At 45.4% G+C, this 63,710-nt stretch overlaps 1 protein-coding gene across 1 annotated transcript; it reads right to left on the reverse strand.

The window, feature by feature from the left end:
• Positions 1-15,162: 15,162 nt before the first annotated feature.
• Positions 15,163-57,760, reverse strand: mtss1lb (MTSS I-BAR domain containing 2b). The gene is made up of 14 exons (XM_076147030.1): positions 57,108-57,760; positions 45,921-45,982; positions 45,515-45,588; positions 28,721-28,805; positions 27,833-27,924; positions 26,954-27,028; positions 24,237-24,394; positions 23,316-23,423; positions 23,034-23,131; positions 21,876-22,170; positions 21,676-21,750; positions 19,078-19,263; positions 18,787-18,952; positions 15,163-18,176 (listed from the first exon to the last, which is right to left on the reverse strand). The coding sequence occupies exons 1-14, from the start codon at positions 57,192-57,194 to the stop codon at positions 17,284-17,286; spliced, it is 2,454 nt and encodes an 817-aa protein (XP_076003145.1). The 5' UTR covers positions 57,195-57,760; the 3' UTR covers positions 15,163-17,283.
• Positions 57,761-63,710: the final 5,950 nt, after the last annotated feature.

Consider the following 63,710-nt stretch of genomic DNA (forward strand, 5'->3'; position numbering starts at 1 on the left):
ATCTGTGTGATACATGCAGCTGGAATCAAGGCCATGGATCAATTATCCACAGTTACTACAAGATCTCAGCTTCAAAGGATACATATCAGAAGACAATCTTTGAGGGTTGAGCCCTCTCCTCCTCCTCACTGATTAGCAATCAAACACAGAATACACACACACGCAGAGGTATGAAAGCATTTCATTTTTACATCCGTCCTTATTTAATGTACTTATTACAGTGATTAACGGTGTCATTCGTAAATTAAAATCGCAAGCAAGTTCATTAGTGACTATGACCCACATACAGAGATGGAGGCAGAGAAAGTGAGGCTGCCACAGCTTGCGAGCGCGTTAATGAAAGTTGTGGAGTTAAATGAATTGAGGGAAGAGTAGAAATGGACAACACTGACGGCCTAGGTGTGAAATGCACGGCCCGCCACTGGGAAAGAGAGAGCGCGACACACTAACACAGATCCGCTGATGCAAACGGAGGATGTAAGGAAGGTGCACTCCTGCAGCTGACAGGAGGCAACCTAAATTGGTAAAAGCCAAAAGAGAACGGGGCTGAGTCGCAGCAGCAGCAGTAGGAGAAGAAGTAGTACTAGCACAGAAGTCTCAGGCTCTCACTGTGATGCTTCTCATAGGAGAACATAACAAGGCTGAAGGAAATTAGGCCTCCAGATGTGACCTGTTGTTGTAACGCCCCCCTGGCATCATCTTCTGAGGGCTGGAATGTGTTCAGTTAAATTCATAAATATAAGATTGTCTCACAGCTGACAAATATAGACCGGATTTGTATTATTTAAATGCAACCTAGGAGGAAAATTACAGCGTGAATATGCAAATAGGTTAAGAAGATTAAACAGATCAGCAAAAAAGTAAGAAGTGTACGGCGAGGCTCCGTGAGAGAGCGGAGAGGAGAGAGAACCAGAGGTAAGAAAGAAAGGAAATGAAAGCATCCAAGAGGAAAGGCTGGGTAATGAGAAAAGGGGGAAAGGGAAGTGTGGAGGAGACAGTGAGAAAACTAGATTATGAAAGATGAGGGGAGGAGAGGTAGGACGAGAGCGAAGGAGACAGTAGAGCAGAGAAGAGGATGAGGATGAGTACCAGGAATGGAGGTGCAGAGGTGCTGAGGTAGGGTCGTGATATGCTGTAGGTGAGGGGAAGCCGAGCAAAAACAAGGGGGATGAAAGGACTGAATGAAAAGTGGGGGAGATCAAGAGGAGCGAGCAACTTCTATGAGAGAGAGAGAGAGAGAGAGAGAGAGAGAGAGAGAGAGAGGCTCATTCTCACAGGGGAGGAGGATGGACGTCTGAGTTCAGTCACAACAATGCCGCTCCACACACCCACACCCACACCCACACCCCCAAACACACTACTAGCCTGATTAAGGGAAATTAACGTCATGCAGCTGCTCTATAAAAACAGTACTAAACAAGAAAGAAGAAGTATTTTTTTATAAAATCGATGAATAAATCATGTATCGGGCCAATCGCTCTCTCATGTTTCCCATCTTGTCACCAGTGAAAATTCCTAAAAAATGAATAAAATAAAATTGATCCGCGAACAATTTCTTGTTCTCGCGTGGCTAATGATGTGTTTCCATGGCAACGATTAATAAAAGTCTCCCCTATTTTCCCCTTTCATTACCATGGTAATAAAAAGGGCCGTATCATTGTGACGCATCGGCCGGTCGCAGCGTCTGTTCTTTATTTTTTGAGGGGACCAGGGGCCAGTGGAGGACCTGAGGACTGAGAAACAAAGGCGGCAGGGAGATGAAGGAGAAAATATTCAGGAGGAAGAGGAGCTTTGATCTTGTTCAAAGGGATGTTTTAGTATTTTGAACTCATGTCAATCCTGGGAAGTATTTCATTTACAGTATGTTGGCTTGAGGTCGACAACGGTGTGTTTTTTGCCAACATGTACACTGTGTGAAAGTGTAAAAGCCACAACATACTGTATAGTATTTCTGCTCAATATTTACAGTGTATCAGCAGATCTGATGGATCCGTGTTTGTTTCACTGTGGGGTTCCATATCCCAATCTCTCTCACACACACAAACACATATTCTTCCAAGAAGTCGTCTTCAAGTTCTTCTAAGAGCAACATTCTATCAATTTATTTATTATTATCATTATTTGTTTTCTCCTGTGGACGTACAATGTGATTTAAAAGTTCTAAGCATATGGACATTATTATTTTATGAGAGCTTTTTTCTTTCTGTGTGAAACAACACAGCCCAGCTGGCGTGGAAGCTCCTCTGGAGGCTAAGATCAAGCAAACTGTAATCTCCTCTTCCAGCCTTCTGATTTAGCTGATACATTATTGATCAATGTGGCTCTTCATCTCATATATTGCCTCAGAAAGCTAAATTAAATGTACAGTATGAACAGAGAAAAGAAAATGATCGATCCACCAAATTAATTCTCACTGCTTGTGTGTAAGAGAGAGAGTGAGAGTGCAGCAGTGCAGCTCTCTGTTAAGACAATGAAATAATAAGCACATACAAAAACATAAAATACATAATTTACCATAAAATATCTCCCTAGAGACGTTTCTTAATAGTGATCAATATCAACGATTAATAAACTTCACAAGCAAAATTTCTAAAACATCTAGTTTGTTTTAACCGAAAAAACTTCCTGTCCATGACACACACACACACACACATATACGTATGTGTGACTGCTATTGATGCAGAACTGATGCGCAAGCGTTGAGCAACAAAAGCCCAAAAGCCCAAATTATCAAGGCAAAAAATTGTAGATAACAAGAAGTGTTTTTCTGAGAAGTGTTGTTTTGACAGCTTTTTGTATTGTGACAAATTATCTCCTCAGCTGATATTTCTGTGGGATTTTGGCTCTAATTAGTTGGCTTATTTGTCTCCGTTGTGGAAATGGGACTGTATCATACATGTCAATTAAAGCTGTAGCTCAGGGGGAAGAGATGTGTTTGTTTGCTCTTTCTCTCAGCTTTCGCTCATCACTCGCCGTCCATTTTATTTTGTGACTGTAACAGGTAGGATTCAACAATTGTTAGAAAAACAAAAAGATCCTGGAGATCTGACAGGACTTGCACCGTTCATTAGGAGAGTGTGTGATAACCGAGAAGGAGCGCGGACACAAGAGAGGGAGTGTAGGTCTGGAGCCAGAAGAGGAGAGAGATGGAGACCAGGACTCAAACCACATTGCAGCGCAGACACACACTTGGCAGAGGCCTTAAACCTGAGCCATTCTCTACTTGCGGGCAGATGTTATCTCACTATCATGTCAGAGCTGCTGTATCGACACACACCGGCAGTCATTGAGATCTTGATCGCGATGCAAGAACAAAGCACAACCGTACGCGTTCTTGGCAGATCGGACTTCGGATTCACGATACAGACGGTGGATGTTTACACAGCCGACCATATCACACGCTGTGATACAGATCACATATTAATGGAAGGTGGCAGCGGGGCTCACTTTGAGGAAGAGGACGGACTAGAATGACAAGGAGCTCATCTGTGACTCACTGCCTTATTGTGGTCTGGGTTTAGTGATAACGAGGTTTACAATTACATACATCATCATGAGGTAGAAATGAATCCGTTTCTAACGCCTCCCACCTGAGCTTCCTTGCTGAAAGTACTCATGGCATTGAGTGGGTGAAGAAATAAATTGAATTATCCCCCCCACTTCCTCCCAAGAGACAGAACTCCAACTTTCATTTCTCAAAACCAACCCCCGCCCCCCCCCCCCCCCTCCCTCCTAAATGTTATTGCATTTACAAATCCATTAAATACACCCTAATTTTATCTTTTAAATCTGTAATTGGAGACGCCAAACACAACACACTGGTTCCTGCAGCTGCAGCTAGTTGATATAATTGCAATGCATGCGTGACTTGAGTATAATACCAATTAGCTGCGTTACCTCCTTCAAGAGCAAACTGTGTCCAAATAAACACAACTTAATTATGCCCGGAGAGAATTGGAGTTGGAGAACACACAATTATAGTGGGTAATTAATTCACTGTTTTATCATAACGGTTTCTGCTTCTTCTTTTACGCCAAGAACCACACAACTAAGATTAATAACTGTTCGTCCTCTCCACATGACTTTAGCGGAGCCCCGGGTAGCTGACTGTCCTGGCAGCCATTTGCCTCTGTGGACTGAAGAAAAAAAAGAGACCAGAAGAAGAAAAAAAGTTATTAAAAGCCACAAGCGCTGAGTTTCATTATAATGAGCAGGCACTTGACTTCCAGTCCCTGCCAGATTCAAGAAGTATATAAATCTTACATCCATCGTATGTTTACTTGCTACCTTACCACCTTCCTTCTCTTTCACATATTCACGAGAGGATTTGAGCAAGCAGCGAGACATCCGTTGGCTCATCTTTGAGCTCCTCCACAGCAGACCAGTACTGTGCCGGGATCCCCCTGAATTAGCAAGAGCTACCCTGAGGCATGAGACACACTAGGTCCCCCGAGAGCAGAGCCCACCCTCTCATCTCCCTCCACCAAACACAACCAGGCCAACCTGTCTCAGTCGTCCAAAAAACATTCATTTGCATTGATCAATAGCACCTACAATGTCTCAAAGGACTTTACAGGCCCACAACAGCAGACTGCTCCTTACTCCACCCAGAGCCCTCAAGGAAGACAAAGAACAACTTCCCAAAACCTTAATACATAAGGGAAAGGAAATAACTTTGGGAGAGGAATTTCTAAGACATTCCCTCTCCGCGAACAGCCGGATGTGCAACAGGAACCGCAGGTGGGAAAGAAATACAATACAACAAATAAAATAACTAAATACAGAAAAAGATGAGAAACAGAGTTCTGAGAGGGAGTCCTGAACATCTACACAAAGATATGATATATAAGACAATAGGACAGTCGAGAGGGAGAAAATAGAACACTTAGGAGTGGACATCCACAAATGGTACCAAGTAGATATCGCAAATGATGTAATGTTCTATGGTGACACACGCCGTCGGACAGGAGCATGCAACACAGAGGCATGGAGAGAACATGTGCGTGTGGGTGAAAAGACTTGCATCATACCAGATAAGACAAGTCACTGTGGGCCTGCGTTCAGCCGATGAAGGTTCAAAGTGTGTCGGTCCCCAGAATGGCAGCTGTACTCCTGACATTTGGGCTGTGTGGAGGAGTGTTTCACATGGCGAGTGATCGATGGGCCCCCCTTGGCTCTCTGAAATATCAGTGAAAAAAAGTTTGCATCATACAATTACTGTACGCTGTGACGCAATCTTTCATTATTGGCTGAGGGCTCACTGCTTCCTCTTAAAACATTTATTTCTAAGAGGTTTCTTCTCACTGGTCTTCCTAACCTGATGAAACAAGACCTTTTCTTTTATTATTATTTATGAGCATCTGTAAATCCATGTATCCATTTATCACTGAAATAACCTGTATATTGGCTACAAATGGACAAGTAGAATGAATAGAAAATGAGATCATCTTACTGCGCTTTGCAATCCAATATTTGATTTTGCACAAGTTGTTTTTTAGAATCCCCAGTAGTGATGTGTCCTTTCTTGTTGAGGCTTCGAAGCGTGTGTTGAGTAATGTTCCAAACATGAAACATTCAAATGTGCGCGTGCAGTCTCAGAGTGCTATTGACAGAAGCACCATGGATGCAGGAAAGCGTAAAACTAAATGAAAATATGAAGATAAACACCGGAGGTTTTGCGCTGCTGTGCTGTTGTCTCTGTCTCCCAAGGCCGTCTGATTATGGAATGAGCCGGTCTCTTTGTTAACAGTTCATTCTGTATTAGTCGATCTTTAAGCACTTAAGCTGTTTGTTATCATCACTATCTTTTGTTTCTAGTTCTTTTCCGAGCAGTTGTTGATGGACAGATGTAGCGTATGACATCGCTGTTCCTCATTAGCTGCTCCAATACACCACTGTGGGCTCACGTTTAACTGCAGCCATAAACGCCAGACGTCAGACTCTCATCGACAGATAAGAGAGGGACAAAAAACTGTACAAAGACACCTGGGACAAGGGGGACAGAAAGTACAGACAAAGCAGACGAGACAGGGACCAAAGGATTGTGGGAACCAAAGGAGAAATCTAAGCATGTTTTTAAATATGAGGAGCAGACTTTGTCAATGCAGGCAAAAGCATAGTTAGATCGAAGTGCTGCTTAAACGTTCTCTCTCTTTCTTCTGTCTGTTTCCCTGCTGTCTCTCTCAAAAGAATAATTAGTATCTGTCCTCAGAAAGCCCGACGCATGGTGGGCATAGATTGATCTGCTGCGTTGTGACTTTATCATGTCTCTCTTACAAATTAACCAGGGACTGATAATTCATCTGAAGAACCCAGGGGCTCTCAACCATGTGGCAACCAAAGCCCTGATGAGCGCACATGTCCCCGCCACCGAGACGCCGGCTCGCTTCCTGATTGGCTGAGACGACAACCGGCTGTGTTCGGGGGTCTCAGAGGCCCACAGCGCAGTAGCAGCATCTGACAGACAGTTTTTGTCTCTTTGGCTGATTAATTACCTCTTATTGCATTTTATTTACTTATGGACTGCCTGTCTCTTCTATTCCACTGATGATTTGTAAATGTGAATGAGTGCAAAGTGAGGATAAAACCTTCAAGAGACAGGAAGTTGGCCAAGACTTTCATAGTTTGTGATTTCTGCTTTGCTTGTTTGAACTTAACTAGACTGAGGATGAACTGGCAATCCGTCCAAGTCGAAGCAACTTTAACCATCATTTGATTTACATTAAGAGAAGATTGTACGATTGAACTTGTAATTTCTACCAAACTTAATGATGACATTTACAGGCAGCTACGTCTGAAATATTAGTTCAGTTGTGTTCAGAAATTCAAACCGATAGATGTCTGCCAGCTCTAACATGTTAACATTCGAAGGAAGACGTTTGAGCCACTAATGACAGCTGGCTAATCAGAATGAAGGGAAGGGCCTTAAAGAGACAGTACCTAAAACTGTCTGCAAGGAGATTGTGGTAAGCAGAGGAAGTTATGCACATTTTAAGCATCAGGGAAGTTTAAAAAAAAATCCTTAACTGGATATATGAATGTGAATATCTGTATACATCTTAAGTTACGTGCTCTGTCCCTCTGCGCATTAATTAATGTTAAAAGGCTCTGAGTCAACATCTCACATCTGCAGCCGTGTGCTTGTCTGGGTCAACGACTGGAAACTGACTGCATCACATTATGTTCAATAAATATAATTGGACTTGTTGACGCTTGTGACATGTAATTTGCACGTTTGTGTTTTTAATTGCATCTGTCTGCTTCACTCTTCACTCACAGACACACACACACTCATATTACCTTGTCTGTCTCGTCTCGACGTGGACACACATCAGCAGCAAATCATTTTCTCCGACAGGCTTTTATTCTTCAATCATAAATGTCTTTCTTCCTTTATTTCTCTCCTGCACTGCTCTGCCTCCTTCTCCTCCACCCCCTCCTCCTCCTCTGGGCATGCTTGTGCATCTCATGGGTTCCCACTGTACAATGAGAGATTCTGTGATTTCTATGCTTTCAGAAGCCGCAGACAAAGCCTTGACAGCCACGTTGGGACACGATGAGAGACGTGAGACGCAGAAGAGACTGATGACTCTTCTGTCATCCTCTCAGACGCCCAAACTCCACGCATCCCTTTCTTCTCCAACAACCTGCTTTGTTATTTCTGTCCACTGCATTTTGCTCACTCCTCTACCTTTATCTAAATCATATATCAACACATGTAAACATGAGATCTGCCTGACTGGTTGCAAGGTCCAACAGTTAGCCAACTATCCGCTCAATCATCAAAACGTGTCATTCTGCGGCATTGATGCTCCATGATCTGCTTTCCTTCTCTTCCTTTCTATGCTGTCTGTCATCCTTACTCCACCTTCTATCCACTCACCCTTGTGTTGTCTCATAAACAGAACAACATTTCCACAGAAACTCATTACTGGATGTTGTTAGACGTTGTCTGTTTCAAAGTGACGCAGCCGTCTCGCAACCTGGCAGCTTATTCCTTGTCAAGTTGTTCAGTTGGAAAAGAATGAAAAACTGCTGTTGTTATTTCTGTAGGTTTTATGCAGGATGGCATAGTATGAGGAGAGACCGGTCAGTGTTACAAACAAATGCAAGAGAACATGATCCCACATTACGGAGACTGCGGTTAGGGATGACATCGGATCAATGGTTATCGAGCTGAGGCAGGCATCGACAAAGCGATTGAGAGCACTTGCATGGTGTCAGATTTTGAAAGGAGAGACAAGGAATGACACCCTACCTCCCCAGTCCCCCATATCAGGCTGCAGCTCTCGCGAGTCTGTGGAGCGCAGGTTTATCATTAACTCACGCCAGCTTAAGCACAAGATCAAAGCACAAGAGGGTCCGGCTACAGAGAGATTGCTGTGTTTGGATGTTGAGTGGCCTAAGCTGTACAAGCGAGAACTTCTCTTTATTGTTGATGCTGTGGGTTTGTCACTCAGGCTTTACGTTGTGGTCCGTTTCCTATAGGAAATGAAGCGAGGAGGATCTGATTTTCAAAATCTTCCACAGTGCCGTTAAAAATGAAGGAATGATTCTTTTTGATGCAGCTCTTTTTCAAACTCGGTATGTAAAATTGCGACAGCCAGAGACTGTCCTGACACATCCTCTCCCGCGCTCACACCCTGAGCTCGCTGCACACCACCAGTGATCGAAACGGAAGAGTTACAACCTTAATTCAGTGCTATAAACTCGTTCTATTCTCTCCGGTGGCCGTGCCAGATTTGAAGCAGCGTGGATGATGATGGCGATATAAATATTCCCCCTCAGGCTTCCTGCAGCCACATAAACTCGGTGCTCAGCTTGTTCAGTACTTACTACTGGCAAACCTCATATAGTGGCAGTGCATCTCTGGTGATAATTGTACTAACAGTTGTGACGCCTCTCCTTTATGTGCTCAGATGAGACTTCACATACTGACTGACAGGGCAGATACGACACATACGGCTCACTTTGATGCTTCTCTTACTTTACTTCTCATCCCTCTGCCCGTTACATATTATGATGGCTGAGGAGGGAATTGAACGGCGATTATCAGAATGGTGTCAGTGTTTCCTATACTGTACAGCTGATTCACAGTATGTATTGTTTTCGTCCTACAAGTACCTGAAGCCAGTATTCAATATTCAGTAAGCAGATACTGAGTTTACAAAAGGTTTTGTATATTTGGGTTGATTATACGACTTGTTATGTGCAATGAAAACAGGGCATACGTACAGGTGCAATTTTAATAAATCAATAAGAAATTGTTTTATTAAAAATAATGTATACATGTGTACATTATTAATAACTTAACATTGTATTAAACTGTGGCATATTAGTATATTATTGTATTTCTAAATGATCAAATAAGTATATTTGTGAATAATTCTTTTTAAATGATCAACCTAGGAGCAACAAAGCGCTATTCAAATCTGAGACAGCTCTCTGCTCTGTTGCTCATCGATTAAATGTTCTATATTCAAGAACACCATCAGATCGCTGTGCAACAAAGAGTGGATTCTTCACACAGCTCTGCATGTCGCGGCCTATGAGGGCCCACCGTATGTGGGCGTTGTCTGTCAGACAAACCGGGCGGCTTCCTTTCATCTGATTTAAGGACAAACTGCATGTCACACGCACTTCATGGATTCAGGTCAATCCAGAGCACTACAGCGAGACACTAGAGTGGGAGAAAGACGCTTATGCTCTATACTATATAGAGAGTAAGTCACTGCCTCAAAGTGAGGCGACGAGGGGATCTGGAGTGTTAAAAGAAGAATGCAAACAGCACACACACCATCAACAACTCTTTAAACATGACTTCAATTTAGGGTTGATGTCATTTATCAGATAGATTACAAAAGAAAGAATGGACTTCTGTCCAAACACATTTTAAATCTCACTCACTTTGAATGAGACTAATATGAAACGTTCTTTGTTTTGGATCCATTTCCCTGTCCCAGTAGAAGACTACAAAGAAGTTATACGTGAGGACGAGTGGACATTTGGGCTAAAGGGAGGACTGACAATGGCCTGTAATGTAATAGAATATCAAACTAGTATTGCTAAAATTTAACACAGCACAGAAATAAATCCATGTTTTCACATCATCCAGCCACTTGGTTTGAGGCAGGGGTGTCCAAACTCTGACCCGCGGGCCAAATGCCGCCCATGGTCCATTTTTAATTGGCCCCCAACAAATTCGAAAATTATAATGGAATGTGGCCCGCACATGAAACTTGTGCTTGACTGTATTGTACTTCTTAGTTTTTACCACTAGTTGGAGCTACTGTTGAACAAGGCAGTTTCTCCACAAAACAAGGGCAATAAAAGAAAGTCTTTGCTAGGGGTGACCAAAACTGGCAGAACCAAAGAAATGCAAAATAGCAAGTGAGTGCAGAAAATCTAGTGGGAAAATTAATATTTCTCCATAGAAGTCAATGCCACCAGCACGAGGGCTCTACCAGAGAATGTCAAGCTTTCCTATCTGATGTTGATGCTGAACACGGGGAGCTTCTCTATACCATTCTGATGTGTGCTGGATAAGTCGGGGCTCTGTGCTGCAGTGGTTTTATTCCCCCGAGATCGGAAATCAACCGTTTTTTGGACGAGAAGGACCGACCTCTTCATGAGCTGAGTGACCCTCTATGGTTGGAAGACTTGGCTTTTTTAGTTGATCTTCCTGATCATCTGAACACACTGAACAAGAGCCTACAAGGCAAAGACCAGCTTGAACCGCAACTTTATGCACACATGTAAGCATTCTGTGTGAGACACAACAACGCCACTTCAATGTCGTGCACTTCCCCGCCGCCCGAAACCAAATTTGTTTTTCCAAAGGCCAAGCTTTCTGCAAAAACAGGTAAATATGTGTCTGTGATCACATCTCTCATGGCAATCAATCAATCAATTATTTGGCATAATTTACCTACATTTTAATGGTTTTGCTAACTTTATTACACTAGAGGTGGGGCAATATACTTCGCCTCTAGTGATTGGCCCAGGCCTTCATATATTTTTCTGTATGTGGCCCTCAGTGAAAAAAGTTTGGACACCCCTGGTTTAAGGAGTGAGACACGTCATTGCATACTGTAGTTTAAATAAAACCAAAAGCAGAGAGACACACTCACCGACACCCACACACACGCATCAGGCTTACAGTGTCAAGCTGCTGCAAGTCTGAATGATCAGATGAATTGTGCCCCACATATTTTTTTCTTAATTAAAGTGTCTTTGTGGGATTGCATGCTGGGATTCGTTGTGCCATCAAAGAAGCCCGTCCTCGTCCCGTTGGCATGGTTTAACAGACAAAATAGAAGAGACACTTTGAAAAGATTTGGTTTGTTAACAAATAAGTATGAGGATGACTCATCACTTCTCAGCAAGTTATTCTTTGTCATTGTTTGATTGAGACTCAGGTGACCTGTGGACACTGCTGTGAAAGGTCTTTGTTGCCCCCTGTCATCACACAGAGGGGAACTGAACTCACAGCTCATTTCCACTCTGACCTCCCTCACGTCCACTTACATCAGTAATCTAAGACATCTTGTGACGGCCACTGAACTGGAAATAAAGGTACCTGTGTGGGGAATCAAGAGTTTTCCAATATCTGTTCTAACAACTTCTGGGATTTTCTGAAAGTCCATCTGCTTTCACCTGTCACTAATCACTTCCACCACTTGATCACTTGAATCATTTTAGACTTGGTTACAATGAATACAAGACTGAATGTCACTTACACATGTAATAAAGTGTATTCATACATATTGGTGTCGCCCCTGATTGGACCACATCGTCTCAGCTCAGTATTAGAGTCATACACTAATATAAGATGAATGTCGTGTGTGCAACAGATCGTCCCACTTTGATCTATCAACTAATTTCCCTGGCTAGAGTTCAGAGAGCCTCTGATATACAGAAGGAAGCGTCGTAGAATTAGAAAATGTGTTTTCTTGGCCTGGAAATGTTCTGAACATGAGGAGATATTCCCTTAAGCTTGGGAAAGTTTGAGACATTTTGAAATACTGAACCCAAGCTAGAAGTAAGATTAATAAGATGTTTCAATGTTCTCTTAATCCTTTTCATATCATCTTTGGAAAGCAGACAGGGAAATTGTGTCTGAATTTAGCTCCACGCTCAGTAGAACAATTAAACGTACTTGTCAACAACAGGCGTTCAGGTTTCAATCTTGAATAATTAGACTTCCATACAACAATACACAGTTTAAGTACAACTTTTATTAATACTGGAATCATCACAGTGCGTTTTGTTACATTAGCAGTGACTGAAGTTAACCAAAACAAAAAACAAATGGGTCAATTTTACAAAAAAGGAAGACGGGAAATGAGTAATCATCAGGTGAAAAGGCCTTGGAAATCAAGTCACAATAAATTAAAGAGAAGAAAGCAAAGACATGAAACAGCGAGACAGAGAGAAAAGGGAGAGAGAGAGACCATGGCGCCTGGGGGCTAAACGACCGGTTTGTAGAAAACATCACCAAGCAGACGTCAACGCCGTCACACAACGTGCATCGCTAAAACAAACGGGTGTGGAAAAGATTAGCCGGCTCAAACAATGAAGTCTGGAGAGATGTGACAGATATGCTCAAGGAAAAAAAGGAAACAAGCTTGAGTACAGACAGCGAGACATTCAGCGGCCACAGGAGGCCTGTGCGCACGTGTGTGTGTGAAAGGTTAGAGGTCAAACTCGCTATGTGTCATCATAACAGCCGGGTGAGGTCCATGAACCCTCACACCATTTTATATAATCTCTCTTTGTGTGCTCCAAACAAACCAGTGTGTGTGAGTGTCTGTGGGTGTGTGTGCTGGGTTTATCAATGTCCAACCACATGAGGTGAAAGATAGACGGATTGTGTGTCGGAGACATAAAGACGCGGCTTGGACAGATGGCAACATGAGCTGACAAAGTTTGCATTTTCAGATCGGATCAGAAATAGAACACCGCAACTTCTGTTGCCGCTTCTTTACCAGTGACGTCGACACAAGCAACACGAGCAACATGAGCAATACAAACAATATTTGCATCACAATTCCTCCAGTTTGACTCGTGCACCTTTCTCCAGTCGTGGAGGTCATATGTAATAAGAGACAACGCGTCAGGAGCTCCCCATGAAAAGTTATTAGAATTTAATCTGGCGGCGAGCTGCAGCATCAGACGTCCAGACGGAACTTTGAGATGAAGCTCGAACCCCAACCAACCAACACACACAGACACCTGTGTGAAACGAATAAAGGACGCGCGTGTAAGATGGTTTGACTGGCCGACAAGATGGCGGAAGGTTCACAAACGAATGTACATCATCAGGTTTAAGGAGTTTAAATTCCACGAATGGAACCATAGATGTTATTTTAAGACGAGGCAGCCGGTTAAAGACTTCGGTAAAGAACACAGGCGCCTGGGCGCGTTTGTACCTGTTCCTGTTCTGAGCGTCCGTGATGAAAGGTGAGACTGTTTACTGCAATTTAACCAAATTGAGTCAAGATTGTAAACACGTATACGTGGGGACAACAGCTCTGATGGCACGATGAAGAGGATTTGAAGAGGATTCATTTGTGATGCTTGTTGGAGAAGCAGCAGTTAACTCTTTGCTCAGGTGAGGAAGAATGGATTGAGTGTGTGTGTGTGTGTGTATGCTTATGTGCATGCATGCCAGCACACATGTAAATATGGTTACATCGTATAAATGTGTGTTCACGGCAGAATGTTCCTTTTAGCTTTTAAACTAAAGTGACGTATTAGGTTCATCGGTTAGTTCAGCGCATTGGGAGTACAGACGTGTTCACAGGTAAACCGCAGCGTGGCGTCACGCCTTGTTCTGAAGCCTGACGGGACTTATCTTTGTACTTTTGATTGACGCTGTCTCCCCGACATTGGACCTCTTAGCGTCCCCGTCCTGTTAAGTTAGGTAGATAAATCTTCCGTTCTGCAGGAAGGACACAAACTGAGATCTGATGACAGACTTCAGCTCTTGCCGTGTAATTGTCTTCAAACATCACGCTGTCAAACAAATGAAGAAAATCACTGCTGGTTTCCTTTATCCGAACGTACCGATTGGTGACATATTAAAGGGGGGGGGGGTGGTGCAAATCAACGTGAAGTAATCACGTTTACCCGATCCACAGGGGTCACAAGGGGTCGGCCAAATCCATTTTATACAGTGTGTGTTTTTACAGTGTTGCACTTTAGGTTCATTTAAACTATCACCATCTGTACATGTGTGTGTTAACACGTGCACATGATCCTCCTATTGCCTTCCTACTTCCTTCAACTGTTAAAATTGTACAGGAATAAATTGTGACACAGCGGCAGTACAAGCGAGGTCATACATGTACAGGTAAGCACACAGCTGATGTATGTTCATGTACACTGTGACTGTGAAGCGGTCGAACAGAAACTCCACTCCCGGCGCTCTCCCCTTCCGCCCTCTCACGCACAAACACACATACATACGCTCACGTACACACATCGTCTGCATGTGACCACACACGTAGACCCCCGCCCCCTAAGACAAAATTAAAGTAAAACCAGCGTATACCAGCGCCCCCTGGCTGAATTAGGGTGGCAGTGCCGTTCTCCTCTCTGCGTCCTTAAATGAGTCATGACTAAAGCAGTGAACTAAATGAGGCAAAACCATATAGAATAAATACGTCAGGCCAGTGTGTGTGAGAGAGTGGAGGATGACGTCGTCGGTAAATAAGGACTCCGGTTACTGCTAGAACGTACAGAAGTTCTGATGAGCTTGCTAGCCTACACACACACACACACACATGCTCACTCGCTCTGCTCACACATCCATATGTTACACAGCTTGGTAAGTTTGTCTTACAACTGGAGTCCACATTTTTCATCATTATTATATTCTTCAGAAATAAAGACGAAAATACTCCAAAACCGTAACTCCAGGAGGGAAATAAAAAATATATGAAAACTGAATAAAGTACGCGTCACTTTTATGTCTTCTAACAAACCTTTATACCAAATCTGTGCGCCTGATTCTCATTTACAAGTACAGCACATACATATTGTATGAGCAGGCAGTGAAACGCTCATTTCACTCATCTTCTCCTCTCTCAAGTCGCCTTAGAAATTCAGCTTTAACCCCCCCATCCCCGCCCGGCCCCCGGCCCGGCCCCACCTCCCTTCTTTGTCATTGAGTGCATCAAACCCACTTCACCTTTTTTATCTCGACGACTCAATAAAATCTGTCTGAGCTGTTGTGAAACTTCGGCATCTCTTCAGGCCGCGAGCAACCCAGACAGAACTTTCGGGCCTGCAGCTCGAATGCCGGTGGCTCCAGTCTCGAGTCGGCCAGCAGCAGCAAGCAAAAACAAATCGCTTTAGTGATCCTGCAGGGATGCATTGTGGGTCTGATTAAATCCACATCCTCATGTGGACCCATGGCTGCAAAAGATTGCGTAACTTGATGTGGAAAAAAGACTCCTCGGGCTTCAGTCTGAGGCTCTGTTGTGTGTTCAATAACATCCATATGGTCAGAATGTAGCATCCTGAGATGTTCGCAGCACACTCACGCACTCCTAAACACACACATTCTGGGAAATGCATGCTCGCCATTTAAAATGCAGATCCAGTGAATTTAACGCTCGATTAATGCTGACTGTGTTTCCTAACGCTTTTCCACAAATCTATAGGCTGATATTTTTTGTAAACAGAATGTAACCCAGATACCCGTGTGACCCCAAGACCCAATTTAAAAGCTCAAGAACGAGTCACAATTCACAACAGGTGACGTGTTTTAGATCAATATTATGTCACGACTTACTTCTCCCTCCTTTGATCTCCTGTCCCCCCCGCCCAACACACACTTAATCACTTCCTCTTCATCCCTCCCCGTCTCCTTTCTCTTCCTCTTCTCCTTCAATTAATTACTCAGGTTACACTCGTTGCTTCCAAGGACAGTCTTCTTGGTTAACAATCTCTCTCTCGCTTTCATCATCACATAGAACTGTGGCACCACCTGGTGGACGCCGCCCGTGTCCGCCAGGTGTCGCCTGTCAAAGTGCTTACAGTTTTTCCTACAGTATTTTTATTTATTTTTTAACCAAAGTTTTTGTAAATCCCTACATCTTTCAGAGAGAGAGAGAGCGAGAGCGAGCGAGCGAGCAAGCAAGAGTGCGAGAGAGAGAGAGACAGAGACGCCGTACTGGGTAGGCATGAATTCACAGTTGATGAGTAATTTAGCTTTCCTGATGATTGCCTGAATCATGACAGAGGAGAACCTGCGATCCTCCCCCCGTCTCTATCCGTGTTCAAAACAAGAAAATAAAACACATTTATTGCTCCGTTTCTTATTAACATTTTCTCTCTGGTTCTAGAAAATATATATGAATATATCTATACGCCTGGGTTACTCCTCGCAACTTCTCGTACAGTGGTAACAAGGTAAATGACGTCACAATATAAACAAGAAATCACACATAAAACACACACACAGGAGAAAAGCCCTGCCCACATTGGGTAACTAGCTGTCCTGCAGCAGAGCTCTACCCGACCCCTCACACACACACACACACACACCCTCACACAATAACACACACATGCTCACAGCCTACACAGAGAGAGGGGATGGGGGCACTAGCACGGTTCAATGCCAACACGGTTGGTTTCGAGACTCTTTTCGAGACACAGTGGTATCGACCCCCTGCTGTGTTAGCTCCCCGTGCTAATAACAAAGCTTCAGTCCAGTGGGCTTAGTTTAATACAGTGTGACGCCGCCGAGACGAGACGACCCGGGGGGGTTCGGGTCCGGCCGCTCCTCCTCCTCCTCCTCTGTCCCCCCGTCTCCTCTGTCAGCTCGCCTCAAGTCTTTCTTCTGGGGTTTTAAACGCTCGGGTTAGTTGTAGAAGAGGAAGGGACAAAGGGGAGAGGGGAGGGGGGGTAAGTTGGCAAACAGGACCCAGTCTTTCTGTCCCTGGGTGAGGGTGTAGAGAAGACAAACATGCGTCCAACACACACTAGTTATAGTGGCTAGCTAGAAGCCTGTCAATATTCAGTATTTAACTGTTTAATTATCAGCATGGGTAAACATTATTAATGTTATTATCATCAATATATTATATATCATTTACTCTAATGTTTTTTAAACTTATTTTTTATGAATGTTCTTGTTTTCATTCATCTTCTGTTACTTTATAATTTCCCTACATGTTAAGTTTTTGTGTATTTACTAGGCGGTTGGGTTGCACCACACAAACACCGTCGACTCCCTACTGGCTAACAGTGAACTTCCTCTTTGTGCTTCTCCCATCACAAGATCCGCGGTGCTGAGCGGTCATTGGAGACGGTCTTGCGAAGGCGAACTCCTCGCCTGATGGTCATCAGCATGTCGCCTGACCCGTCTGTCCCGTCCGCCCCTGTCTGAGGCTCAGTGGGGCCGGCGCAGGTTGGTGCCGGGTCGTCGGGGAGGGTGGGGAAAGGAAACTGCCCCTCCCCGAGCGCGTGTGCACTGGCGACCAACTCGCCGATCTTTTCAACCAGGCTGTGCCGATTGGCCGCGATCATCTGGTCCTCCTCGGATCTGCCCCCTGACCCGGTCCCCATCGCCAGGCCCCCGTGGGCTCCATGCTGCTGGGTGTAAACCTCCAGCGCCGCCCCCGAGCCCCAGGCGGTGTTGGGCAGGCTGAGGCGCTTGGGTGACGCCTTCACGTAATCGAGCGCTCCTTGTGCATCCTCGACTCCCGCAAAGAACACACACTCCTCGCTGCCCACGCGCACAGGCACGCCGCCCATGTGCCCGCCGCTCGCGTAGCTGGCTCCGCCCGTGCCAGGTGAATGCGAGTCTGCAGGGACAGTGGGTGTCTTGACAGGCACGATGGGTGGGCGGATGGGGATCGGCCCTGCGTTCGACAGTGTGCGCCTCACGCCAGGTTTGGTAGATGGCGTCCTGCGGATGGTGGCGGTGCCTGGGGTCCCTGCCCCGCCGGAGCTGGAGCCTCCGGGCCCTACGCCACTATGAGCGCCCGGGCCGAGCACCCCGCTGGGAAGCCCGGCCGTGCTCGCCGGCCTCTTGGTTTGGATCATACGCCGGTAGTTTTGGGCAATGTTTGAGTGGCGAGGAATGGTGGAGGATTTGTCGAAATCAGTCTGCCCATCCGGAACTTCCATGTCGCCATTCACTGAGTAGCAGTCGTAGTCTGAACCTGTGAGGAGGGGAGGGGGGGGGAAATAAAAAAGAAGAAATAAAAGAAGAGGATTTTAGAGCAGCGAGAGAGGAGGAGGCACTGCACTGTAACAGGATAAACGTGGCCTCCATATTCATCCACTGACAGCCTCAGTTTCTATCCAGCTTTGCGTTTATAATTGCATTTATTTTCACCTTTTATACCGCATCACCATTTCCATTATCACAAACTCACGGGGGCCGAGCACGCAGCGCCTCACAGATAATCTGCCAGGAAGCTGTCAGAACAGAACATGCCTGCACCTGCAGCTAGGCAGAGAGGATCATTCAATGGAAAACGCAGAATGTCCTTTGTCTGGTTTCAGTACTATGTAAGAGTCAGAGAAAAGTGACATTTAAAATCAGAGAACCATTTTTTTGGTGTTTTTTGACGGGCAGATTTTACAAATCTTATTGAAGAAGCTTTTCTTTCATCCCCTCACTATTACAGCTCTTTCACAGCTCCTCTCCACTTACCACGCAACCCCCGGAAAACCTGCTGCTTCTAATTGCCGTTTCTTTTCTTCTTCTTCTGCTGAAAAAGACAACACGGAGGATGGTGGAAGAGCATGAGAGGCTCAAAATGGCACCTTGTGAGGGGATGGTGTCCTCGGAGCAGGACGGAGTGGTGGTCTCGGTGCTGTAGCCGCTGGAGTACTGCAGCGAGTCCCGGCTGCTCTTCTGCTGCTCCATGCTCAGGCCTCTGGTCAGCACCATGGCCAGGTCACTCGCCGCTGGGGAAACCTCCTCTCCGTGCTGAGGAAGAGTCAGGTCAGGTCGCATCATGGACAAGCTTAACTCTTGAATTATTACAAGTAACAAATCTAACAAATATGACACATGGTTGTTCAGTAGCAAACTGAGACGGACACGTTGCTCACCTTGGCAGCGATGGTAGCTGGAGTCATCCTGGCTCTCTGCCCGTCGTCGGGGTGTGCCGCTCCGGCGTACCCCTGGGAGCCCGGTGACGCCTCGCTCTCCCTCAGCCTGTCCAGAGGCTCCTTCCTCCTCTGGACTGCTGCTGCCGCCGCCACCGGCTGCTCGTACTGACCTGCTTTGGACCAATCCTGAAAAGGCGAGCAGAGTTACTAAGCGGGACAGAGGGCTAGACGGATTAGCACGGGGGGAGACTTGTCCACTATCCAGCAGTTTGAAGCCCTTCATCCGAGTGGGGTGGGGAGTTCTTGTAGGTGTGTGTGAGTTTTGCGTTTTACTTTGTGATGTGTTGGTAGTTTTAGCCAATCTGCCTGCAGGTAGATTGCAAAACTAACACGTGAGACAGGTGAGGCCATAAGACACGTACATGCACGGACTGCGGTTAAGGATGAACCGAGCAAAAGCAAAGCAATGCGATTATGAATGAGAAAGAAAAAGAAGGTAATAGGTGTTAAATTGAAAGAAAATCACTCAGAAAAAGGTGCAACTGAAGAAATGCAAGCGAATGGAGAACAAACCTTCCAAATAGGAACCTTTGATGTGGGAGAAGAGGAGCTGGATCCGGAGGAGCGGATATAGGGTGGGGACGCAGGAGCAGGAAGAATGACAGAGAGAGGCCTGGTGGAGCCAGAGTGAGAGTGAGCAGGGCGGAAGGTAGCGAAGGATGAGCCAAACTGCGGGACGAGAGACACGGTCACATCATCAGAGAGGGAGAGGGAGACACCCGGAGAGAGAGAGAGAGAGAGAGAGAGAGAGAGAGAGAGAGAGAGAGAGAGAGAGAGAGAGAGAGTGATGTATACATGGGCCCAAGCAAAGACACACACAGGCCCTCAGCATGAAACGGAGCAGAAGCAACCTACTGCAACACACTGGCACTGATGCATGGAAATTAAGCTAAATGTAAAGCACTAAAGTGTAATTTAAGAGTTGGTCAGTGATCACATTCAGCAGCTACGGCATATTGAGGTTAGGAAGACGGTGAGATGTGGCAAAAAGCAGCTGCCAACATGCATTTCAAACCCAAACAAAGGAGAAATGCAACTTGGATGACAAAGAGGTGTCATAGTTGATCAGAATTATGCACATCACAATAAGTACGACTCAGGTTTATACTCCAGGTTACAGCCACACACACAGATTTACTGCGTGAGTGGTTTCGGTTTCGCTCACTCGTTTGCGTACAATCTTGAGGGTTTCATGCTATATATCCACCAGGGGCCAGTGTGGGTCTTGAAACGTGAATTCTTCCATCGTCATTGTCCAAACAATGTAATGAAACATGGCTATAATTGAAGAGATCTCCATTTCCAAGAGATCTATACTTTCTATGTTAAGCATGTGATGTTGACAAGTTTAACTGTTGACAGTCAGTTTCCTTGTATCCTGAAGTCAAATCTCAACCGGGCTCCATGATTAATCAAACAAACCAACACAGCCAGAAGTTCTGCCCCCGTTGACTCGTTCAAGACAACAATTGGGACGTCTCATCGCAATCAACACACCTTGCTTTCACAAAAAAGCCCTGTGAAAATGCAATAATTTGTCTTGGAGTAAAAGTATAATGAGGAATCAAAACTTCAATGCATAACAAACAACACAACAAATGGAGTGAGTTAAGGCAGCAGTTTGGCTCTGCCAGCTGTTTAAAATGGGGTTGTGAAACCACAGAGAGACTTCATCATCTCTGCTCGTGGAGGCAAACAGATGGCCTGCGTCACTCCTGGCTGCAAAATACAGCTGAAAATATAGCAGTGGGTTTTAGGCTCATCGTTGGCGCGGATCAAAGCGAGGAAATGAAGCTAAAACGCTCCTTTAGCTCATGAAATGGGGCGAGCCACCAAAATGTGGGCATGAAAACAAACAAAAATCTAACGTGTGGCCTCTTAAAATTGACTTATTAAAACGCTCTTTAGTGTAATCGCTCAGTGTGCACAAGGGGGCTGAACAAACAATCTAATTCTTAATTAAAGGAAATTAACGCCTGTTAGAATATGGGTTCTTTACTGCAGGATAGATTTCCATAGATTTCTGTAGTTTGAGCGCGCGCACACACACACTAAATATGACATGATATTAAATCCAACTTGACGATACAGACATTTGCAGTAATATCTGTGCTTACTGCTTTACGTGATCTATACATTTCAATATTTGATTATTGACTCCCATCACGGGATAAAGTCCTTGACTGACTGTAAAGATTTAAAAGAAATTAAATGTACACAGGGTTCACACAGATTTTGACCAAAGAACTTCCATGACTTTAAATCAAACCTGTAAACTCAAACTTTTTAAAATAAATACTTTAAAGACACAACTTCAATGACAAATGCATCATAGTTTGATTGTGACCGTTTACTGATTATAAATGCATTTGCCTGCATTTCTTAAGTGCGGAAAAGGATTAAAGCATTATTTCTCAAACTCCCGCAACTGTTTGAGGATTTTCTGTGTTTATTTGCTTTCCGTGAATCCTGCAGGATTTCCGTGACTCCATGAGCCCTACATGTGCTCGTTCCACACTAGTGGGTGTGATTACTTACGGTGGTGGGGGAGCTGCATTCACTGACAGACTGACACGTTTCTGAGGCCTCTGAAGACGCTGAGCTGGAGGACTTCTGCAGCGGAAACACAGGATGGATAATATCGATTGATTTGAAAGTGAAATGAGCTTATGGACTGGAGAGAGAAACACATTAACGGGAGTGTGTGTGTATGTGTGTGTGTGTGTTCATATCTGTACCTGGCTGGTGATGTCGGAGGGCATGGGAGAGGGCGGCTTGGAGTAGACGTTTGCATCCTGGGAGACGAAGCCGGAGTCGTGGGAGGAGACACTGCTGAGGCGGTGGGCTGCGATGCCCCCCGGTGGCGGAGGCTGGTGCACCATGCTGCTGCGGTACCGATAGGAAGAGGAGGAGGACGTGGAGGTTGGTGAGTGGGGCTGGGAGCCTCCGCTGCAACCGCCACCACCTCCAACACCGACACTACCGCCTCCCCCTGATGAACGGGAGGCGCTACTGTGTGCGCTATTCACACTGCTGCAGGGGGGGCGGGGGGGGATAACAGAAGGATGAGGAGCGTGATGAGAGGATGAAGGTGACGGACACCGGTGTGGAGTAAAGAGTGTGATTAGAGAGAGTGTGTCAAAGTGATATGAGGTCATTCGAGTTGAATTAGTTTGCAGGATGCGTTGGAGGATTCGGGGATCGATTCATGTGATGGGTTGGAGTGCAGGAGGAGTTCAAGGTGAGTAGTAGATCGATCAATAGGTTGTCGTGGTTACAAGTAGAGAGCAAGAGAAAGAATTCCCAGGCCCCCCGACAGGGAGAAAGAGGGCAAGGCACACAAACAAGAGACAAAAAGATGGAGGACAGACACAGGAGACAGAGACGGAATGTGGATGTTAAAGTTTGAGTTTAAAGGTGGTTGGAAGGGGAGGAGAGGGGGGAGACAAAGAGAATATAAACATGAGGATGCAGCACACACACACACACACACACACACATAGAACAGTTACAAAGTACTGTGAACTAGCTTTGGCATGCACACACACACACACACACACACACTTGTGGCTCCGACTGAATTTTTCAGACAAAGATGCAAATAGATCTGCATCGGCCTCTGGAGGAGTGTGTGTGTGTGTGTGTTCATATTCAGGAGACACTGACACCACAGTGCCTTCATCAAGACAATCCAGACTCTCTGTCTTTGTCTGTTGTTTATTTGTCATTCATTTAGACCAAACGGAGGAGAAATGAGCGACAGTAATGAGAAGGTGACAGACAGACAGACAGACAGACAGACAGACGGCAGGAGGCTCCTCTTTCAGATGTCAATGAACATCATCGCTGCAAAAACGCTCCTCGGCATGCGTGTGTGTGTGTGTGTGTGTGTGTACCTGCACATGCTGCTCTTGCGTGAGCCAGAGCTGCTTGGGGATGAAGGCGGAGTCTGATAGGACCATGTGTAATCGGAACCTTTCAGATCCTTAATCACCTGCCAGAGAGAGAGACAGAGAGAGAGACAGACAGAGAGAGAGAGCGAGAGAGAGAGAGAGAGAGCGAGAAAGAGAGGGAGAGAGAGTCATTTAACTTTTTTCCTTTTTCATTTGTTTGGTATGTGTGTATGTGTGTGTGTGTGTGTGTGTGTGTGTGTGTGTGTGTGTGTGTGTGTGTGTCACCTGTTCACTAGCTGGGGGCAGTTTGTGAGGGTCGGTTGTCAGCACAGTGAGGTCATCGATGATGGCCTGGAGGTGGGTGATCTCTCCCAGCATGGCGATCTCTCCGTTCTGACATAAACAGTGAGACGTGGACAAACGTGTCACTTCCTGCTAACCTCCATCCTTTCAACTTCACTCTGAGGCCTCAGCAGTGAATCAAGAGTCGCAAGGCTCCTATGACCTTCATCTGTCTGTAGTGGTGGACTGATTTATTCTTTCTTCCAGATTTAATTCTTCCAAAACTCCTTCAATCCCTGAGGCGCTACAGTAAAACCTCCATCCATCAACACGGAATGTCCCCTAGCGTTGTGTTGCTGTAAGTGCACCCATTCAGTCAGCCTTTCTTAAGATTTCACTTTTTTGTAAATCCCAAACAATCTTTTTTTCCATAGAGCTCCATCCCCTGATACGGTCTCTGTGCCCTAATACAGCCTCTGTCCCCCAATAAGGCCGCCGTCCCCTAATATGGCCTCCGTCCCCTATTACGGTCTCTGTCCTCTCGTACGGCCTGTGTCCTCTAATATGGCCTCTGTCCCCTTATATAGTTTCTGTCCCCTAATACGGTCCCTGTCCTCTAGTACGGTCTCTGTCCTCTAATACGGTCTCTATCCGCTAATGTGGTTTGTGTCCCCCAATACGGCCTCTGTCCGGTAATACAGTTTCTGTCCTCCGGTGAGTCCCCCTGGATCTGATCTGGATCCAGATGTTTTTAAGATGATTTCTTACCGATGCATGTTCTGACTTTTCTCTACATTTTTGTAATTCTGTCATGGTAATCTATTTCTGGTTATTATAAAACAACAAAGTGTATTTTTGTGTTTTTATTGGTATTTTGGCAACCATGGCAACCGTCCTCCCCTCCATCCCATCCCTCCTCCTCACCACCACAGGCTGGAGGAAGCTGATGAAGGTGCAGAAGCGTCCGCGCTCCTCCACCAGGGCCCGCCGCACCGCTTGCTTCTCCGTCTCCTCCATCAGCAGGCACATGTCGGTCACGTCCTGCATGGCGCTGTCCAGCTGGGGCTGCAGGTCCCCTCGCCCTGAGGACGGAGGGGCACCGGCAAAGGAGAGACGCGGGGTCAGACAGAGAGAGAGCCAGACGCAAGGGACACGGTCCGTCCAAGGGAGGACGGAAGACAGGAAGGAGGTGGAAGATGAAGAAAGGAAGATGATTAGGTGAGAAAAGGAAGAAGACCATGATGCATTGCTCCTCAAACCACAATGACGACACTACACGATGGAATGAGACACAGCCAGTCCTCAACATCACCAGCGACGCTTTGTTTGATGTTTTGTCTCTGTACTTGTTTATGTACTTGTTACTTTCATGATGACAGCGATGAAAGTCACACACACACACACACATCAGATACAGAAGATGCGTACCTCATTAATATGCAACTCTGAAACCTGTTCAGTCGATTGTAAATGTTGCTGTTTGATGGATGAGTTTGTAATTTGCCATGCTGAGCTGATGTAATAACCTCACCTACCAACGCTCGTACAAGAAATGTACTTCACAATACTGTCAACAGCTATAAACAAACAGGGCTTAGGTTACTATTTCCCTTCCACAAATGTTTCCATTTTCACATCTGCGGAACTGTGCTATTAAAAGGAGACGAACACAATCAAAACATGCATCAATCTGTGAACTAACTGAGGTATTTTGGGTCTCGTGTTTCCGTGTAATCTCTCCAGAACGATGCCTCTGTGTGTGTGTGTGTGTGTGTGTGTGTGTCTGTGTCTCTGTGTGTGTGTGTGTGTGTGTGTGTGTGTGTGTGTGTGTGTGTGTGTGTGTGTGTGTGTGTTTTTCCTCCCTGTAATGTTTTTTCCGACAGCTACTTCATTTGATTCAAACACTCCGTCTGGCCTGTGGAGACTCAGCAAATGTGACTTAAGTGTGCTTCTGGGTATCAGACCAACTAATGCCCTCTGCCTTTTCGCCGTTATAAAGCTCATAAAGCAAAACACTATGCCAGACGACATGAAATAGATTCAATATTTATTCTATTTTGAAATACAACAATGAAAATAGCGAGTATGGAGCTCTGCTTTCTGCCCAGATTGAACATTTTCTATGTATTTAATAGGAAAAATATGAAATGTGCTACACCTAATCCAAAGTTTCAAGATATGTAAGGCCTGAACTTTGACCCTCTCGATGGTGGACCCTTACGTTTGGCCCCCTAAGGGCTTAACCACACATTTCCACAGGAAAAGTTACATAGTAAAATTATTGTGCATCTTCAGAAGGTACTGGGCCAATGTCTCTGTAACTGAAAGCTCAGTCCCTCAGCTCCAATGTACAATTTTAAGCACTTGGTGTGAGACGCAGTGTGTGTGTTGATGGACAATATAGTTACAGCACAGAGTCAAAACACAAACAATGTGTTTCCGTCTTAACTACTTCACAAAAGTAATCACGCAACGACCACATAATGAACTGCAGCAAAGTACACATAAGATGTAAATGCAGTCTAGTGTGAAGACCAAACACATGAAGACACAGGGAGGAGAGGAGAGCAGGGTCCTGAGGAACTCTTTACTGTGAGCCAGAAGGGTGAAAGGTCAAACGTCATACAGGAGCAGGATCACTACAAGTCAAAGGTAGCTAGTTCATGCAGTGTTGGGGTGTTTCATCCAGTCTACTCGTCCCTTGTAGAGGTTTGATGAACCAAACAAACTCTTGACTGGAGTGAGTAAGAGTTATGTCAGTCTAAAGGTGGCGGACGCTTGGGATTGGCTGTGAGTGTTTGGGGTAAAAGAAATAAGAGAAGAAGGGCGAGTGTGAGGTGGCGTAGCTGCAGCGAGCGAGGTTGATACTTACCCTGGATCTCTATTAGAGTGGACAAATACCACAAGGAGGAGAGGCAGGGAGGGAGGGACGGAGAGACAGCAAAAAGAAAACAGAACAAGGACAGAGATGTGAGCGGGAGAGAGGAAGGGAGAGCAGAGATAGCAGAACTCATTGTTAAGGTTAGGAAGGAAGCCTTCACAAGACAGCCACAGTGCCACAGGTTAGAGCAAAGTAACACGCCGCCACTGAAGCTGAACCCAAAGAAATCATAATCATAATCATAATACTGCTAAGCAAAAGTAACCAGAGTAAACAAAAAAGCCTTGAGAGACGGGACAGAGCTGGTTAGCCCACAGAGTTAAACTGACAACTATAAAAATATACTTTGTTGAACTAAGCGGCTTAAAAAGAAGGTACTTTAGTTTGCAGATTTGCATGAATCACTGAGCCCAAGTACTAGATGTAAAAACAGAGCTGTAGTATTCTTAAGCCCCACTAGATGGCAATGGAAACCCACAATTTATATTTACTGAATGGAAAACTTAAGTGTACTGTGCCTGTATACTTTGTGTGTGAGATCAGTCAGGTATTGGGGGGAATTTTTGGATACTTTTGTTTGCGTTTGTATAACAGATTGGACAAGATTATCACTGAAGTCTGCTCTTTGTCAACCCCCACCAGCGGGGGCCCCAAAGCTCAGGTGTGCTGTCATTTCATCCACATCATTCACACTGGTCTCACTTTTTGACCTTTGCAATGTGACCTCTTGTGTGAGCCTTAGAGACTGTGGACTTGTTACCTTTTCGAGCCTTCTTCTGTAACTTCATGGTGTCAGATGACTTCTTCTTGATCTCGTGCCGTGACCTCTTGTACTCTGGAGGGAGGATGAACAGAAAGCCTTTAGCTCCAGGAATGTCAAGCACTCCATGGGAACATCTTGTCATCCCAAGGTGTAGATGTCTGTAAGTATGCATGTGTATGTAGGTGGCTTCATAGCGTTGTAAGGAAACAAGGTGCAAACAGTCGGAATATATAAGACATCAGAGGGATTTGAATGAATTTGTGGGAGAATTCTGAATAGGAAAAGACTGCATACATAGGGATCATCACCAGTTTATTGTGCGCAACATCCAAACACAGAAACCAAATCCCTAGAAAATAAAGCACAGAAACTATATTTAGCTTTTTATTGGCTGACTAACTTGCCAAACAAAGTGCAATTCCAGGAAGTTCAATCCTTCCTTCACTGAGGAGTGAGGACTGATTTGGTACATTTACTATAACGCCTGATCCAATTTTCTTTCCCCATATATACTCGATACAGTTTGCTTGTTTTATACGCTGAAATACAGAGATCTGGGGACAATTCTGGGATGGCAACCAGCACTGGGGTTTTGTTAGAATGAGAGACTCTGCGATGTCTTTGTTGATGACATCAGACGAGACCACGATCCCTCAGGGTGGGGAGCTGCCACTAGCATGAGGGATGTGCATTTGCATTGTGGAAACGACGCACCTTTCGCACAAGAGATGTCAACGTGGTTCTCAATCTGGAACGTTCCTGGAAACTAACACTTACGCCGTCGCCATGGCCCTGCCCCAAGGCAACGTCAGCCTGGTGGTTATGGGCTTTGAACCTATCAGTGATAAAGTATGGCCCTGCGTCTACATACAGTACCTTTGGCGTGATCCTTGTCCAGCTGGTTGGCCGTCTTCTTCCAGTCTTCAATTTTGTCCTGGAGAGGAGTGATCAGACTCTCCATCAGAGCACTGTGGGGACGACAGGGAGAGCCAGTTCACCAAACCATCAGGGAGAAAAGTACCACCAGTGCCCCCCCCTCTTCCTCCCCCCGACAACACTCAAAAATTGAGTTTATATTTTGTTTATGCACAAACACACAAAAGCTTCAAAGGGACCCTATTGTTACCATGGACCATCATCAACGCAACAGCTTTCACCATGGAAAACTCAGAGATGATGAAGAACGGAAGAGAAGAGGGCAAACAATGGTTGAAGAGCCTCTGCTGAGGTTTCTGTGTCATGGTCACAGTCCAATTCCTTTCCAGTTGTCAGCTTCATACAGACGCGGTGACGTTCTTTGTGCTCCACACAGTAGACACCAAAACCTCAACCACTTCGATCCAACGGTAACCGCGCAAACACAGGGGGTTACAGAGGAAACACGCGGGCGTCCCGTTACACGTGCTTTGTGAGGTCGGCAACGGTGAGGGACAACGACAAAACGCAATGAACGAAAGTATGATTGACTGAATCAGAATGTGTCAAAGAAACAAACGAAACGATCAAACTCTTATTTTAATGAATGTTTGTTTTCATTTGTCCACACCGTGTTTCCACATGTCAGGTGATATGGTGTGAGGATGGGAGGAAAGGAAGGAAAGGGAGCAAAAAGTAAGAAACAAGAATGAAGGGCTGAAGGAAAATAAAGACAACTACAAAGGAAAGAAGGCTGGAATGAAAGGAGCAAGGAAAGAGGGAAGGGGGAGGAAAAAAGGAAGAATGGTGGAGGATGAAAGGGTTAGGAGAGGAGGCGGAGCTTCTTACTTGGTGAACTGGCGAAGTTTGGCCTCGATGCTGCGATGCCTCATGCACATCCTGGTCAGGGCCGAACCGATGTCTCTGGTCGCCCCTGGAGACGATGACACACAAGAACAGCCACGTTTATATGATGGAACACACACACACACACAGAGACAATGACACACTTTATGGTTACACACAAATCAGAGATCAATATTTACATTCCAGCTCAGGAGCTGGTGAAAGCATTAACCGGCTGAGCAGCTCCTCTGTTTATCGGATCCTTTTACGTCGAGTCAGTGTTTACAAAGGCTCCATTCTTCCTCTCGTAGACACTACACACACACACAGGCTTCGTCCAAATAAAGTTATGTCTCGTGAGTATGTGTATGTGTGTGTGTGTGAGACAGCCAACTGTTCTGGGACCCAGATCGGTGAGTGTAAACACAGGTCTATTTTAAGGCAGCATAGGTCTGTGTGGAAAATGCTGACCCCAAAAGTAAAGTGTGTGTTAGTGTGTGAGTGTGTGTGAGCGGGTGGCCACTAACACACCAGGAACTTCCAAACAAGGTGTTTGCTCTGTACAGATGGAAAGCTGGTAAGGGGAAGGGTTAGGTTAGGAAGACACAATCAAGGTGATCCTTCTCGTGCTATGAACCACTGAACGTAAGGCTGGAACATTCAGGCTACACATCGGCCACATGGGATCTACTGGAGGGACGCTGTTCATCGTGAAGGCTTAATGTTGATTTAGGATGCAGGGAGAAGGAGGAGGTGGAGGGAGGAGGCTGACAGCAGAAGGTGCATGTTTTCATTCAAAAAGAAAAGAATTTACAGCTTCAACAAGGATTAAGAGTACAAAGTTCGGAAAATTAACTCACTATTTCATCCAGTGAACGCGTTTCTGACTAATGTTGGTGTCACAGAGACTGAACCCTCACTCACACACACTGTTCAGTGTTGTTCAGTTATATAGCACCTCTACTGACACTTAATAAATGTCTGCTTGGATTTAGAAACTTTCACACAAATAGAATCCGGGTTTTTGACCTTGACTGCCTTGCTCGTGAGCACGTTGGTAGAAATTGTTTGGGAAGAAGCAGCATTGCAATTCAGCCCCATTTGGCCCAAAATACCATGTGTGTGAAGTGTGCATGCGGATGTGCGCACGTGCACACACACACACACACACACACACACACACACACACACACACGTAAGCACATCCGTGAACAGAGCTACACTGATACACACACACACACCACTGTGTGTTGTTCACACCCAGAGAGAAGCGCTCCATTCATAATTAACAAATTCCTCCTTCACGCCTCCTGTTCTACCCGGCAACCATTCATTAAAGAAAAGCCACCATTCCACACACACACACACACACACACACACACACACACACACACACACACACACACACACACACACACACACAAACACACACTTGCTCAGCTATACACTATGCATGCCAATCAGTCGGAAATGCAGCAAATGCAAACAGTGTTTGCAGCACATTGTAATCTTATCCTAAAACAATACATATATTATGTGCGGAGAGAATGAGGTGACATAACAGTTAAACGGAGAGAGAGAGAGAGTGTGTGTGTGTATCAAAGGAAGAGGAAGATTGAGAAAGCAGACGAGTGGAAGAGAGATGAGAGAGCTGGAGGATGAGCTGGATTGGCTCACACATTTTAATGAGCTCGCTGCTGAGAACCATGGGACTGGAGCTGCAGCCAAGTGTGTGTGTGTGTGTGTGTGTGTGTGTGTGTGTGTGTGTGTGTGTGTGTGTGTGTGTGTGTGTGTGTGTGTGTGTGTGTGCACATTTGCATGTGTTAGCTTTTGATCTCTGCATTTATGATGGTCCTCTTCCTGTTTATTACTATGCTTCTCAGACTCCAAAGGAGATCAACAATGAGACAAGGGGGCTGGCACAGAGCAAGCAGCACTCGCATCTGGAATATGGCTACTGTGTGTGAGAGAGAGAGAGAGAGAGAGAGAGAGAGAGAGAGAGAGAGAGAGAGAGAGAGAGAGAGAGAGAGAGAGAGAGAGAGCGAGAGAGCAACATAGGCAAGGTAGGTAGGTTAGGTTTGTAGCAGATTTACAAAAAACAAAATAAATAAATTAAACAGACATACCACACATGAATATATGATGTGATAAAATGCTATAGATGACATAATACAGTGCATTGTATAAATAGATTCCATCGTGTTCTATTGCAGGCCGGTCTTCGTCTTTCCTGCTGAATTGCAAGGCAAACTAGCTATTCTTCCTGGTTACCTGGCAACCAAGTTGCTGACTGACAGCTCTGTTCCGGTTTCCATAACAGCAAAGATCTTGGCCCATCGCGGTGAGAATCTGAATGTTTGTTGCTAAGGTCAAATCGTCTGCTGGCTGCGGAAGGACGAGGGGCGAAAGTGCACATGGGGAGAGAGAGATAGGGAGGGAGCGTGAGAGAGAGAGAGTTAGACGGAGAGAGAAAGAGAGCAGGGGAAAGAGAGGGAGGGAGAGAGTTAGAGGGAGCGAGAAAGACAGCAGAGAGAGGCACGGGTGTCAAACTCATTTTAGTTTGGGGCCACATTCAGCCCAATTTAAAATTAAATGGGCTGTGGGCTGTTAAGTCAGTGGTTCCCAAACTTTTTCTGCAGGGCTCTCTCCCCCCCCCCCCCCCTTCCCCTTCTGTGGATAAGAATTTCAATTTCAACAATAAAAAATAATAACAATAAGGTTTATATAAAACAACTGTATGATTTTAAATGTACATTAATTCCACAACTGTGTAGAAATGTGAACTGAACTGACTCACTATCCGTGGATAACTCCAAAACAAGTCTTGAAGGAACATAGAGAGTTCTGCCTGGACAGCTACAATTTGCTTTCACTGACAACAATACAGGAGAGAACTGATAATAATTAATAATAATGTGCTTGCTATATGGAGAGAAATTAAAGAGAAATTAAAATAAATAAGAGAAGTAAAAGGCAAAATATTCAAAGCCATTTCCAAACAAACACGCAGCATTTACCTAAAAGTACAAAGCAGGAAATGAACGTAAAAGAGCGATTTGGATACTGCTGTGGACAGCTGGGGACGGTAAAACGATCAAGAAGATCGATTTGAGAAGATCGTAAGGCACGGGAAAATATCAGAGAATCTATCCTCGGCAACAACATGCATTGTGGGAAATGTAGTTTATGGACAATTTACACTTAAAAGCTCTTTGCTCTCGCAGGCCTTGAGTTTGACACCTGTGATAGAGGGGGGGGGTGCATACAAAATTAAAGTGGCCACATTGCATTCTGGTCCGGCTTGTCCACACTGAGGGCAAAAGTAAAAGCTGCTTTCCTACATTCCTCTATGTGGAATCACACACTGTTTAAATGTATGATGCATTTTGTTTGTAGTGCCATAAATGCTGTGTGTGTGTGTAATTGAATGCTGTTTGATCGCTAACAACAAAGTGACATGCCAGACTAAATACCTCTCTCTCTCTCTCTCTCTCTCTCTCTCTCTCTCTCTCTCTCTCTCTCTCTCTCTCTCTCTCTCTCTCTCTCTCTCTCTCTCTCTCTCTCTCTCTCTCTCTCTCTCTCTCTCTCTCTCTCTCTCTCTCTCTCTCTCTCTCTCTCTCTCTCTCTGCATCAATGGCCTTCCCACCAGTGCATCCCTATGGCAACCGCTATCTGAAATCTGCAGCGGAGGATTCGTCAGCCTCCACCTCTGCAAATGCACACACATGCACACACACACACATACATGCGAACACAGTCATGGGTGAAAATACTTCTGGATTGTGTGTATGGGGTGTGTTTGTATGAGTCAGTGTGTCGTTCCTCAAACCACATGGGAACCCAAACAATGACCCTAATTTTAGAGCACAAACACACACACACACACACCTGGATGTCGGAAAGTCGCCTTAGCTGACCCCAAAACACACACAATGACAAACACACACACAGTCTTGATGTTAATGAGCAGGCTCCATTTCCATAGATACAACTCTGGAGTATGTGTGTGTGTGTGATTAGAAACGAGGAGAGGGATGAAAAGAGGAGGAAAACATCAGGCATGGATGATATAAAGAGGAAGAGGAGGATGATGCTGCTTTCGTGTCTCAAGTGGCGCGATGACAAGCAGATCAGCAGAGAAGGTGAGGCTTGCAGTTGCCAAGGTTACAGACATCTGCGTCAACCGCCCATCCGTTCCCCTGATAGCAACATCTCCAGACTGACACAGCAACAATAAGAACATGAGAGCGCGCAAGAAGGCAAGAGAGGGGGGGGGGAGGAGGCAGAAGGAAAGAAGACGAAGAAGAGGAGGATTAAAGAGGGAAACACAGGGATGAAGCAGAATTATTCATGAGCCCCACATTTCCCCTCTCACTACCAAACCAAGTCAGAGGTTCAGCTTTCCAGACAAGCAGGCAGCCAGTCACCCTGACCAAAAACAAGCAATCACGCCGTAAAGTGCCGCCACCGTCGACACACACACACACACACATGGTGAAGCTTATTGGAGTGTAAATCCTCCAATACCGCACGCTGGAGGAATGCATGACAGCATGAAACATTAGACCTAAGCAACAAGCCACAAGAGGCGGCGGTTTGGAGGCTTTGGATCGGGCCGAGAGAAGCGTCTGTAAACCTTCACTGGGGATGTTAATGGATGATAACCTTGCTCACTTTACAACGCGGCACGCAGCGAACAAACGGCGCCTCCATTGTCGACGCATGAAGGAGAGGAACAGAACGACGCACAACGCTCCAGAGGACGAGTGGGTTTGTGCAGCACCATCTTTGTTGTCGTCTCTGTCTGGATCAGAACGGAGGCACAAGGTCTCACTGGGATACTCACAAAGATTGTGATCACAAACATTCATCGCTACCTGCTGGAGATCTACAAGCTAGACGAGATCAGATTTTGTGACACAAATAAACAAAAACAATGTGTCAAAGAATTTCCTTAAATAATTGATCACTAAGTCATTCACAAATCACTGAACTCAGTCACTCAGCCTGAGATCTGATCACAACACACCTGTCTGTCATCCAGGATCTCGTGATTTCTAAACGGATCGCAACATGTGACCTGTGTCACTGGAATGGTAATTTGAGTCGTCTGTGAAAGGCAAAGGGGGCGACTCGGCAAAAAAAATTACATTTGAATTCCAATGCAAGTGCATTTTGAGGCCTGCGTGAGCAGCTGAAAACACACAAACACACGCGCGCACACCACTTCTTACCCCCTCCCTCATCAGTCAGAAGGTCACAGCAAGGTTACTCTCTGTCAAAACACATCTCTCTTCGTCCCCGCTACTGTTACCGTAGCGAGAGGAGGTTGGGACTGGCAATGACAGTTGACTCACAGATATGCAACATACATTTATACTCATATACATTTATACACACACACACACATATATATACATATACATACACACATATATATACATATATATATATATATATATACATATATATATACATATACATACATACATATATATACACATATATATATAAACTTAGGTTTCAAAATATTATCAGTGGATTATCAAAATGATATCTCACCTATTTTGGAACAGTAAGTTGCTACATTTTTGTCAGATTTCCTGCTGTTTCCTGCTGCTAGACACAGAAAGCAAAGTTTGTCTTGAGTGAGACGTCGCGTTCGACAGTTTGACCCAGACCCGAACAATCGATGTTCTAGTCGGGTCGGGATGATTTCCACGAAGAGGAAGATCGACCTTCACGTCACCTCTCAGGGCAATCTTCATTTCTGTGCAAATGCGTCGCTGTGACTGATTGGAAACAAAAATGAAAAAAGAAAACCTGAGCTGATGATGTCTGAAAGGAAGTATGTCTTCTGTCTCAGAACAACCACCTCTTCCCTGAGAACAAACCTGCAGTCATCACTCACGTCTTCACGCCAGCATTAGCCATCAAAGTACATCAAGTGGATTGGCGACGCCTGTGTAGGAGCTTTATATACGCTCCTAAACATCATCCTCTCATTATGAGCAGAGGAACGGGCTGGTTTGACTTGGAAAAGGAAATGGAAGCAAACTCAGGAATCTTTGTGGTAAGAAAACTTCACCACATACTTCAAATATTGTTGACCTCATAGGCTTAAACTGACCTTCACCTCACAATCAGTGTTCATCAGGGATAAAAAACACTCCTGAATGCGGTGGGGAATCAAAGGGTTAAGCTCTCTCGCAAATCTGACCCCAGACTGAACTTGTGGACACGCCCACTAAATGGTAAAGGACCAGGCTGCTCTGGCAGGTGTCCAGCCAGCTGGGCGGCAACCAGACTGCCGTGAGCAGCGAGGACAATTAATATAATGGTCGCTAAACTAGACTCAAAAACAGCTTCTTCCCCCAGGCCAGCAGGCTCCTGAACCAATGACTTTCACCCTGCACTCTGTTCCATCGGCACTCATGCCACTTTACTGTAGATTCATTTATTAGTAATATTCTGTTTTTTATTATATATATTTTTTAATTCTGTTTTATATAGACAGGTCTGCACTTGATTCCATTTTCTCTTATACTTATATTACTTTTGTGTAGAGGCGAGGGAGAGGAGGGGGGGCCGAGAGGAGGGACGCCCCGATACGACGGAGGTCACACTGATCAAAGAGACGACAGGAGTCAAAGGGCTTCTGGGTCAGACAGAGAAGAGATCAAAGTTCATGGCTGGGGGGTCTTGAGTTCCAAAGTAAGTGGAGAAACCTGACCTGTGTGTGTGTGTGTGTGTGTGTGTGTGTGTGTGTGTGTGTGTGTGTGTGTTCAATACACAGAGAAGAGTCGCTTTCTTGCCACAAGGAAAAAATAATCTAAATAATATGATTGTAGTTTCTCTGTTCTCTATAATGTAGTTTATGAGATACAAAGAAACATCAATTACTTCTATTTGTAGCACAAATATTTGTTTCTTGTCAATATGACAGTTACCCACAAAAATGTGCATCAAGTTTGTTGCAGTCTTTGTCTTTCCTTAAGCAGCCTTGTGGCTGAAATTACAAATGACAGTTGCAATTTTTCCTTTGTTTCACAGAAAGGAAGCAGGAATCATTCGGCTTCTTGTACTTCTGATCCTCAACCATTTTACTTCCTGCTCCCTATGTTTTACCATCTAAAACCTGGCCTGAACATCATGTATGAAGATGATGATGACGGTGGAAAACGTGCCCACACAAAAATCAAAAACACAAACACACACAAACACACACACACACGTCCTCCATTAGGGCAGAACAGTGGAGTGGCGTAACGGTTGGGAGTGGTAAAGTGGAGTCAGCTGGGCCTGGGAAAGCATGCACATTTTCTGGCTTATTACAGAGGCTTTAAATCTCTCTCTTACACACACACACATGCGGCAGACACACACACACACACACACAGATGCACGCACGCGGACAAATTGAGGCAAGAGATACACACTCTCTCCCCAGAGGCTGAGGCCGAGCCGAACTCCCGGAGCTTCCAGACGGGACATATTTACTCCAAAATGGGGTTTTGGCAGAAGGCTAAAAATACCCACAGCGTGTAACACTGGAGCACTAAACGCAGCGAGCCAGCTTGGGTTGTCATTACACGAGACGCGGCGGCGAAACACAAATGTAAACCGAGACGGAAAACACGGCGGGACATTAAAAAAAAAAGGAGGGGAAAGCAGTGGGCCGGGGGTTTTCCCTGGCCTCTGTCTCCACGTCTGTATGTGCACCAGTGTGAGGTGTGTTGCATCATTTCATCACAGACCTCTGACATGATCTCATTCTTCTAACAAAAGAGCACAGTTTACAGCTATGGCTATGGTCCTTTCTTACCTTCTTATTGAGCGACCGATCGAGAGGAACGAAAGCCAAAGTCTCTGTGCTGCTTTGTTTACTGTTAATCTCAGTTCAAAGTTCAGCTTCATCTCCAAAGACCGGCGTCAGCGATGTAAGTGAACAACATTCTTAAATTATGACAAAACAAGTCGAGAAGATCATAATAATAATGGTACCGTCAGGAACTGGCTCAGGATTCTGAGTTTGAATGCAACTAAGACACAAAAGCAACCACATATTATAAATCCCAAAATCCTGACACATATTGAACAATATTCATCTTTTATGGATGCAGGATTTGTTGTCTCCTGTGTGTGTGATCATTGATTATTGCTTCCTGTTTACTGTAACTCAGATGGCTGACAACCATGAAAAGCTAAATCGATAGTAAATGCGTTTCTGCATCTTGGTAACTTGATATTGATCGAGCATCTTCAATCAATCTTCCATCCTTCCATTTTTTCTGCCGATGATCACACAAACACGCGCACTTCTTCTTCTGCACATCCTTTTAGGACGAAGACGCACGATCTGTACTGGCAATAGCATCACAAGCCGCTCTGTGTAACTTCCTGTATGTTTCACTTTCTGCTTGTGTGTGTGTGTGTGTGTGTGTGTGTGTGTGTGTGTGTGTGTGTGTGTGTGTGTGTGTGTGTGTGTGTGTGTGTGTGTTTTCGCTGCAGGATCACAAGGTTTAAGACGATCAGCTGAACACAACCGTCGTGGCCACAGGGCAAATCTCCTCACTTTGCACACAACCAGGGAGAGAGAGCAGGGAGGGAGAGGGTGAACACACGCACACACACACACACACACACACACACACACACACACAGACACACACAAACACACACACACACACTCTTAAATTCTGGTTTTGCTTAAATCAATGGCCCACGGGGAGATAACTTGGCTTGTGGCTTGTTCACTTTATAATATTAATTTCCATTTTTAAACATCTGAAAAAACATTACTTTGTGACTTTGTAACTCACTTAATTCCCAGGAGTAGTTCTTCATTGTTATCATATCACACTGATAAACTGAAGTATGATTTATCTGTGTTGCCCTTGACTATGATGCGAACAGTGTGGCATCGCTGCTGTAACAACTTTGACCTTTTAGCTTTAGGACTTTGACCTTCCATCATGTGTTCCTGTCAGGGGATACTTTATTGAACCAAGTAAGACCCCCCTCCCTCCATAAAGAGGTCAGAGGTCAGGGTCACTGTGTGGAAATGAACCCCTATGCTGGTGGGGATTCGTAGCGCAGCGTTGCTCAGGAACCCCTTCAGCAAGGCAGCGAATCATTTGTTTACATTCATTACATGCGGCTCATTTGTATAAGACTTTGTATAAGGTGTGTGTGTGTGTGTGTGTAGTTGGTGATTCCACAGTGAAGAAAGACACTGTCACTAAAGAAAGGGAAAAAAACGGACACACACACACACAGACAGGCACACTCGCTCACAGGCATTACACACTCACACGCACACACACACACACGTTCACAGGCATTACACACACTATATGGTTTTATTGCTCGTCACGGTTTGCATGTTGAGCACAGAGGTACAGAGGTTTGACTAACATACACACTCATACAAACAACATACACACGCACTGCTTCCATAAGTCTCTGCACGTGTCTCTATATCTATGTCACACACACACACACACACACACACACACACACACAATGATAACCATCCATTCCACAGATGGCGTCCACTGTAACCATGCCACATCCCATCTGCATGGCTGCATCACATGAGCTGCTTACAGGCAAGTGGCCACACACACACACACACGAAAGCAAGACAGCCAGTTTGTTGTCTGTGTTTGTGAGCATCACAGAAATCGGATTATGCACACACCCATGCATTTATGAATGGATATTAAGACTTATTGTGATCTTATAACGCTGTGTTAAGCTCACTGCAACACCTTCTTTCACATGTACGTCTAAAACACGCACACACACACACACACACACACACAGACACACAGGAGGACGATGATAATAGTGAACATATAAGTTAAATCCTTTGTGATCTTTGACGTGATTCTAGGATGAAATCCATGTACGTTGTAGCGGGGAAACCAGTCTGAGGCTGCATGAACTGTGCTGAGTCACCTACTGCAGTGCTCTAAATATAGAGGCATTATGGGTAATGTAGTCCGGGTCTCCTCTGGCTCAGCACATAAACCATCCTGAACCCAAACTGTGTGTGTTTGTGTGTCTGTGTGTGTCATAGAACCGATTGGAGAGACAGGGGGGTGAAACGGGATCTTACACTGATTTGGGCGAAATAGAGACATGCATGAAATGTGTGTGCATGTATGACCACACACAAACACACACACACACACACAGACAGAGCGAGAGAGACGGAGAGACATAGAGAAAGACAGAGAGCAAAAGAGAGAGATCAGGCTGGCAGGCAGTCAGGTAACCGTGGTAAACAGCCAACTTCCCAGCAACTTTGGAGAGGCCCTGTTGAAACGTCACAGAACACAAAGTGTAAACTAGTCGACCCGGCTGGACGGAGGACAAGAAAACAGCCGAGCAGGGAAACGTGATGCGAAGAAACCGAATCATTAGAGAACGCTTAACTCTGCTGGAAACGAAAACAACAGCACGCAGACAGAGTGAGAGAGAGAGAGAGAGAGAGAGAGAGGGAGAGAGAGAGAGAGAGAGAGAGAGAAACCCTTAACAATGTCATCCATGTTGCCATGGTGATGTGCCCAGTGAGAGCTACAGAGCAGAAACGAGAGGGGGAGAGAGAGAAGGTGGCTGGGAAATCTTTAATCCAAAACCTTCAATGCACAATTTAGGGATGAAACACGGTACACCTGTGTGTGTGTGTGTGTGTGTGTGTGTGTGTGTGTGTGTGTGTGTGTGTGTGTGTGTGTGTGTGTGTTAGAGGCCATTTTAGATTTTAGATGAGACACTTTTGTGTGTGTCAGCGTTCACTGACACACTGACGCTGGGACCATACAGCTGCAAGGAGCCTAGTTCAGGGTTCAGTGTCTTGCTCAACTACGCTTCAACAGGCTCTCTAGGACGAGAGCAAAAACCAGGAACCTTCCTGACCCCACAGACGACCGATCCCAGGCCACTGCCATTTAACCTTTGACCTCAGACGACCTTTACTGTTGGAAAAAGTCAAAATTCATTTAATCTCGGCCAAGCGAGAGAAAGCAGCTAAGTACCAAAAAGCCACATTCTCATTCTATCAAAGGAGAATAAGGAATAAAAGTTGAAACGGTTTAATAAAGAGATTCTACAGAATCACACCTGAATGTGGTTTCGCAAAACAAAACAGGTCAAAGCAGTTTAGAGAAGAGGTTAAACAAAGTATAAATCAGAAAGCGAATCCCAGCAGCTTGAAATTATATGCGTGTGTGTGTGTGTGTGTGTGTGTGTGTGTGTGTGTGTGTGTGTGTGTGTGTGTGTTCAAAACCAGAGTTGCAATAATGTGCAATCAGTCTGCTGGGTCGACAGCTGGGAACCGGAGGGTCGCCGGTTCGAGTCCCCTGTGTGGACCAAGCAAGCAGACTGGTAGCTGGTGAGTTGCCAGTTTGCCTCCAAAGCACTGCCGAGGTGCACATGAGCAAGGCACCGAACCCCCACCTGCTCCATGGGCCCCGAAAAATGGCGGCCCTGCACCCCCTCTGAAATGCATGTGTTTGTGTGTGTGATATGTAAGAGGGGGTGCAAGATAAATTTCAATTGCATGTAATTTGTGTGTTATTGCATGCAACATGATGAATAAACTTAATCTTAATCTCTTATGGTGGAAATATTACAGCATTTCTGTGGTTGTTCATAGAGACGGTTGGGAGAATGTGGCTTCTTGTTGGAGAGTATAGAATAAGCTGAAGGTCCTGGATGTGTGTGTGTGTGTGTGTGTGTGTGTGTGTGTGTGTGTGTGTACACAGCTGAGCCAGCAGACACACCAGTTATCACGCCTGGCTGATGGACATTAATGCTTTGGATTAACACCTAACTCTCCACTCACTCTGTTACACACTAACGCACGCACGAACGCCCCGTACAGCTAACCGCGTCTCTCCACTTGTTTTTTTAATGTTTTTCACTCGTTCACTCCAAAAGATGGATCTAACGCCAAAACTCCTCATGAAGCTGGAATCGGAATGACCTCTTAAACCAAGATTCCTGACTGACATCTTGTGAAGATGCTACTGACTAAAGAGAGAGAGAGAGAGAGAGAGAGAGAGAGAGGGACACACAGACACACTCACTCACTCGCACAGAACACACTTTTTTTCTCCGGCCTCTTGTCTCATTAAGCACTTGGCCTTGGAGCAGCGAGACTCACTGAGCTCAGCTTCCCATGCTCACCGAGTGTGTGTGCGCGTGTGTGTGCATGTGTGTGTTGTTGACCTCTGGGACAATGCTGCACTGTGACATCAGGAAATGCCCTCAGAGAGCTGCCAGCCACACACAGAAAGGGACAGAGAGAGGAATGGGAACCACCGGGAACAAACGGGATGGAGGATCTGATGAGAGAAATGTGTCGGGGAAGTACGAGGAGCAAACGGCGGAAGGAAGGGGGGGGGAGAGAGAGAGAGAGAGAGAGAGAGAGGGAGGGGGGGAGAAAGATTGTGGCTGCAGCTTAATTAAAGACAATAATGTCGTTTTTGTAGCTCTCCCACAACAACATGGCCTACTTTACTTTCAGAAGAGAGAGAGAGAGAGATTCAGTTATTGTAACTTCGCCAGCATCATCATCATCATCTTTGCATACATTTCTTCCTCACTGTGGATTAAAGCTGTGGTTGGTTTGGTCCCTCAGAATAACTTGACCCCCGGTCGTGACCTTTTAACACATGGATCCACTGCCGCTCTCCTTTTCCGCTGCGCCACTGTGCACACTGAGGGCAGGGCCTTTGGCTTTGACTTTAAAAAACACCTGATCTTTGCTTTTGCAACTACGACATCATTCAACACCAAATCACCAACGCTGCTCTGTATAAAGTGCCTAACAAAGAGCAAGTAGGTTAGATTAAGCAATTACGTTTGATGTAAATTCACTGTTGTATGTGTGCAGGTATCTGTGGGTTGTGTATTTATCTCCTAGTAGATGTGGAGGCGTGTGTGTGTGTGTGTGTGTGTGTGCGCCAGCTCATATTACATTTGCTGCTTGCAAACATACAGTATATGGGTCGACATCTGTGGGGGTCAAACCCTGACTAACCGTAACACTGACACACTTAGAGGAGAGGCGAGTTCACCCACTTAGCCCCCACGAAGATAGAACGCCTGAACGTCATGGTTTCTGTAAAACGGAATTAAGCCATCTCGCTCTGATTTCTCCTCTCCACTTGGCAACAACATAGCTATTTTTTCTCTGCCACCACTTCCCTCGCTTTCTCACACGAATACACGCTCTCTCACTCTCTCCCGTTGTTGCCTGGCAACTGGGCTCGTAAATGTGTTCGCACTCGTCTGTGATTGGCTGTATCGACAGCAGATCCACGTCTGAGCGCACGACATGGACACATACGCACTCACGCAATTAAAGTATAAAGTTTTACAAATAAACAGTTTTTGGAATGTTTACTGTCTAGAGAGTGTGTGAGCGCGTGTGTGTGTGTGTGTGTGCATGCTTACACAAGCTTGTGAGCCATTATGCACACAGGTCAGCACTGTTACTCACTGTATTTGTAGTGTGTGTGTGTGTGTGCGAGAGAGCTAATGCTGTGAACTAGCAGGAGGGCCTTGCAGGGAGTGTCATGCTGAGAGCTGAATAAGGGAAGTCATGCTTGTTGAGTTGCACATGCGCGCGCGTGTGTGTGTGTGCGTGCGTGTGTGTGTGTGTATACTTATGTGGCCTCACTGCTCAAAGTTACCTCCCTCCTCTCACCCAGGGAGTCACCCTGCCAGGCAGCCTGCTACTTAATGAGGGAGTGTTGAATACTTTCCCTTACAGTTAATGACCCCCTACACACAGACACACACACACTACAGCAGCTCGCCTTTGAACCAACAGTCAACGAAGAAACTTTTGAGCCTTTTATTGTATTCAGCTGTCATTTCCTTCTCTTCCTTCCTCTTTTTCCAGTCTCTCCCTCTCTGTCACACACACACACACACACACACACACACACACACACACACACACACACACACACACACACACACACACACTGCTGACGCACATGCACACAGCGCCACGGGTCTGCCGTCAAACATTTCCTCACAGCAGGGAAACCGTAATAAAACTGCCAAATCAAAAGTTCCACCTTTGTAAAGGCCCATGGAACACACCGGGCGGTTGATGGCCTCCACGCTGTCACACACACACGGGCCTGATTAGTCTGAGCGTCACTCAAAATTAAGACCACATTTCCCATTAAATTCATTGCTTCCTGCCCCCGTTTTCACTTCCGTTGGCGTTGGCTGAAGAGGATAAATGTGTCGGGAACGATTTCCACCCCTCAATCGGCCATGGAGTGGCGTTCCTGCCCGTCTGGTTTCATGTCGCCAAACACAGACAAACAAACAAAACCAAAAACAACAAAGAAGCGGCAGAACGGTGACGACCGCCCTCTCAAACCACCACCGTCTCCCAAAGCTCTATTTTAGTACATAATGTGCTCTCAGGCGGTAGATACCAGCAACATGGTGTGTGTGTGTGTGTGTGTGTGTGTGTGTGTGTGTGTGTGTGTGTGTCCAAGTGTGCGTCTGTGTCTTTAATAAGATTTAGAATATTCATTATAAAATCTCATATTCAAAGGCCTGGCAATAAAACCACAAGACATTCTGGACCATCTGATGATCATCCTCATCGCCATTTTCTCACTCTCTCTCAAACACACGCACACACACACACACAGGCATGTTGCTCATGCCAAGTAGTGAGAGTTCTGGGACTGTGGTTTTATTGCAGAGATAAAGACACAAGGCGAGGGGGAGCGAGACGACGACACTCAACGACACACACACACACACACACACACACACACACACACACACACACACACACACACACACACACACACACACACAGACACACGCACACACACACACACACACACACACACAAACACACACACACACACACACACACAAATAAAGAGAGAAAGAACAAAGCGCAAAACACAACAATAGAGCTGCACCCGGTGGTGCATTCAGGTGCAAACAGCAGCATTACTAACATATAGAGTGTTGGGTGTAGATGAAGACACCTACACACGTCTTGCTAAGTCTCACACACACACACACACACGCTCACGCACACAGTGTAACCTACGCTTCCTCCCTGCTGTCTTTTTTAACTTTGTCAGCTGAGGCTAACTGAAACACATCAGATGCTGTAAGATTCCATTCAAGGAATCCTATGGTGAAGCGTGTGTGTAGTCACCATGTCATGTACAGGTGTTAAATGATATCTGTGTTTCTCTGCCTTGGTGTCTTTTAAAATATGCTTCATTCATCTTCTCAGACTTGAAAAATTGTACCCAAGCTTGGTCCTCGTTCCTCTCTGGTAATGTCCTCAGCTGACCTCTAGGAGGACAGTTAAAGAGAGAGGAATATACTGCAGTGTTTTTCAACCATTTTTAAGCCAAGGCACCAAATAAAATCCTTCAAAATTATTACAAAAATTATACAAATTATCTTGCCAAACATTTTACATCCAGATTATTGGATTATTGGGCATTGCTCACTGCTGATTGACAGTGTTTACGTTTCACTCCATGAGAGATTCACTTGACATTTGGACGGAAAAGCGTCTCAGTCGGGTTCACAAATGGCCGGAATTAACATTTGTATGGGTACAAGAGAGGAGCTGGGGGCTTGTCAGTACCCTTTGGACCTGCCTCACACACACACACACACGCATCACATACTGTAAAGAGTGGCACATTGATATGGTGGATGGTGACAAGACAGAGAGCATCATTATGGCTGCCATCTCCTGCCTCCATCCATTTAACAAATCTATTAGAGAACATGGCACAGCCAGAGAGAGCAGCGATTGTACACCAGCCTGACAAATGGACTCCAATAGGAATGACTCATCATACACAAAGTACAAAGAGCCTCTGATGCTCCGTCTGCATCTAAGTGCCAATATCATCAGCAATATATTATTGCTTGTGCTTGTGCGTGTGTGTGGGTATGGGAGCGGCTTGTGTAATGAGCCGACAGAGCTTGGCGATTTCCTATCTGGGCTGTAAAAGTCAGCGAGAGCCTCTTCCTCTAGGCGCCCACCTGGGGGTCACACACACACACACACACACACACACACACACACACACACACACACACACACAGTCTAGCAGCTGCACCTAATAAGTCACAACAGTATTGAAGCCCCAGTCGTCTTCCTCGTCTTCCTCTCTCCCTCCGTCTCGGCGGTACAATGGTATTTATACCGCGCTCAGTGTTTGTCTGACCTTCTCACATCTCAGCCCACACTCCATCAACCAGCCCACACAAAGGAGATCGTATCAAGCTCCCAAACAAATTCACAGAGGACAATCTACAAAGTTCAGTGTACTTCAGAGCACAGCACAGGCAAACTGACGTTGCCTCACTAGCCCACATCACATTTCATTATATGCAACAGTTTTGTCCAGGTCTCCTTTTAACCTCTGCATAAATAAAGGAAACAGAATTATTGCCAATCCATTGCAGATCCATGTTTGTTACTTTCTGTATCTGTAAAAACAAACCAGCTGCTGCCATGTTTGGGATTTAATGTTTCGACTCTTTCATTTGTCATAGGAGAGTTAAGCAGGCAGGTCGATAACATCTCGGCAGCTTAATAAGCCTCTATCAGTGCTGCAAGTGGAGGGGGAGCTTCACCGCTTCAGATGAGCAACAGGCGCAACAAGAAACAGGCACAAGGACGCCAACCATCGTTCACTGTCATACATCAAACACCCTCACGCACTCACACAAACGCACACGAAGGCTCAGCAGCAATGCTCCTACCTCTGGTGTTGGTCGCCATGTCCGCCACCTTCTGAAAGGCATCCAGGAAGGCCACGGCAGCCAGGACAGTGGTTCTAGATGAAGAGAGACGGCCGGTTACTTTGGATAGAAATGATATCAGTCTAAATCCTTTAACCGATTTTCCAAGATTCTGCCTGAGTTGTGACGCCTGCGGCAGCACAGGCTTGGTCCGATGCCTGGTCACCAATAAAATCAAGTTGTGAATCGGTGCCTGGGGGAAGCGCGATGCTATGAGGGCACCACTGCTGTCCATGAGAATGCTGGAGAGAGCCTAAAAACTTATTGATCACTGATATAATACAGTGACACCTGTGTACTGAAATTCAAGAGGAGGAAGAGAAGGGAAGGAAGTGTATTCATTTCGTTTGTTCTCAGAGCACCTTACCTTAGTTGCGAATGAAGCTTGGTGGCCTTGGCGCTGAAGTCCTCCCACACAGGATAGGAGCACTGCAACACACACACACGCGCGCACACACACAGATGACACAAAATTCAAGTGAGCATATACCACATCAAGAACAGATGAAAAACACGGCGCCATTAACGTGCAAACAGACACAATTTGAGACGGTACTTCTCTGCAGTATGAAATCTGTGTGATGATTGAGTTGAAATACAATAACACAAACAATGACATTGTGGTTTTACTCCTCATGTGTCCTTCACATCATACCACTAATCAATCAATTAAACCCAGTATCTCTTCCTCATTCAGCTTCTGTCTGTCAGCAAACCTTATTCTGTATATCAGTGGTTCCCAAACCTTTTCTTTCGCGCCCCCCTTATACAGATCAGCCCCCCATACGTCTTTCCCCCCGCCGCGTGCAGTCTGTGTAGAATGGGGGGGGGACGATATAGAACAATACGGGATGGCTGACGGCAGCAAGACGAAGATGTATCGCCTCATTCATTTACCTGAGGCGGTACTTATTCATATTGCTCCTCTTATGATCCCGCGCTTCCCCTGCAGAAGCTCTGTGCCCTTCACTTTGGGAACCACTGCCCTATATCTTGCCCGAACCACAAAAACACACACACACACACACACACACACACACACACACACACACACACACACACACACACACACACACACACAATCCCTCACTCAAGTTTGGCTTCTCCTCCATCTCTAGCCTGCCTCAGTTTCCCCTCCCCTTCCCATGCTGTCATTGAAACCATTCACACACACACACTCTAAAACTAGCTCAGTCTAGTATTTTCTGCTACTTTTTCCACACGCAAATCTGTCATATTGAGGATTGTAAATGACCTTCAACTGACATTTAACCTTTAACCTCTGATTACTTTATTTTCATTGTCTTTATAAACTTAATCTCTAATCTACTCCAGAAACCAGTTAAAAACTAAGGCAGACTTTCAGACCGTGTAAGGGCATTTGGACCGAATGCTGATAGAAAAACACACACAGACACACACACACACACACACACACACAGAGCTCTTCTACAATATCCCACACCCCAGCCTCAGCACATATGTCATTATACTTGATCCAGTTTAACCATTTGTCCTTAAATCCTTTAATGTGTGTGTGTGTGTGTGTGTGTGTGTGTGTGTGTGTGTGTGTGTGTGTGTGCAAGGGTGTGTGTGTGAGGGGCATCTTGAGAAATTGTGATGTCAGACGGGACATACAGCGAGGTCTGTACTCTCTTTGATCTGCTCTGTTTGATGTGCCTTAATTTGGTCTGAAATCACAGTCCCATGGCACCAAAAGCTGCACCGCAACACACACATGCACACACACGTGCACGAACACACACACACCCTGCTCCCTCCACTCTCAAGCTGTTTGAAGTGGCGCACAGAGCTGAAGTAGTGTGGATGAGAGATAAGGCAAAGCAATGTCCTCTTTACACACAAACGCACACACACACACAGACACACACATTTAGCATATTGAGAGTAATTCAGTGTATCCTTATTAAACTCCATTTACATCTAAAGACAGAAGAATATATGAAAATATATGATAAATGTCAGTACAGGACGCACTCAGGACACACTGTGTGAATGTTGCCCATGTGTGTGTCGTCTTCATGTTGGCAATATTTACAGCAGTGGTTCCCAAACCTTTTCTTTCGCGCCCCAGCTATGGGCGCTCCTTCTCCTGCAGCGAGACGAAGACATTTCGCCTCATTCATTTACGTGGGGTGGTACTCATTCATATTGCTCCTCTTCCGATCCCGCACCGCGCCTCCCATTCAGTAGCCCCACACTTTGGGAACCACTGATTTACAGGATATTACTCCATAAAGCTGATATGACCAACATATATCACAGCTATAATACATTATACTGGATGGTGATGACTTTGGATCAAAGCGACAGAAGCGATACAGGCCTGCATGCTTGACCTCGATCCAAAGTCATTCCCGATGAGGATGATCACCTTCATCTATCCAGACAGGAGCATATCTCTTAAAAGAATGACGAGGGAATGCCGAATAGTTTGATGCGTATGAAAACGATGTGAGGCCTACAGCACAACCTTCACAGTCTGCCAGATCTTTACCATGGAGAAGCTGAAGAAGCTGGATGATCTTTGACCTTCTACATAAAGAGGCAAAGTCTGCTGTGGGAATTGTTTTGAAATAGTTTTCTCATTTCAGACACAAGAAGCTCAGCGTGCAAGCTTTGCGCTCCACAAATGTGTTTCATGCATTTTCACCTCAACCAAGCGGCGCTGCCACCACGACTGCTCTCGCATGATTGCAGGACTTGAGATATCACAGTGGCTGAGGGGCAAACGCGTTTGTCAGTGTGTGAGAGGAGACACACACTTTTACGCGTTTATCTGTTACGTCACCATTTCCTGCGTCACGAAAGCCCAGCAGAACCTGATGCACATTTACCTCTGATGACCACACATACACTCATTTGCACACACACACACAAACACACACACTATACATATAACAATTTATCTAAATCACCGGTTAACAATCTATGGAGTGTATCAAAACAGAAACAAATGCTGTGTGAAGGGCATGTCAGTATCAGTATTGTGCTCTTCTATTCTGGGCACCAATCTGGGAATGTTCTTGCTTGGTGTGGTCTTCACTGCTTCTCTTAGTGCAATGTAATAAAGCACATTCACTGAAGGAATGCAGTTTGAGTCACACAGCCACAGAAGCTCTCTCTGTTATAGATTTGTGGGAAATGATTGATTTGTTTACTTACTCAACTCAATTTTTAGGATGTCAATTGAGAAGCGGGAATTGGCTCTGACCTCTGACCTCTCACTGCAAAGCCACCTACAATCAATGTCATTAAATCTAACCTGCATTTACACAAATTGACTGAAAATGCTGACAGCTTCTTTTTTTATTTCAGACTTGTATACTCGTGACATTTATACCTTGTATTGAAGTATTTATTTGGCTTCTGCCTGCATTCTGAGTAGGATGTTACAATTTTAGCCTGGACAGAGCTGTTACTGGGATTTTCAACAGATTCCAACATATAAATAATTGCTCTAAATGGAAGATAAAAGCCATAAAAGCATGCTTCCTCACCTGGAGAACACTTCTGAACTGAGATTTCATTTTAACACAACATGCAAATGGGGCCAAGTTTGAGTGTATAAAAACTATGTGCAAATCCAAAAGGTAGCTAAAACGGCTCCATCCTTTTGTTTAAACACCACACACACACCATTCTTCTTTAATCACTCCAGGATATCGATTATTTTTTAGTTTTCCCCTTCTGCTCTATCTTCTGTTAAGCCTCTGTTTCATCTCATCCTGACTCTGGACTCTGAAGTGCTGTCAACAGTTCACTGGCCTAGTTCTCAGTGCGCCACCAGTCCACCCAGTCTGCCCAGGGCTCTATTGAGAGCACCACTCTACTCACTGCAGTGGATGAGAAGCTTACTGTCTCCTCTCGCACTCTTTTGTTCCCTTTGTCTCCCCGCAGCAAGACAGAAAAACAGAGGAAATCCAGTGAGTGAGCGAGAGATGGAGAGAGAGAGAGATAGAGAGAGAGACAGAATGGATGGAGGCAGGCAGGCAGAGGGATGGAGGGATTAGCCAATTTTTCTGTTGTATAATCAAGCTAATTCGCATGTTAAAAAGAGAATTGCAAGAGCCAAACAAAAGAGTAATTTTACAGAGCGTCACATGCATAATCGCCCGGCTGGAGGTTTTTCCAAAAGAGAATCAAATTCCATTTTTATCAAGGTTGGGGATTGATGTTTAACCCACATAGACAGAAAGCAGTTTGATATATGTCAGTGCTCTGCTGTCTTATTGTCTGGCTGGTTTGGGAGAAGACAAGTTTCTGGCACTGCTGTTACCCACATTTGTTGTTAAAATAAATGAAACGCTTTGGTTCTGAATCAATTAATCATGCAGCAATTCATGCGCGTTCTAATAAGCCATTAGATCTGCACTAACACCTTACCTTGCTATTACAGTCATTTAGTCTGGAAACTCTGAAGCAAGTTACGCTGAAAGGAGTCATCAGTAACTTTAACAACCCAAACTTGATCACTGATGATGTATAACAGACATGTTTTGATGTAACAACATCAAAATCGTCAGTAAAAATGGATTCAGATCAAAAACCGATCCAGGGCCCCAGGATGTGTCGGTCCCGAGCTGAGTTGAATCTCAGGCCCCACAGTTCCCAAATTTGGAACACTTATCGTTTTTCTTTTCTTCCCACCATTTCCGCTATTCTGCTCTTTCTTTTCTTTGCTGCAGACAGATTTGTTCTCTTCGGCGTCGTGATGTAGTAACTCTGCAGATTATGCAGTTATGTAATAGCCAAACTGCAGTCGCAGAGAGAGACTTGAGACGCTGAATGAATCTGTTTTGGGATCATAAACCAAAGCCTCCAAACAGCTTCACTGAATTCCTTTGAATATATTTAGCATCTGTACATTTTATCGATGGAGCAAAACATCGCATGAAACGCTGATGTAAGCAGAGTCACGATTTCCCTCACAACATGTCGGTTAGCATGTGGTTTTGGATGGAAAGAGATCCGCATGCAGATGAGGAGACGGAGGCGCTGCATAATTGATGAAGTGCATCAGCTAATTCCAATCTAAACACGGTGATGAGGGGAAAGATGAAACCATCTGCGCATTGTTGTGTCTCTGTGTGCTGCACGGCGAGAGCATAGACGCCCCATCGGTCAAACATCTGCGAGAGCATAGACGCCCCATCGGTCAAACATCTGCACCGCCCGACGCCTGCGCAACGTTCTGGGTAAAGCCATAGTCGTGGATGTAAAATGCGGCGGTTTCGCAACATGTCATTGGCTGGATGAAAGCTGATCACATACAAGCTTATGAACTCAACATTTCAGCTTCCAGGCCTTGTGTTTTTGTGGTCGCAGAAACAAAATGGGATCAAGCTCAACATTATTATTCAGGGCAGAAGCGTCAAAGTGCGGCCATCAATCTCTTTGCCCTATGAAGGCCGAGATGTGACGTTGGGAGTAGGGACGTTACTGACGGTGTGAAATGGCTGCTGTCACATCCCGTAGATACAGTCTGTCAGACCACTTAGTGTAAGTGACCGCAATGGATGCCGCGACCCTCTCACCACTGTGAGGGGCAAGCAGCAAGGAGGGAGGGGGGAGAAGCCCGGAACTAAACCTGTAAATAAGCCAATCGATCTGGTTATTAACAAACGAGTGTGGATAATGTAATCATTTATTCATTTTACTTATAGATTATGGTTTTTGTGTTTTCCCACTTTGCGTTGGTTTGAGAACTGTCTCTATGTGGACCAGTAAAGCTCTGTGAGAACATGTCTGCCATCATAACAAAGTGCCTGTTTTGACGTTGCATTTTAACCATTCCATTAACACAAACCTATTAGTTCTTTCTCAACCCATTTCTGTCCGAAACGAGAATATCGATCCTCCGCTGTCGTCTCTGGCCCGTTGACAATGATGGGCGTGTTGTACAGTGAACAGCTGAGTGTGATGAGAAGGCTTTGACAGGCCCAACAAAGGCTTCAGAAAGAGAGACTGCCTTGGCAAGATCCCAGCACGACCCCCCAACTCCCCTCAAACCCGTCAACCCCCCCCCCCCCAACTAACGAGCCCAGGGGCGCCAACAACCTCTCAGATTTTAACGAGCTCTAACGAGGAAGATGCTCCTTTATGAGCCTGGTGATTGTGTGAGCAGATTGTAGGCCAGCAGAAGAGGCTACAAACACCCTGTGGTTCCTTCTTTTGGTTTCGCCTATGAAGGGTTTTGCACAGAGTTTCCCTTAAGCTGCAAGAAACTATGCTTGAGGTTGTGAGATCCTTTGCTTCAATAGAAATGACCTACAACTCCACCATGACCTGAGAGTAAATTAGTATTAGCTGGAAAATATACTCAAGTATTAGAAGCAAATTTTACAATAATCCGATCAGGATGAGCTTGATTGGATGAATACAGTATGTCCACTTTAAACCCTCACACTCACCTAACTCCACACTTAGAAGCACCCACACATCAACCATGTCCCTGGATCTAAAAATGTGTCTTTCTTGAATGACGACAAACAAGTGACATCATCTCTCCACTCTGGCAGCCTTTTTCACATTGAAGCACATGAAAACATCTCTTTGATTACTTCTGAAGCTGGTCTGATGGCGGACACTTTCCAGCCTCTGTCAGTGTCTCCTTTCTCCATATCAACGCTCTTCGTGGGTTTCTCCGTTTTAAATAACGGCGCTGTGGTGGGAAGTTCCCCCGAACCACACAGCCACAAACGCACCGCAGAGTGGACTGATGATACACTGGCACAGAGCATCTTCAGTGCTGCTGTGTGGCTCGCAGTCATAGGAAACAAGAGGCGCGGTGGTTTTAAAGGCTGGGAGAACAATGGGACGTGTCTGCGAGGACGCTGACCAGTTCGCTCCAAGTGATCGCTGTATTTCCAGTGCTTTAATGGGGACCACGCTCTGCCTCAGAGTGCTGCTCGCCCCGACTAACCACATTCAGACATTTCTTTACATTTTGCAAGTTTTGTAGTTACAGCAGCTTAGGGTTGAGAGAGATTGTTGTCTGATCCAAGCAATGTTTGTTTGACTGCACATAGAACAGATTTGACTGGGAACCGATTCAACCACGAAATCAAAATGAAACACTTTCCAAAACGTTCACTAAGTTCACATCATTTTAGTATTTTGCAATTTAGACATGTATGATTATTTAAGAGCATCCACAGCTAACTTCATGAACAGTCTCACAACGTCATACAAAGAAGTTAATCTGTTCATGACCTCATTAAATGCCTCTGCAGTGGAAGTTAATCAATGGATGCATTCTAAGATAAGCACAAGAGATGAACAACAAGATGACAAGCTTTTCCCTGTTTCTCCTATATCACTTATTGGATAAAATCACATTGTTTTTACAGTACAGCTGCTGTCAACATACAGTATTATTATCCACTGACCCCTGATCCATATGGGCGACTGACCGTGAACGTGACCCTGTGACTCATCATCGCATTACCCCTCTGCGACCTTTGTTCACTGAGAGTTTGAGTCCCATAGGACCAAAACATAAATGCAAGCAAGTAATAACTTACTTAACAATGATGACAACAATTGGGTTGCCGGGTTGAAAGAAAATGGATCAATACGCTTTGTCGGGTTAGTTGGCTTTGTCACGTTACCTTTTACTTCATCAGGATGACCTGCAATAGACAGCTGGGCCACTAAAAGCCTTGAAGAATGATGTATTAGCAATTTGAAAAAATATATGTATTGTAAATTATTATAAACCTCTACACTGCAAGAGATATGCAGGTCTATGATGATCAGCCACCCCTGACAGGTGAAGTGAGCAACACTGATCATCTCGTCACAATGGCACCTGTCAAAGGGTGAGAGACAGTATGCTGAAGAGGAAGCAAGACGACGTGCCAATACACACACACACTCCATCAAAACGTGAGGGTGACTGGGGACTTTGTTTACTTGGGTGGAGCCAAGAGGAAAGCAAAAAAAAAGAGGGAGGATGAAGAGAGGAAAGAGGAAGGGAAAGTGCTTTCTAAGGAGTGAGGATGTGCTGACTGTGGCCTGCAGCAGCATTTAGACGGTTTCCATACCCAAAGGCGCAGCTCTCAGTTCCACAAAGCGAGAACATTGAGGCTGTTGGTTAAACTACAGGCTGCTGGACAGAACAAGGGCTTTTCAATGCCACTTGTACCTGCAGTCTGTTACTAACAACTAATGATTAAACAAACATTACTGGAACAATTCAACATATTCAGTGTGTACTAACCTCTGTCACCAACTGACGAGGAGGGGATCTCGGGAGTTTGAATACACTAAAGCAGGAGTGGGGAACCTTTTTCTTATCGCGGGCCATTTTGATTCTCCTATCAGCCCTCAGGGGCCATACTAAATTATTGAACACAAAACTTTTGTTGGGGGGGTGGGTGCACACTTCTAAATTTGCGCTCACGATCCATCGGTCTGACAGGGGGATTATATAAAAATGGACCCAGGGAAACCCCAAAACCAAATGGCTGCCAGGGGAGAACACAGCTGACTGACTGACTGGCTGCAGCTTATAAAGCTCATCAGTCAATCAGAGCAGGTGAACCTCATCTCCTTGATGACCCAACTGAAGCCTGCAGTGAAGACGCCAGAGCAGAACCAAGGAGTTTGGCACATAAAACCACAGAAGTAACTGTAGCATGTAACTTTCTTATGATTTGTCCTGAGCAGGGACTTAATTGGCCTTGTCAGCTACCTGTGCACGGGCGACCAGAGAATGTGGACCGTGCAGTATCAGGGCCACTTTGCACAGATCACACACTGGAGGGTTTTTTTAGGATAACAAAGCAGTACAAATGTATTAGTTCATTTGTGTCCTCTGACAAATTGTTACTCGGTGAGCTGTAAACATCGATTATTTCATTGTAACGCGGTGGTGCTTTGCTCCTGAGTCAAGATGAGCGTTTGAGCGCTGCCAACTCGGTGACTCTGGTCCACTCTCAGTGATGCTCCTTTAATGCCTCCTTTGGGACTCGTGGGGGATTCGACCGCAGCACATTGAGGCAAATGGCCTCAATGTGCTGCGGTGCCAGGTTGTCGTGACCCATATATTTCATAGTGAGCTAAATAACACAAACAGTAGAGCCATTAGAAACAAACTGAATAATAGATGAAAGCAGAGGCGGCGTAAGAGAGTGAAATATTACCTCATCACTAACACTAATGATCCTCCAGTTCCACACTGGTATTAAGTGATTTTCTGCGATTTTCCTGCTCTTTAAAATCAATACGGTGACTTAGGTCCACTTCATTTGAATATATGTTAAAGCTGTGAGGTATTAAGGATGCAAACTGATAAGTGAATCTGGTTAATTCTGTGTATATGTTGTGTGTATGTATAGGTCTTACTCCACATGCCTCCATCAGAACACACTGACTCATCACTTCATCCCTGCTGTGCTGTTAGGGTTCGGTAGAGATGCTGTGTCATTGGTGCACATGTTGCTAATCAAATGGTTCCACACACACAGAGGAGGAACATTTTCACCACTCTGGTCTCGTCTCAAAATGGTTGCATTTGGCAACAGTGATTTCCCATTAGTACAAATGCATCGGGATTAATTCATGATCTGCATATTCCACAGGAAACAACTGCAGAAGTGTATGAGTGTGCGTCCCATAGGGAGACGCTCCCCTGTGTGTAGCACAGTGCAGAGAAATGTGCAGTGGAACTCATCATTTCCAATAAGATGAAGAGTTACTGTGCACCCTAACCACACATGCATTAACACCATAAAGACAGAATGAATCACAACAACAACTGGATCTGAATATGAAGACACACTTTCAACAATGGCGTCTGACTCAAATCTATATCCCTCCCTTGGTATCAGATGTCTTTGATCTAAGTAGTATTGGCTCCATCTCCACAGTTAAACACAGGTCTCCCTTTCTCCTCTACCCAGCACCCATCACCCCACCCTCACCCTGACACCGCCTCTCACAGCTCAAATCCAATACCGTCCCCGGTCGCCATCATCTAATGTCACAGAAATAAAACTAAATGCTACAGAGTCCAGAACAGGAGGGGAGACGATGCTTTCAAACATCTGAATCAGGTGTGATCAGGATGGATACTCGCTCTAGCTCATACAAACACACATAGCTCCACAACATGTGTTCCTACATCTGACAAACACATATACCAGCCTCCAGCTGATGTGATTTCAGACTTTGACCTTTGCAGACACTCCATAACATGTTAGCATTTCCCTTTAATGACGCAAATAAGCGACAATGATTACGAACAAATGGAGAGGGAGTGTGTGTGTGTGTGTGTGTGTGTGTGTGTGTGTGTGTGTGTAAGATAATCATGTGTGAATTTGTGTGTGTGTGTGTGTGTGTGTGTGTGTGTGTGTGTGTGTGTGTGCTGCATGGGTGTCTGACAGGCAGAAATGTTGACACAAAGCCTTTCATCTAAAGCATTCTACAGCCCCGTGATGCAGGCAAGCTGTACATTTTGCAGACCGGGTTGGGAATTAAACCTCTAACCCCTACGTGCTGCACTGGCAATGTGCCTTCAATCTGAAGGACGGATTCTGCAGATGCGGAGAAAGACAGGCAGAATATGACAGACAGGCAGACAGAGAGACCGGCAGACGTACAGACGTGCAGACAGACAGCAGGACAGACAAACAGGCGGAGGCTCAGGGTGTCTGATGGCTGTCCAGATTCTCACGCTTTCACAACCTTCCGCCGGATCAGCCTGGCAGAAAATCAATGACGCTGCACTCTGGACTCATGGAAACGACAAGGAACATGTGACAGTCGAGCTTGTGAGAGAGTGAGAGAGAGAGAGAGAGTGAGAGTGAGAGTGAGAGTGGGGGTGAGAGTGAGAGAGAGAGTGAGAGTCAGAGAGAGAGAGAGAGAGAGAGAGAGAGAGAGAGATTTTGGATGATGATGATGATGATGATGATGATGATGAGGACGATGATGGCGGTGGTGATGGTGACTATGAAGCAATTGTTGGCAGGTGCACACGTGTATGTGACGGAATGTGTCGAGGCCCTAACTCATACTGCCTGACATACATATGGCAGCTTCAGTTACATTCCAGGGGCCTTTTTGCCACAATAAACCCATCGAGATGAGCCAAACAAGGGAGAATCAAGGCACCGATCATGCCAGGTATCATCAGCTGGGCACCATGGATCATATGCGCTGCCTGTTATTACGTAATAATATTAATATACCAGGTGTGTCCGATAATGGATACCTTATGCCTTTACGTAGGGAACCAACGGAGCGGACTGGAGGACAAAACACCCCACCTCTCGCTCTCCCCCCCCACCACCACCACCCACCACCCAAGGTGCCGCCGCATCGCTGCCGGTAAACCGGTACCACCAGGCCCCGTTCATGTCAAACAAAAGCAACTGCAAGAGCGAGTTCATATCGTCCGTGTCTATGTTTCCATCCCACACTGATCGATTCCAGACACACCGGCGCGGTTATTCTACTGCACGACTATGACCTCATTGATCACACGTGTTCATCCGTAAGTCTCAACATGATGAGTGGTGTTATTTACCTTCATGTCGTTGACAATCGCCTGGAACAGACCCCCGAGGGCCCCGCATTCCTTCTCCACGGTCTCCATGTTTGCCAAATCCACCATTCACCGGAATTTACAGAAGCGCGCACCAGCTGCGCGCTACCAACACCCGGCAGGAAAGGAAGAAAAAAATGCACAAAAATGTATATTTCCACAAAATAACGACGGGACTCTCCGGTCTCGGAACCAGGAGGGAGGGATGCAGGGGAGGGAGGGATGCAGCGAGAGGAGAGACTGGGGAGGAAAAGAAGAAAAGATGGACAAGCTGTCTGCTGCCCCAAGCGAAGGAAAGATGGATTGTGAGAGGAAAGATGGTCTCTCTCTCTCTCTCATTCGCTCGCTCTCTCTCTCTCTCTCTCTCTCTCTCTCATTCGCTCTCTCTCTCTCTCTCTCTCTCTCTCTCTCTCTCTCTCTCTCTCTCTCTCTCTCTCTCTCTCTCTCTCTCTCGTGTGTGTCTGTGTGTGTATGCGTGTCCTCTGCTGCGGGTCAGGCGGTGAGACGTGCAGATGGTTCCGACACCATCACGCTCATCTTGGCGCAGCGGCGCTTCGCTTAGTCGCTGAGGACGCGTGTGTGAACGCCGACGGAGACCCGGAGCGACAGATCGCCGTTCGTGTCCGTGTGTGTGTGCGTGTGAGTGTGTGTCTGTGTGTGTACGTACGTCTGTGCGTTCGTGCGTGCTGTTTGCGTTTTTGTTGAGAGGCGGGCTGTGATTGGTGCAAACGCGGTGGGCTCAGCGGTGCGGGGAGACCAGCCAGTAACACGATCTGTGCGAGAGAGAGCCGGAAAAAAGGAGGCTGGACAGTCTGTCACATGGCCACACACACACACACACACACACCATAAACCACCCAGAGAAAAGTCTCAGGGGTAAATGTCAAATAGATTTAGCAGCAGCAGAATGGTATGGGGTCACAGCCCCAAGTATGTGTGTGTGCATGTGTGTGTGTGTGTGACTCACCTGTCCAGTGTCATGTTGTCGGTGACCTTCAGGGACATTAGGCTGTTTTCATAGGATCAAAGTGGGTCAATATTGACGTTATGTTCTGTGTCATGTATGCAGCAATTCATGTAAATACAATGAATCAAACTCATCTACCTGAGAATGATGTCACCTCTGATCTGAAGTGGAAGAACAAATAAAAGTCAAAGTACCATAATGGAAGTAAGTCCTGCATTCAACTCATGAACTGTACGAACTCATTTAAATAAAATGTAATGTTGACATCTAGGATAAGATAAATACTTGTCTGTTTGGTATTTAATATGGAACGTGAAGTCCTAATGCATTGCAAAGTAATAAGTACGATGGAGTAGAATGTTTAAGTACTTTAAACAGTGACTTTCTACCCTCAGCTTGACTTTATTGCAGCAACTATAGAGCAAAAAATGAACGCAATATTGAGAAATATATGTATGTTTTGTTATGTATGTTGTATCATTTTTTGCTCTGCTATATTTAACAAGAGGAGGGGGAAAGCAGGAGCGGAGGAATTCACTGTGCTTGGGAAATTAAACCCTCTAACAGGTGTGTGAGTGTGTGTGTGTGTGTGCGCGCGTGTGTGTGTGTGTGTGTGTGTGTGTGTGAGTGTGTGTGTGAGAACGAGAAAGAGAAATTCCACCAACCTAACCCTAACCCTAACCTCTGCTGCGATGAATGAAACTTAAACAGACCCATAGCACAATGCTTCTAGGTCTTAAATGTGTGCAATTGTGAGTTTGGAGTTTTGACACCAAGACAGTACTTAGTGATCCTCAGTCACATAGTTTGAGAACCATGATGACCTCATGATACATAAGACAGGAAGTCGTCTGTTGTGAAAAGCGCAGCGATCTTTGAAAGCTGAGGATGAGATTTGATAGATGGGAAATATACACACTGTTCTTCTCAAGAGAACACAACGCCGCAAGCGATGGCTGCTGAGGGCCAAAGGCCAAAGGTCACATTGCTCTCCAAATATTCCCCTGACCGCAGACCCATCTTGTAAATAAGAAGTACATCAGGATTCTTCCTTGTATCTCTCTTTGGGTGAATCTCACTGTAGAGGAAATGCCAGAGAGGGAGGATTATCAACACAACAACTGATAATAGGCGTGTAGAACATATGATCCATGGGGATAAGCTCTCTCTCTCACACACACACACACACCTCTATGCTTGTGCTGAACTCCGAGCATCCTGACAGAGCACGGGATAGGCCTTTGTGAGCATCGTCTGCTTGTGTGTGTGTGTGCGTGAATACCATATGTGCACTATCCTGTGTGTGTGTGTGTGTGTGTGTGTGTGTGTGTTGTGTGTCTGTGGTGACCTTGACAAAAGGAAGGATGTAATAGGTATCATTTGCTTTTGTTTTTTTGGACAGTCCTTCCTCTGTGTGTGTGTGTGTGTGTGTGTGCGTGTGTGATTGTGTTTATGTTTATGTGCGTGTGCACGTGTGTTTGTGCTCATTGTCTTCCCACATCTCGTCTGTTTAGATTCTCCTTCACAGCCACCGTAACAGTCGGTTCAGCGTGGCCAATGTCCCGATTTGCTGGACAGCTGAGCACGTGTTGGCTCACAGACAAACCTTCCTCGTGACGTCTTCCTCCAAAGGGGCCACATCAGCTGAGAGAGCAAACATGCTTCAAACACGCAGAGAAGCCGCAGATTCCAGCCGGCTTGAATGGATTTGACGAGGTGCTGCCACATTCCTGCGTGCGGCTGCAGGTTTCTGTCTCCACACTGTCCTGCTGGTCCATGTGAGAGACAGACAGGAAAAAAAAGTCTGCAGGGACGCATTTAACCACAGGGCAGGAGTCTGTTTGAAGTGAAGGGGTGTGTGTGTGTGCGCTCTGGATGGGGCACAGCTAAAAAGAGAGCGTACACACAGCTGCTGTGATGTATTCACAGCAGCAAATATATTCAGAAACTTGTCGTGACTCATACAAAATGCTGTTTATATCAACACGGCTCAGATACGCTCAGTGTCAAGTCAAGTTCTGAGTCAAGTTCCACCCTGAGACAGGCAGGTCACAGGTCAAGAGTTTCAGGTCCTGCATCAGTCCCAATGTTCTCTAACAATAAACAAATTCCTAAAAGTAAGTTTACAACACATTCATCGTCTGTCATGCAACACAGGCAGAACATGGACTCAAACACACACACACACACACACACACACACACACACACACACACACACACACTTCCATACAAACATAAGTTCCCCGTCTAGTGTGGTGGGGTCAGGGGGATGAAACGTCAGCTGACCGTAAAATCAGACGACTCAGCATTTCCTTTGAGAGGAAACAGCAGCAACTTGAGCAACTGACACACCGAGACGAAAGAGCAGAAGATTTGTTTACCAGAAATGTGACCTTAGAGCTTTTGGTCGTTGGCGAACTTCCATCTGATGTCCTCAGCTTCTCTTCACTGTTTTGGTCACTAGTTATGTTGAGTTCAGACCACTTATCTCAAACTGAACAATTATTCATACAGTAAACCAAAACATCCGCAGCAGAGTGACAGTGAAGACCAGCAGGCCAGAGACTTCCACTGTCCTGGTTTGTGTTGCTCAACAGGGACGATGTCTCAGCCCACGTGAAGCTCCATGCATTATTTATGACTGACGTAATGAATTTGTCCGTCTCCTAGGTCCGTCACTTGCCTTCGTCTTTCTTATTTCTATCTTGTGAGTGTCACTTCAGCTCCAGCCGGCGTGTCCCTGGCTGCGTCTCATTTCACGTCACAGTCCTGATTGGCTATAAATTATAGATTATGTGATCTAAACAAGCCAAACAATATCAATGACTGAAGAGGAGACGTCAGGGTGGAGACAGAGCAGAACAGGTGACTTAAGCCCTAAGGTAGGAGTTGACAAAATGAGACGTTTACACCAGGGTTTTGTACACGCCGTGTCTGGATTATGACGACGAATACTTCTGGTATGATACATCGATCCAAATCTCCGTGCAGTTCTTTAACTCATTTGGTTCAGAGACGACATTCCTCTCTGTTTGGGAGTAAACAAACAACAAAAGTTTCCTGTGAGGTCATCCTTGAGAGATGGGGCCTCGAGACATGAGATCCAGACTCATCCAGTGTGCAGGCGGGACAAAACAACAAGCTTCACGATGGGCAGAAGAGGACCTATGGAACCACGAGTACCATGATTAGTATGGAGAGCTGTTGAGACCCCAATTTGAGACCCCCAGTGCTTCACCCCCCTCCCCCCGCCCTCTGTATGTCACAGCAGAATGTAGGTCTACGCTCGCCTACAGCCATCAGCAATAATCAGTTCTGCCCCAGTTACTGACGCATCTCACAAACGATACACAAACACACACACACACACACACACACACACACACACACGTATGCATGCACAAGCGTGAGCTGCCTTCATGAATAAACGCTGTGCAGACGTATGCAAACATTTGAGGCTCCACATACACATACACACACACACACACACACACACACACACACACACTACTAAACACCTGGTCAAGCTGACTTAGCACAGCTGGAGTTTAACGTCTGACCAGCGTCACAGCTCAGGCTTTAAGAGGCCTCACGATGTCATCATGAATCAGAACCATTTGAACATTACATTACATGAATGGAAGAACAATCTACATGTGTCAATAATCGATGTGATATGAGTACTGACATTCATGTATTATGTCCCATTAGATTAGAAGGTAGTCAGAGTTGTAAAGGAAACACTGCTTAAATCCACCAAACTCGCTCAGATTTCATTCAGTGTTTGGCGTTATGGCTATCAATGATCACGTCCTTTTACAGAGTTCGCTGTCATTTCAAGTGCTGACTCAGCGTGTAAAGGGAGAATTGCACAGTGACTCACTTTTCCCAGCCACATTGAAACGCTTTACTGGTTCATTTGCTGTGTTACGTTTGAGACGAGCCTTTAGGTCAATGTAAGACCTAACCAGAGCTAACCAGGAAGTGACCTCATTTCCACTTCCGGGTCAGCGCTCGGACCTGGGAAAGCACCACATGTTCTTCATTGTATATATTTTACAGGCTACCACTGAAGTTTTGTGACATTTTCACAAGAATTTCAATGTAGCATATGAGAAATATAGGAAGAAGCCACATTTACATTATTTATGCAAGTTACTGTAACGTTTTTGGTTCACTAACTGCAGGAAACAAAGAAACTGAAACTCCATTTTCTGTAAGTAGATAATAGAGAATGGTGTGATCGTGACGCCTCTCTGAGCTGCGTTCTTCAGGTCTCACTACTGTGTTCATGCTGCAAAAAACACACATTAGCCTTCATCTTCAGAAATAAACCATTGATGGGGATTTAGTGTTTGCGAACACAACATCGCTCCCATTTTTAAGTTTAAGGAGATTAAAGGAACGGAACAATGAGGTGATTTGTTGTTCCATAATTCAAAGCCATGCGTCCTTCCTTATCATAGACGCCGTTCTGCCGGACCGATTGGAGTTTGTAACTGTAACCGTATCCACAGAGCACCGTACTCTAAATCCTATCTTCCTGGCGGGATGATGGACAGCAGCAGAGGGAGGTGAAGAAGAAGAAGAAGAAGAAGAAGAAGAAGAAGAAGAAACAGAGGAGGAGAATCTGCTCTCATTCATTTTTCACTTTCGTTGAGTGAATTATGTTAAGGCCGTGCTGCTTTGCATATCTGTTACAGAGCCGGACCCCCAGTGGTGATACAGTGAGAAGCTTTAGTACCAACAGAGACACACACACACACACACACACACACACACACACACACACACACACACACAAACAGAGAGAAAGAGAGAGAGCGTGGATATTATTCATAAATTCCTGCTATTGTGAGTTAGTGCACACATACACATACACATGCAGCATCCCAAGGGAGCTGATTAGGGCGAAATTTGTCATCCATCCAACCAACCTGCACCCCCCACCCCCACCCATGCATGCATACCACCACCCGCCACTGCCAGCTCGATACAGTAATACACACACACACACACAGGCTCAGAGCGCAGACACCCCACCCCCTCATATGGTATTCCTTCTTATTAATCTATTCTCTCTGTTAAATAATCCATGAAAATGTTGTGCGTGTCTGTGGATTCCTTTCCAACACACACACACACACACACACACACACACACACACGCACACGCACACATGCTGGATATATGGATTCACATTATATTTCTCAATTTGCACAAGCACACACACCTAGCCAGGATTTGCTCACACACAACATTTTCAAAAATGCTCTGAAACGTTAAGTGAGGGTGAAGAAGACAAAGAAGCCACACGTGACATCATCGTAAGTGCTAATATTGCCGATCACACAAATAAAAGGCTTGTGTTTGTCTATTATGCAAGTTATGAGTGACATCTGATATTCTGTGTATGATCTCTGGTGTTATGGAAAAAGGTAAAGGTTGGATCGGTGCAGACTTTATCCTTTAGTCACAGTCCAAGAACCTGCTGACTGAGATCAGGTCAGAAACAATGCACTCTGGTCTTTTATTTCTTCACATTCAAGTGACAAAAAGTTCAATTTCACACTTTAGAATTCAAATCACACGCAATTCCTGACATTTTCACACGTA

This window comes from Genypterus blacodes, unplaced genomic scaffold, assembly GCF_046128005.1.
Source record: "Genypterus blacodes isolate CSIRO-AG114 ecotype Tasmania unplaced genomic scaffold, CSIRO-AGI_Gbla_v1 ptg000036l_1, whole genome shotgun sequence".
Lineage (NCBI taxonomy): Eukaryota > Metazoa > Chordata > Actinopteri > Ophidiiformes > Ophidiidae > Genypterus > Genypterus blacodes.

Excerpts from the sequence above, each read along its gene's own strand:
- mtss1lb (XM_076147030.1), bottom strand. The coding sequence starts at position 57,194 with ATGGTGGATTTGGCAAACATGGAGACCGTGGAGAAGGAATGCGGGGCC. Across the intron at positions 19,264-21,675 it reads AATGCAGCTCCCCCACCACC|GATTGGTCCAAAGCAGGTCA; the intron begins GTAAGTAATCAC and ends TCGCCTTTTCAG. Across the intron at positions 18,177-18,786 it reads GGACACCATCCCCTCACAAG|GTTCAGACTACGACTGCTAC; the intron begins GTGCCATTTTGA and ends CCCTCCTCACAG.